The 71,892-nt window shown below is 37.7% G+C and overlaps 3 protein-coding genes across 3 annotated transcripts in view; 2 read left to right on the top strand and 1 right to left on the bottom strand.

The window, feature by feature from the left end:
- Positions 1 to 28,977, bottom strand: part of cltca (clathrin, heavy chain a (Hc)) — a 31,494-nt gene extending 2,517 nt beyond the window's left edge. Inside the window, exons 1-28 of the mRNA XM_088321768.1 lie at positions 28,707 to 28,977; positions 21,410 to 21,617; positions 17,969 to 18,237; positions 15,182 to 15,343; positions 14,981 to 15,094; positions 14,722 to 14,895; positions 12,545 to 12,742; positions 11,390 to 11,590; positions 11,150 to 11,302; positions 10,940 to 11,062; positions 10,693 to 10,830; positions 10,442 to 10,606; positions 10,187 to 10,367; positions 9,148 to 9,311; positions 8,155 to 8,280; positions 7,939 to 8,081; positions 7,611 to 7,845; positions 7,284 to 7,406; positions 7,069 to 7,214; positions 6,278 to 6,461; positions 5,999 to 6,191; positions 4,553 to 4,710; positions 4,193 to 4,465; positions 3,783 to 4,100; positions 3,413 to 3,544; positions 2,948 to 3,058; positions 2,705 to 2,875; positions 2,389 to 2,610 (exon numbers count right to left, since the gene is read on the bottom strand). Coding sequence (XP_088177894.1) covers positions 2,389 to 2,610; positions 2,705 to 2,875; positions 2,948 to 3,058; positions 3,413 to 3,544; positions 3,783 to 4,100; positions 4,193 to 4,465; positions 4,553 to 4,710; positions 5,999 to 6,191; positions 6,278 to 6,461; positions 7,069 to 7,214; positions 7,284 to 7,406; positions 7,611 to 7,845; positions 7,939 to 8,081; positions 8,155 to 8,280; positions 9,148 to 9,311; positions 10,187 to 10,367; positions 10,442 to 10,606; positions 10,693 to 10,830; positions 10,940 to 11,062; positions 11,150 to 11,302; positions 11,390 to 11,590; positions 12,545 to 12,742; positions 14,722 to 14,895; positions 14,981 to 15,094; positions 15,182 to 15,343; positions 17,969 to 18,237; positions 21,410 to 21,617; positions 28,707 to 28,748 — 4,827 coding nt within the window. The 5' untranslated portion in view covers positions 28,749 to 28,977. The remainder of the gene's footprint in view (positions 1 to 2,388; positions 2,611 to 2,704; positions 2,876 to 2,947; positions 3,059 to 3,412; positions 3,545 to 3,782; positions 4,101 to 4,192; positions 4,466 to 4,552; positions 4,711 to 5,998; positions 6,192 to 6,277; positions 6,462 to 7,068; positions 7,215 to 7,283; positions 7,407 to 7,610; positions 7,846 to 7,938; positions 8,082 to 8,154; positions 8,281 to 9,147; positions 9,312 to 10,186; positions 10,368 to 10,441; positions 10,607 to 10,692; positions 10,831 to 10,939; positions 11,063 to 11,149; positions 11,303 to 11,389; positions 11,591 to 12,544; positions 12,743 to 14,721; positions 14,896 to 14,980; positions 15,095 to 15,181; positions 15,344 to 17,968; positions 18,238 to 21,409; positions 21,618 to 28,706) is intronic.
- Positions 28,978 to 39,375: 10,398 nt separating this feature from the next.
- On the top strand, positions 39,376 to 57,474 carry nherf4b (NHERF family PDZ scaffold protein 4b). Its single transcript, XM_088321090.1, has 11 exons — positions 39,376 to 39,470; positions 40,326 to 40,368; positions 41,568 to 41,626; positions 41,696 to 41,901; positions 45,025 to 45,229; positions 45,306 to 45,442; positions 48,697 to 48,901; positions 50,414 to 50,610; positions 52,246 to 52,353; positions 53,822 to 54,014; positions 57,298 to 57,474. The coding sequence occupies exons 1-10, from the start codon at positions 39,452 to 39,454 to the stop codon at positions 53,984 to 53,986; spliced, it is 1,344 nt and encodes a 447-aa protein (XP_088177216.1). The 5' UTR covers positions 39,376 to 39,451; the 3' UTR covers positions 53,987 to 54,014; positions 57,298 to 57,474.
- Positions 57,475 to 59,112: 1,638 nt separating this feature from the next.
- LOC148349603 (chitinase-3-like protein 2) lies at positions 59,113 to 71,397 on the top strand. The gene is made up of 10 exons (XM_088321699.1): positions 59,113 to 59,341; positions 59,757 to 59,864; positions 65,405 to 65,606; positions 67,395 to 67,445; positions 67,533 to 67,698; positions 68,369 to 68,493; positions 70,679 to 70,778; positions 70,858 to 71,022; positions 71,100 to 71,180; positions 71,254 to 71,397. Exons 1-10 carry the CDS (start codon positions 59,113 to 59,115, stop codon positions 71,395 to 71,397), a joined length of 1,371 nt encoding a protein of 456 aa, XP_088177825.1.
- Positions 71,398 to 71,892: the final 495 nt, after the last annotated feature.

The raw sequence follows: 71,892 nt of genomic DNA, 5'->3' as shown, positions 1-71,892 counted from the left end.
AACTATCGGAAATAGTCATAAAAGCGTAAGAAAAAAAAGCAACCACCAGTGTCGACTGGTAATCAAAAAGCAACCATGTCACATGCTTGTGTCATTCATCCGACTTAAATAGGAACCACATACACCTTTCATGCAGTTTGCAGCAACACTGTTGCAAAATTAATTCAGATAGTCTCACAAAATTATTAAATCAATTGTGATTAAGTTCTTGGTTTTCAGTGATGCAATTAAAAAAAAATTCTGGAATTATTACAAATCAAATGAAACATTTTTTATTATTTTAACATTGCTGGTTATGACCTTGAGCCCATTAGTATACTCTTTCATGATATACTAATGTAGTTATTCTTCGTCTAAGACTGTTTACGTTTCAATTTCGCTACTTTACAGATTTGCATTGTGCTCTGCATTCTAATTGGCTAAACAGAATCCCCACTGTTCATTTGATGGTACAGTACTTTTTTTTCAAAGAAAAAAAAAAACAGTTTATACACTAATTTTGTTTAGTTAAATGCTTCAGCCTGTAAAAATGGGTTGTTATCTGGTTTCATTGTATAATAATTGTAAAAAATAAATACACACCGTCTCTCCAAGCTCTATACAACAAAATATTTAAAATACCTCAGTTAAATTTGTAATCAATCCAGTAAATGTTTATCTTGTTTTTCTGGAATGCAATAAAAATAAAGATCTACACAATGCCTATCAGTCAGCTCTGTAAAAGTTAAATGATCACATTCATCACTTCAGCTGAGTTAGAGGAGGTTGACATACTATGTCAAGCACAAGGGTTGCCTGTCAAATACTAAATAGTCAATTGAAATAACAGTTGATATTCTAAATTGAACCAAGACATCTCTTTTTAATTTAAATATGAATAAAGTAATAATTTATTGATTGTGTAAATGAGTCACTGGGACCATTGATGCTTGGCCTTAGGGGAAGAATATCTCTAGATTCATCAAAAGTCCATATTCAAAGGCAGCACTTACTCATAAAAAATTTATTTTAAAGCACCTTTCAGGACATCCAGGGTCACGATTCACAGAATATAAAACAATTTAAAAAAATAAAGAAAACAATCAATAAATGCAAAATAAAAATAAATTATAGTTAAAAGGGAGCATAAGAGGCAGTTTATTAAGGATAGGCAAGTCTGGAGATTTTGGTTTTTAGTCCAGATTTAAAAACAGTCCTTTCCAGTTACTAAATTTGGATATGTTATAATTTGGTGCATAGTAGTAATTTCACAAATATCTTATTTATTCATGTATAAATTTTGTTTTCTTTTTTCCTCAGCTCGAACTGCCATTGAATGTAATGAGTATCAGACCTGGGTCACGGCAATGAGAGTACACAAACGTAACCACTGGAATCCCGGTAGAGGACAAATGAAAAGGCATCAGATTTCATCACAATATTTTTACTCACGGTACCAGAGACAAGTAACAAATTGTGTGATAATGAAATAAAGTCTAATGCCTTTTTTTGTACATCACCTGTATCACTAGTGGTCCAGTGGTTCAGATCAAAGTTGGGTGTAGCTTTCACTGCTGCCACCCAGGTTAAATTTTCGTTGCAACCAATGTGTGCAATTATATTTTCCGACTAATGTACCATTGCACAATGCGGTAGAACCTCGTATATAATTCGCACCCAAACTTGAGTTCTTTTTTGGGTAAAAAAAAAAAAGCGTGATATAAACGAATATGGTATATTTTCTGATATGCCGATTGTAAGTTCCTTGTATCAAGTATTTTTTTAAAATTCCTCTTACGTTTGTGTTTTAGTATCCTATTTTTATGATGCAATTTGTCCCGGAGCAGTTGAAAATCGGTAGCGATATCTAGTCTAAAATACTTTGTGTGAGTTTATGTAGGGCAATAGTGAGCAAAAATATTGTTAATACCACAAAGGTAAAGAAGATGGCACCAACGAGCATATGCAGAATTAAACTGGCACACATGAGATGCCACAATATGAACATTTTTTTGTAGTAAGGAATAAAACATGCATAAGAAAGTCTCCGGCCTTCACAGCCATTTCCTAACAATCATGATTCCTGCAATGGCGAACATTTTGCGGTTGAAATTAAAACCATGCGTCTTAAAGGCTGCACTCAAACAACAATGGGCGTTCACCTGATCAGTAATTGAGTCAACCTGCAAGAGAAGGTGTCCAAAATTGAATATATGTTGAATATAAGGGCCATTCATTGGTCAAAAATTAGACTTGAGCATCATGTTGGTTGTAACCTCTCCGAGAAATATGGATATGTCAATGACATATTTGTGCTATATGCCTAATAATGAGGGAAAATGGCCTTGTTTTACTTAAAAGTTAGAATGTGGAAAATTCAAGAGAAACACTACACCTACATGTCCCTACCTTAGTGAGGTGTTCTCTCATGACCTGAATAAAGTACGGCATCGAAAAGTCCATGATGTTGTGCCTCCAAGAGGTCTCCAGCACCACGTCGGGCCGCAGCAGATCATAACAAGAGAACAAGCATGCGGCAAAACACTCTTTCTTGTTTTCCTGCAGGAACCAAGACAACAGCTCCTCAGCTAGCTCTGTATCTTTCGACTCTGCCGCATATTGCATTGCGTCCTGTGAAAAGCACACGGCAAATGTTTGTTAGCACCCGATTCAAAAATTGTTTAGGTAGGGGAAAACAGGTCCTTTCGACTTCAGAGAAAAGCACCTTGTAAAGCCTGTCTTTCTTACAGAGCTCCACACTCTGTTTCCAGCGATTGTTGCCCTTGAAAAGGTAAGCGGCAATTCTTCTGAACTCAATCAGCTCATGCTTCTCTAATCGCTGTGCTAGTGTGATGTTGTCAAAGTTGTCGTAGGCGTCTATTGATGTTCTCAAAGCCTGAAGGATTCGAAATACAATTATTGAATTGTAATATTTTGAGAGGGGGGGATCTGACAAAGTAGTGTTTACCTGATAGTCCTCTTCTGTGATGAAGAGGTTGTTAAGTGCTTCATTGACCGACTTGTTATTGTGGTTCTGCACTGAGCGCAGATAGGGCTTAACCAGTGGCAACTGTTTCACCTATAAAAAGAACTTATTAGTACGTCCAATCAAATCAACAGGTAATGCTGTCAAAAGGGGTATATACACTGAACAATAATAGGGTGAAGTTTAAGCATTATACTTCCCCTTTGATCTATTGAAGAATGTATACCACAATTGTTGGTGACTGTAAAATAATGCATGTTTTAACATAACATTTTGTTCAGGGATGACAATGTTAAAAAAAATAAAAATCACTTAAAAACTGATTTGAATCCTCATGTATCTTTAGTCATCAAAAACAGAACATAAACATCTGTCATTTGCTTTTCATGTATGGTGTCTAACATTTTTCAATAACCATTTTGTAATGTGAAAAAGCTCAAAAAATACCTTGCTGAAGAAGTTGACAGCTCGAGAGTGGTCCAGTCTTGGTGAAAGCACGATGAGCAAATCATTTAATAACAAGGGCTTGAACTCCAAATAAAATTGGATGGCTTTGTAGTATAATTCAACATTGGCCACCTGTAATAGAACGAAAATGTAATGCCTGGATTACAATTACATCATAATTAAATAAAACCATTTGGCATTGGCACAATCTATAAATGGAATTCGGTGTCTGTGCACATTTTTAAACATGCATGAGCATGAGGAACCTTTTCCTTCCCATTTTACCAGATAATCGGAATACAAATAATGCATTTTGTTTACATTCACCCCAACAAAAAAGTTCACTATTTAACACCTTCAGAACATGTACCTTGGTGACAATGTCTTTGAACTGTCCTTCCTTCCAAGCGTCTGTTGGGTGGTTCATCATTGTGATAATAGCGTTGTCGTACTCCTCGTACTTGTCATAAAGGAACACCAGCTCAGCCCATAAGTGCGCTTGCTCCGCGGCTCTGAGGACCTTGGGAATATTCACACGGGACCAGAACAGCTCCAAGTGCTCCCTCATCTTCTGCGGTTTGAACTTGGAGTAAAGGATAGCAAGTTCTGTGAACATGCCCATGTGTGCGCGCTCCAGGCCAAGAGCTGCCTCTAGCATGGTGATCAACTCCTCAAAGTAGCCACGGTCCTGAAGGAGAAGGACACTTTAAGTTCAACTGGGGTGCTGATAAATTTATGATATGAGGGTGCAAAATGAAATAATTTGGAAATCACGCATACTTGGTAGTAATTGATCAGTTCTTCCAGCTCGTCCGCGTGCACGACAATGTGGAGGCCGCACATCTGAGCCAATCTGAACTCTTGTCCATCTACGCAAGCAAAGCAGACCTCCTTCCAGGTACGGGTGCTGTTGGCCTTACGGGCGCCGTCTACTGCAGCCTGGTACTCTCCGAGGTGCACCAGTGTTGAAGCCAGTCGACCAAAGTTGGAAACGTTGTTGTATAACAGTTTAGCAGCCTCGTACATCTTTTCATCGTAGCAGCGGTCGCCAACCTATGAGATTATAAAGAAAAATAGTCACTAACGTTTGAGTTTGAAGCAGGCTGTGCAACACGTTAACTCACAACTAGCACAGCTTACCTGCTGAATGTGCGCATTGTTGGGCCCGTTGATGAACTCTTCCAGCTCAGCTAGGCGATTAGTCTTAGCCAAGGCAAATATCAGCTCTGTCTCCACATAGGATTCACGGGCTTTCTTGCGGGCCATTTGGAGGAATTTGACCAAGTCCTCCCAGTTACCTTCACAGAAAACGGCTAATTTTAGTATTTGGTTTACACATTAGACTTCACGTTCCAAAATAAATTGAGACTCAAAAATTCATGGTCAATATGTTTTTCTGATTGTTAAACAATAATCAAGTGGTCCCAAACAACAGCCCGACTCCACATTTGGTCCAGCCCCCTGAACAATACTAGAGAACATGGGGGGTATAAAAACAAAGCAATTTTATATATATATATATATATATATATATATATATATATATATATATATATATATAAAAAAAAAAAAAAAAAAAAGGAACACAAGGCCGGGGTGTGCTTTTTGGTTTTAACAGGATTTGGACCTGGGTTGTGGTGGTGAAAGCAACCCTAACCCTTACCACTGGACTACATATGAAAAGGCATTCGGCATTGTCTCGTTATCACACCATCTTTAGTCACGTACCAGAGTTGAATGTGAATTTTGTCGATAATGACTCGTAACAGTGTAATAATCAGGGATCAGAATGGAGATTTTCATTTTCAGCTGAAATAGCCAGGGTCCAGGAATAAAGCAGGGCAACAATGCGGCCAATTTTTCTAACGGCCGCCAGGATGCGCCAGAGCAATAAAGGAAAGAGTGAGACAGTCGGATTTTGAATTTGTTTGCTACGCAAGAGAAAAAGTGAAAAAGTCGGAATGCCTTTGGGGTTCAAAAACAGCGGAAATCCGCGGATCCGCGGAAAATTCTGATCCCTGAATAATGAAATAAAATATACTGCCATAATACCACTGGTGGTCCATTTCCTTGACAATTAAGCTGATCATGGACCTACAAAGACTGCATAGCACAACAAGAAGTTTACATGCTATGGCCATTTTTCTGTGAAGAACCCATAACGTGTTACTTGGTTATTATTTATTTAACAAATAATTTTATCAATTTTCTGACTTTTTTTGTAAAGAATCTAGAGAGAGCTAGTTCCATTTTATTTATTTAATAGTGTTACTTTTAATTTTTTGACTTATGTTTTGTGAAGAATACAGAAGCGTTATTTGATTTTGGCTTTCTCTGAAACAATACAGTTTTACATTTGGGCACTGCTGGATTTGTCACACTTTTTCTGTTACAAACTGCCCTTCATCACTCAAGGGAAAAGTTAGGAAGCCATCACAGGAAAGTTTGGGGATCCCTGCAATAACCTGAAACCACAAATGTGGACCCTTTCAAATAACAGTCTTGTCTTTGTCTACCAGATTGAGTCATACATAAGGATCACTCGATGATGAGGTTTGCCCAATACATGTAGACAATTGCCCTTACCACTCTTATCGGCAGCTTGCACCACCTCCATGTAAGCAGAAGGGTCATCAGCTTTAATGTACGAGTCTATTGCCTCTTTGACCAGACCCTTTTGGAGCTGTGCCTTAGCAAGCTGGCTCCACACTGCAGGTTCATTGCAGCGCTCTGCGAACTCATAGGCCCGGTCCAAGTTGCTAATGTGTTCAATCAACACCTACAGACAAGAAATATGAAGTACGTACGTTAAAAAAAGACTGCATATTCGATCTATAAAACAATCTCTACAAAAATGCATCTCACCTGCACGGCCGAGGTGTTGACATCAAACTTTTTGAAAATGGCAAAAGCCTCCTCAAATAGCTCATTGCTGATGGCGATATTGGCGATATCGGGAGCGTCGTAGTTATCTAGTCTGTTGATGTACTCCATAACACGTGTGCGGTCCGCTTTGATCGCAGTCAAGATCAACAGGTTTTGTAGATTTCTACAGATAACCGCCAAACACAAAATTATTTGTCCTTTCCATTTGTGGAATTTTAAAGGGGCTAAACACAATGGAAGCTTGAAGGCTTATTCAAAACACACTTAACGGATCTGCTTCATATAACATATCCAAATACATATCCGCTGGAAGTTCATTGCTCGCCAGCACTTTCAAAAGGTGCGCAAATTTATTTGGGGAAACGTAAAAAGCTCAAATAAATTTCTCCATCCTTTTTGTGGTTTGCGTTGGTGTTTGGACTGTACTGAAAGAAGGCCTCTTCTTACTTTTAGCCTTTTGCATGATTGTTGAAAGTTGGTTGAACATTTCTCTATGCAGTGTAGTATATGCTACACTAACAAATAAAAACAAAATAACATGGGGACGAGCATGACATTCTCCACTACTCCCCGGCTTTGAACAGCTTTGCTAAAAGATAACGACAGCGGCACGGTGGAAAAAAAGTATGAAGGCTCTTTGAACTTAGTTGGTTATGGTTAACATATAATAGAGAAAATGTTTATACTTTAAGTTTTTCAAAACTTTTAGGATGCTACATCCAACTTTAAAATAACAGAAATAAAGACTATTAAAAGCCATCAAGACACACCTGTGTTCACTGAAGACAGAGTTGTCCAAAACAATCTTCTCCAGTAGCTCAATGAGCTCGTTGGGTAAATCAGCAGTCATGAAGGCCTTAACTGTGACAGACACCTCTTCTGGGTCCTGCGTCTCTGACAGTGCTGTCTGCACCACCTGAGAGACATCAAAAGCCCATAAAGCTCTAGATAACACTCATCGTCAGGTGAATATCTGTGTGACTACCTGATCGATAAGTGGTCGTCTGTAAGGGTTGGTCTCCAGCAGCACGCTAGCCCAGAGTTCAGGATCTTTGCGACGCACCAGGTAACGAGACAAGCTCTTAAACAGCGAGTTTTCGTTGCAGACCTGCGTACAAATAAGAGTCTTAAAAAGGAGTCTTAAGCAAAAAGCGCAAAAGAATTAGCACTGAATACATTTGCATAATAATGGCATTATCCCCCTCAAAGTGAAATTAAGATGGAATACATATTAAGAAAAGAGAATAATAAACACAATCTATACAAATGGGAACAGAAAAATAATAATGCTAATAAAGAAATTCAACCTTACATTAATGAGCTCTTGGTCACACTGGCCCCTCTCATAAGCCACGCAGGCTAGGTGTGGGTCTCTCTTTTCACAGTACTTTCCCACCACACGGCTGTCGTAGAATGGGTTCTCTCTCAGGAAGCGTTCAGGGTTGTTGTTGCTATCAATGTAGATCTTGGCCAGGGCATTATGGGTAGCTGGCTCCTCACAGCCTTCGTGTATGCGAGATTCCAACCACGGCAGCAGAAGCTTCAGCCTTTTAAATGTCACGCACACACACAAACATAAATGAAAACTAAATCCACTGGCCGTTTACTGAGAGATTTTACCGTAGCTTGAACTACTTTACCTGTTCCTCTTTTCCACTTCAGCCACAAGTTCATCAGTTGAAAATTGTCCCCTGACTACCAAAATCAAACTCTTAATGACATCCTCTGAGCAGTCCACATCTAAGAGGCCGCCCACCACCACAGGCAGACGACTTGGGTTAACCTAAAACACATACAAAGTTCAGTGTAAGACTTGAGTCCTGAAAATTAATTATTTAAGTATTTACTAAAATTACCTTCTGAACATAGATCTCAATGTACTTCTGGAGGTTGTTGCGGTACAGGTACAGGACTAGGTCGTGGACAAAGTCGAAGCGATCGCAGACGATGATGAGTGGCAGCTGATCGGTCAATTTAGCTTCCTGTCCAAGAAAGGAAAAATATGTCAATGTGTTCTGTTTTCCCACTACATTTATTTCTGTAAAGTTATCACATTTCTTTTGTTTCCCCAAAACTTAGATATTTCAATTGAACACATCTGATGCTTGTCAATGTATAGCAGCTATAGTTCTTGATAAAGGAGCAATGCTAGACCTTGTAGAATGAACTGTTGTGCACTGAGACATTGCACCCATCCACATGGGATAGACTAACACGTTATTTACAATTTGTATAATCCAATTATCTGCAGATTTGAAGCTCAACCTACAGACTATGTATTGTTTACTAACACCACAACTAAGAAGTACACAAGCACGGACATCTGGGGCAAAGTATGGATTTAAGTGGATGACAATATACATGTCTATACAAATCCCAATTTCAACCCTTTGCCTCAAATAAAGTGCAATCATAAAATAGTAGGAGATACTTTGTGGAAAAAAAATATTTACCTGATTAATGTCCTACCATTCCAAGGACAGAAAAAGAAAAGCACATGAATTCACTGTTTAAACAAATTACTTTTTTAAGAGCAACAAAAAAGCCAGGTAAAAATAAAGAGTTACTGAGAATGTTAAAATACAGTTAACCCTATAATACAAATAAAGAGCAGTCTCGACATAATGCATTTGAAAATGCACTGTAAAATAGCTATTTATGAGACATGTTTCTTTATCTTTTGCTGGAAAAAAAGGCTGCTAAGTGATTAATAGATATGTCAAAAAAATTACAGGTCAAGGTGCCAATGTTTATTATTTGGGGGAAAACACTTAGGGTTATGATTATGGAAGAGCAGAAGGAACTATAAAAGATCAATCGAGTTTATTTTTGAAAAATTGCGGTGTTACCTTCAGAAAATTCTTGACACGCTCCGGATCATAACAGTTGCTCTCTCGACAGATGCGCTCCACTTCCTTAATCTGGCCTGTCTTGCAAGCAGCCTGGATGTATTTGAAGTGGACCTCGGGATCTTGGCTGAAGTTGACAATGGAGCCCAAGAAGTAGAAGAGACCTTAAATACCCAAAAAAATGAATCAACGTGAGAACCAGGGAGTCAAACCTAAAAATACAAAATAAATCCCAAAAAAAAGCAAATAAGGAGTTGAAATTATTTAAAAAACAATCTATCAATCTACTGCAATCCCCTGTAATGTTTTGTGCATACTTAATTGGTTTCTTGTTTTTGTCACTCTGAGGTTTGTGTTTTTCCTTGCCCACGTGTCGCTTTCAGATCAGGGGATGGTGTAATTGTGGCTTGGGCAATCCTTTGGGACTCTCTATGCTTAGAGCTATACAAAAATTGCGACTGGACTTGTCCTGCTTTTTGCTGTGGTGGAATTGCTAAATTTAAGTGGGGGGCGGGGTTACACTCAACACTTATTTGTCAAAGTCAGTTCAATGTTGTTCATAAATATGAATTGTATTCATAACACAACCACTATTAACTTAGAATGACCATAAAAAGTAAAAAACATTGAACTGTAAGTGTATGATTGCTGAAAAACGCATCCGTGTAAATAACTTTTTTTCTAGTGCATTAATTCCCCAATTCGAGCCATTATTTTCATTGGTTGATATAACCAAATATGGACCATGAATCGGAGAGGACATGGGTCATTCTAATCATCTCCTGGCCTACCAAAAAGGAAAACTTGATCAGTTCTAAAAAGCTTGTTGCACTTAGGGTAAGTGGACAGCAGAGGCAGTTTTTTACTTGTAACTTCTCACAAGATTGTAAAAACATTTTTTAAATTATTATAAATAATAGCCCTTTCTTATGTAAGTATTCAAGACCAACTCCAAAATTAATTATCTGGAACATGTGATAGAGTCCCAAAGTGTTAATGAAATGGATGTGACATGGGACCCTCAAGTGCATGAGCTCACCTTCAAAGCTCTTGAAGGATTCAAAGAGCTCTGTGAGAGACTGTGTGGTGAGCTGCTCATGGTACTTGGAGGCCACCTGCACGCATATTTGCAGATTCTGCCGAATGTTGGCCGACAGCATGGCCCGGAGACACTCCAAAGAGTCTTCCACGGACAAAGATCCAAAATAGTTCACTAGCCACTGCAATTTGAAATAGAATAAGTTTGCAAAATATCGAAAAACAGTTTTGAAATTACAAGTTGCAATGGTTCTACCTCAGGATTGAGAAGATGTGTATGCACCACAGCACGCTTGATGTCATACAGGTCAGTGTAGTGTTCCAATGCCCTTTGCAGTAAACCTGCCTTTTCACAAAGTTGGGCAATGTGTGCTCGGTCATAGTTGGTGAACATTTGGTTGCCCAGGATGGCATCTGCAACCTTAAAAACGGTAATGCAAAATAGGGGAAGTTCAGTGCTTCCTAAAGGTAAGAACTAACAGCACGCATGGATTCATGTCCATTTACCTGAGGGGCATGCATTAGGTTCATCTCCAGCAGCCGGGTCTGCAGAGGTCCCTCTGATGGTCTGTTGTTCTTTAGCGCATCCAGTAGGAATGAGGTGCATTGCTGGATCAGATTATAGTCCATGAACACATCCACAATCTAAAAAAAAAGATGGGGATGAAAAGATTACCAGTACTCCTATAGTCGATCACGGAGCACACATCATTAAAGAATTATGTAGTCAATTTATTATTGCATACTATCGAACCTGAGTGATATCAGCCAGAGGCTCTTCATCTTGAACCAACATCTGCGCAAACTGTAGCCCTTGCTCTGGGTTGATTCGCATTACATTCCTTAGAAGAAATATCCAGTCTGGAGTGTAGCCAACCTGGTCGAGGATGGGAGAATTGTCAAAAGGTTTTATGATCAGCATTTTAGTAAGGTCATTTTAATTAAATTAGCTAGCAAAACATACCTTCTTTGCATAAAGGACAATCTTGGGGAACTGGCCAGTCTCCGCAAAACACTGAATGACCTTGTTCGGGACATTGGCTCGAAGGTAGACACTTAGTGCTAAGGTGGGATCCACTGCCTTCACCAGGTCCCCTAGCTCTTCAGAGCACTCCAACTAAAAATAACCATAAGACAGTAAACACCATGTAATGGATTTTAATCAAAGAATTTCCTCAGACAAATTTAGTCAAACATGAATTACCTTGTCTTCTTTGAGCCACTTCTCCAAAAGTTGTTTTCTTCCCTGCTGGAGGACAGGCCTGCAAAGCTCCAGAGATTCAAATTTGTTGAGCTGGCCCTGGTCCAACAAGATCCCAAAGTATTGCAGCAGAGGGGACGTCTGCCCTGTTTGGGTAGGCACGCCCTGAAAGCGGCGGATCGTGTCCGGGGTCCGCAAAATACCCTTACCAGAAGAAAATTTCAGATTAATTAAAATACCAAAATTAACGTTCACTCAGTTTCAATAAATTGCTATTTGTCTCTACTTTCTTACATTTCAATCTAATTTCCCTGGATGTTTCATTCATAACTTTGAATAGTATTTGTCCACCTATCGACTGAAAATTTTAAGTTAGCGTTCATTTATTTAAAAAGCTAATTCCCATCTTAATTTGAATTGTAAACCATGACCGTTCTAAATACAGCACAGTGGTGCTTGACAATATAAGGTGTGAAGATTGTTTATCACTGGAATTTTTCTCCATTCGGGTATCCCAATTTAACATTTAAAGGAAAAACACATCCAGACAACAGAGACATATTGTCTGAAGCCTTTTGTGGGCACACCAACACCAGGGCCACCATAACGTGCCAAAATACACTTGCTGCTCAAGTCTGAAATTTAGAGGTACGGAGAGCGCCATGAATCCGCACTTTCGCTTGGCACAGATCTTCCTCGGTTGGGCATGCTTAGGAGAGGTGGTCCTGCAATTGTGCCCAGCCATGGGAGGATATGCCAGGTGAAACATAACCATACGTAGCGAGCAACTACAACCAAACCTTAAATATAAACGCACACATTTCTTTAATATGCTCTAGCACTGATGATGACAAAACAACAGCCAGCCTATTAAGACAAGTTCTTATTCTTACATTAATCAAAGCGATCACGTATTGTATTGGAGGCAACTGGGACGTTTCAAACTTCTGCCAACAGATGGCAGACTAAACATACGTAGCAGTGGCTTGTCAAACCAGTCAAACGTTAAAAGATTACCATATGAAAGCAAATCAATAGTGAACATGAATAAACAATTAACTAGCTGATGCTGTGGGGGAAAAAATACAATTGTAATACTGGGGCTTTGTAATTTTTGCCAGACAAACTTAAGTATGGCCAATTACTGACAAAGAATACCTTTGGTGCGTTGGCAGCCACCTTGGCGGCCTCTGAGTAGTTGCCAGCTGCAAACAGGTTATTAAATTTGCGAGCAAAGAGCTCCTCAGCCCCAGCAAGGTTGTTACGGACAGCCAAACGCAGAGCCAGATCCGGATTCTGCAGCACATTGGTGATGTATGGTATGATGTTTTCTTCCTCCACACAAACTGACAGCACCTGTATTACGTTGACATGGTAAGAACAATTTTAGGTCTCACATAAGTTTCTCTTTTACAAGGTCTAAAGAAATTGGCAAAAGTAAAACACATATTTGCAAAAGTTTAAGTGTCCTAAACATTTGAAAAAGCCTAAACCTGCCTGTAGAAAGATTTGTAAAATACAAGGTTTAATTTTTCATTTACATTCATTTTACTTTAGGTACGTCTTGGGACTTTAAGCAAATTTTACAAGAATGTTAAGGGGTTAAACAGAACCATCTTTACTGGCCACATTTTTAGCTTACCTTGCAAGTATATGGCAAATACCCTAAATGTGTTCTAAAGCAAACATAGCTTAATCTCAATGCAAGTCACAATAAATTTGTATCTGATCCTGGGCATTGGAATCTAAATAACAATCAATTCTGAGTTGTTCTGTGTCACACACATATTTTCTAAGCTTTTTGGCATTTAAATGAAACAGGACTTTAAACAAGTACTATGAAGGGGGTTGGGTGGGACGTTTAGATGAGGGACGTTGGCCCTCTACAAACAAGCTCTGCAGGTCAGACCATTGATTACTATAGCCAATGCAACCTTATTCCTCTACAGCGTTGTGAAAGACTACTTACCAATAAACGTTTAATTTTGGTTATCGCTGCCAAAGGGGGGCCAACTTGCTTTTATGTTCAGGAGACAACTACTTTTACACATAGGTTGATTTTTTTTTTTTTAGTGCATTAATAAATGGAATCAACATTTCCAATCTAGATTTTCTATTTCCCTGAGCTGTTTCTTTGCTATATAAAATGTGTGCGTGATATATGTGGAGAAAAAAAACAGAAATCAGGAAGGAAGCAAACTTTCTCAAAGCAGTGTGAATGGAGGCTCTTTACATTAATTCGATCCAAAAGTCAATGAATGAGACATTTAAAAAAAGTACTTCAATCAATGTGAACAGGATGCTTGGTGCATGAGTTTGAATCAGGCTACCAAAATTACTGTCAACTAGAGGTGAGATTAGGCCTAAAAAATCCAGCCCGACCCAACCCGAGTCGCGGGTATATAAACTCAAACCCGCTGGATTAGACTATTTGATGAACCGAGCCCCAAGTAAACCCGAAGCTTTACTTTGGCTGTGCATACTTCAGTGCCGTGGTGTGCGCTTCGGCTGAAGTACGTAGCTTGGGGTTTAACTGACGCGGTGTCCCACAAATCAAGTGTGCACTTCGAAGTGCAGCCCCAAAATGAACGTTTCGGTACTGAACGAAAATAAAATCACATTCTGCAGATTGCAAGCTGCAAATCACAAGATAATTGGCCAAAAGGCAGAAAGAGTTTGTAAAGCTTGTAAGCTATTGGCCAGAAAGGATGTCTGACTTAAGCAACGTAGAGGCGGAAAGAGGATTCTGTGCATCTATTATGACACAGAGGATGAAGATTTATCAGGATTTAGTTATTTGGAGTTAAACTAATAGTTTGGTAAGCGAGAGAGAGAAGCCTGACTTAATGATTGAAATTTTAAGACTAAAAGATCTTACATCTACTGTCAACCTCTATCAAGTAAACTGGAATTAAGAAAAAAAAAGCAATCTACTACCCCCCCATTTGTTGCAATTGTAAACATTGCTAGACACCCATTAGTAGTTTACTGCCTCAACATATAGCCAGGACTGTCCCTGCATTCAGATCAGTTTTCTTCTTTTCCCTCAATTATTTATAAATTGCATAGCCTAGCTGGAATATTCCTAATCAGCTATCTGGATCATGTTCTCATTTCGGTTGCAGCCTTGCAACGGACAGTAGGAAACAACATACAACCCCAGGAGTGAAACATTACACTACTTAAATCATTTAAACTGCTGTCCAACAAAAGTTTAAAGTTTAAAGATGACGCCGATTACTTGATTGGCAAAAAATAATGGATAAAATAAAAACTTAGCAAAAAAAGAAAATATTTCAATTACATAATTATATTACTTATGCATTGACAAGTACCTGCCCCTTCCTGTTGACCCCAATGATGCCCGATGTTGCCTCATGAGGAGCCGTGACAAAGATGGTCTCTCCACTAATGCGGTTCATATAGATGCAGGTGCCAGTTTCCAAGTCATACAGGTGAATGTATCCATATTTAGTGATGAGGAAAACGACATCCTGCTTTGAGCTTATCTGATAGAAAGTATTTTTAAAAAAAGGTGAACAGAAGAAACAACGGTATGACTTCAAATTTGAATGTTTGATAATTGGTACACACCTGCATTGCGACAGGGAAGTCATTTTGAGCTTCTGGCGGGAAGAAAACATCCACTGCTTTCTTTGGGAAAGGTTGGTTGCCACTTGGTGGGGTTCCCACTTCGATGATGTGCAACTACAATGGTTACAAAAATTATTGATTTTTTAAATTAAATTGGAAACACAAAAACCACTGATATCTATTATCTCTATGCTTATTAACCTTTCCACCAGCTTGACTTCTGACAGCAAAGCAGAAAAGGGTCGACTCTTCAGTGTTTCCCTCCATCTTGAACTGGGCAAAGCTGGCAGCATGTCCTTCAATGGGTTGAGAAACTTTTCGATCCACAGAATACAATTGCATGGCTCCCACCACCCGATTTTGCTGTTTAGGATGGAAACAAATCAAAAATTAATATGTTTGTGACCAACAATATACTACCATGATTTATTTTTAAGATGCAAAATTCAGAACACGTTTTTTGGAAAATGGTTTGCTATAAAAAGCCAAAAACCTGCAGTACCATCAATCCCAATCTTGCCTTATGCATTAATCTCTCCGGAACATGACAAATGTCGAAAAAGTTTGTAAACAAATAAAAATTAGGGTACCTAAAACTGATGAGAAAGCGAGCGTTACAATAAGCAAGCTGACACTTTCAGTTTGCAACATCCTTTAAAAAATTACTGTACGTGGTCGGAAAATCAAGTACAACCACAGTTTTTAGAAATTATGACTTGCCAAAAATGCCCTATTTTAAGATGGAATAAATACATTTTGTCATTCTTCTAAAAGTGTTGCCTATGTAAGAAACATTTAATATATTTTATTACAGAGAAAATACTGTAATTAACTGCAAACTATATTGTTTACAATAATAAAGCAAAAAGCTTTTAGGGCTCATTTTGATACCTTGACATGTTTGCCCATAGTTACATTACTGTCAGAATTTCGTATGAGCTTGTCTTTTCTTGAGTCTTTAAAATGATCAGTTTTTAAACAAGTAAAATGTAATAAATTATCTCATCTAAAACGAAAGTAGGGTATTAAATGTTAGGTGGTGGTATGGCAAAATAAAAACAAGGTTTTAAAATACAAAGAAAAAAAATCAAAAAAAAAAAAAAAAAAAAATTCAGACAGACTTTGAAGGTATTCCCAAACTGATTTCCCCCCCAATTAGACATAGATCGTGTTATGTTCCTCAACTATATTACGAAAATATATTTCAAAATATTCCATGCACAGGAGGACTGAATATATTTAGTCTCAAAGTTGACCAATCTGGCTCGTTTCTCATAGGGCTGTGACATACCGTAATTTCCGCACTATAAGGTGCACCTAAAAGCCTTTCATTTGTTCAAAAACTGACCATGCACCTTATAATACAGTGCGCCTTATATATGGATCAATTTTGAATCCCAAGGTCTCGCAACTAAGGCAAGCAGTTGCCGACTCGATTTCCCCAATAGAGAAATCTTGTTTCTTTTTTGCTTATTTTTTTTTTTTGAAATTGGTCAAAAAAGATGTAAATCACAAGTTTGGTTGAAAAAAAATTATCCAGGCCGTAGAGCAACCTGTCCGTATTTGTAAACGGGAATTATGGGGCTAAACAGCTAGCAACAAGCAACGTCCATCGATGCAGGGATGGTTCTCGGCGGATTTTCTCTTTTATTTGTCGGCATTATTGCATGTTTTGGAGTACGTAAATATTTTGCAAGGTTGGATTTACTACACTCACAGATGCAAGAGGTATTATTATTGAATGTGATGGCTGCAAGACGACTTTGGTGAGCCTACCCCGGCTCTATATTTTCCCGGAATATTGTTTCAGACGGATTTTGATGTTTCTGTGATGAGTTTATTTTTAAATTCAATTCAATTTTAAGTGTTTATTGTCATATGCACAGTAAAGAACGTTTCCCTATACAATGAAATTCTTACTTTACTGTCCACACAGTTCCCAGCGAAAAAGTAAATAGAAACTCAAAAATGGTTAGCATTTCTTGAATCCCAACAGTTTAACCTTCCCAATGATATGTGAAATGACGCATTTGAGTCATCGGTGACATTGTACAGACACCGTGTCCGTACGTGTCTGAGACACGTTTTTGCTTCTTTGCGAGCCGTCAGAATATTAAGTTTGACTAAACTATGACTGTTTTGTTGCCGTTGCATCTGTAGCACCTTATAGTCCGGTGCGCCTTATGTATGACAAAAAACTATTTTGGGGGGGTGCGCCTTATAGTGCAGGAAATATGTTAATTGAAAGAACATAACACTTTCAAAGTGACAGATCCCAATCACACATGTAAGGCGACCTCCGAGACAAAAAGCTATTATAGTGAACAGCAATTGCATATTTCTGCTTGGATGTTGGTGATTGTGGCCTTTCTATTGTGTTTTACTCCGCATGTGTCAGAGGTGGTATAATTTTTTCCTGCTAGCTTCTGGTTAGCGAGGGGCTGTGAAGAGCTTTCCCAGTTTGTTTGCACCTGGTTGACCGCCCACAGTGTGTTGTTTGACCGGGTAGAGTGGCGTTAGCGCAGGTTTTCAGTGTTTCTCGGTTTGTTTATTCACAGCCAGCTTTGCGTTTATCAGCATTGCAAATTTTTGTTGGTAAGACTGGCTGCTCACCACATATTTTGTGATTGGGTAGCCTTCATTTTTTATTTACATCTGGATCCGCGTCTATTGCCGTAGCCGCTTTTTGTTCTTGGTTCCTGGTTAGCCTTGCTGCTCAGTTTTCTTGCTGCTCACAAGCCTAATGTTTTCCCGCCAAGGCTGCGACCACCTTTCATTGATCTGTCTTGGTTAGCTCCCCATTGGTGGCTCTCCAGTTTGGTTTTTGTGTGCCCTTTTTGGCTGCTTGCCCTTTGCAGCACTATTACTGCATCCGTCTGTAACAGTGCCTAAGCATAGGCATTTATGCAAAAACAATGTACTATTTTCTCCCATTGTGCATGTTTAGGAATACCTTCAAGTTCAGGAAGGATCTAAGAGATAATTTACCTGAGCTGAAATGCCAATGAGCAGGAGCCACTTCTGCTTAGCGTCAGTACGGTAGTTGATAATTTGGCAGCCTGCCAAGCTGGAATGGCGATCAAAGACTTTGACTGGCTGCGAGTCGCCCTCCATGCTCCAATGGTAGACTGCGTTGTCAGTCACAAGTGCCACTGTATTGAGGGAAATCCACTTCCAAAAGGTAACGTCGTCAGTCATGGTATGTGCCTTCATTTTGCTCTTAATTTCAATGTTGAAGATCTGGAGAGTTTTGGCAGCTAAAAGCGGGAGGGAAATGGGGCAAAAAGCCAGACACAAATATTGTTAGTTTCATTTTGTACAAAGGCACAATAAATTACAAAAAATCTCTTAAATCAGATTTATATTGAAAGAATTTTGGATCAAGCAAAAACAGCCATACATGCTGCATAACAGAATAGGCAAGTGTGAATGAAATGTCACCTCGTCGAAAGAAGACAACAAGTAAATCACAATCTATTGTCAGTTGCCTTAAGATAGATGGATTTTGACGATTAAAGATTGGACATTCTATATAGTCTTAAAAATCTGCACATCGTTAGATGGTCTATTTCAAGTGGGCAATTCTATTAAGTTGCGTTTCCATCATTCATCAATAAATTTCCTTTTTATCAGATTTAAAAGTAATTTTGATTGCATTTAGTCCTTTAAGTTGAATATAGCTGTGACAGAGCAGCTCCGCGCGACAGCTAGCCAGCGTACTTGTATGTACAACACCAGCAGTGCATTTTCACACTCCGGGCGACAGAATCCTGGTTAGTCTTAAAGTACTAATAGAAATCTGGCCTTCACAATTTTTCAGAACGGTTAAAACACGTTTCAAACACAATGTCCCGTTTTCATTTGTATTTAGGTTATTTCATTGACAGTTTTGCATAAAAACACCTACCTTGAGGCAATTAACTTTTAATATGGTTACAGTAATACTTTATCTTAATTATGATGGCATTCTAACTTTTTTCCCTTACGAAGCTAAATTAAACATGTTTTACGAACTTAGAGCCCATGTATGATGTCTAACTGCACTATATGTCCAAATGCAAGAGTGGTCAATGGTCGGCATTTATACAGCGCTTTTTAGGTCTGAACACATCTCAAAGCGCTCAAAAGAAAATAGAAATAACTAACAAAAGGCAAAAACCAACAGCATTTTGACTACAAATGAAATGAAGGACAAAATTAGTTATAGCCGTGGTGAAAAGAAACAAAACAGATTAGGTTTTTTAACAGCAACAATTTGAGGATGTGTTTCAAAGAATGTTTTTGAGCCAATATACAGTTGATAATCTGTTAGTTTTACTCACCTTTATCAGGTTTAATGAGTTATGTGTTAATTCAGCAAATTTGAGCTTAATTAGGAAGCAGTGTATCATTCCTTTTTGATCATGATCTATTACTCATTATAGCACAGTGCAAGAAAGCAAAGACAAAAGACGAAACAGCACCATGACACGATTTATTTGCCATCACTAAGCCACAAGAGTCAAATTTGTCGCAGAAGCCAAATTTCATAAAGCAAGCACGTGGCAGTTAAGTGAATCACAAGATTGTGCATGGATTTCAACTATTTAAATTAAAACATGTCAAATGAGGCCAAAACCTGGTCCGATAGTGGAAGTGCTATTTAAGACGTACGTACATACAGTGTCACCACCCACTTCATACTTTACCTTACAATTTACAGAACAACTTTTAAGCATTGGATCCAAATGTGCAGTGGCGTTGGGATTAAGGTCGTGATAGTGTTAATTGGGGAGATCGGGTTTACTTATGCACTGCCGTTTTTCAACCTTGGTTATTTAAGACAGTTCGATTGAAAATGACTGCTTGCACAACCGTTACCAATGTTGAGAAAGAGAAGTATTTTTAATGTTAGCATCGACGTTTACAGCAAACAACAGTGTCACTTTACAACATTTTTGGTCACTGATTGACTTAAAAGGGCTACTCAAATACAAAATCAGCAGTGCCAAATTTTCAAAGAACTTTGAAAACCCAGTTAATAGCAACTACTTAAATCGATTGGTTTAATTGTATTTTTTTCAAACTTTAAAGATTCATATCTAAGGCCTTTGGGAAATTAGCACTGCTAGCTATACGTGAAAAAAAAAATCAGGTTACTAATAATAATAATAATAATAATTTCCTTGTATTGTCATTCTGTGTAACAATGTACACAGAACGAAATGTCGATTGCATCTGACCCGATGCAGCCGCAAGTACCTAAACGGAAAAATATTGCCTCTCGTTACTAAGACTGCATCTAGTTACGAAGTCAAAAATACGGTACAGTACACGCTGTTATTTGCCGCTCCCAGATTACCCAAAATAAACAAACGGCTATTGCTTCAAATCTGCTTGACAACCAGTACACATGCGTGCTCCCCAGCATGCTCTTCGTGTCACCTTCACAGTTCACAGACGAAGAAGAGGAGGGTTCCCCGTGAGATAGCGGGGAGGAGGACACAGCCCAAATTATAGACATTTTAGAAAAACTTGACCAAATTTGGGAATTTGTGTAAAGGAATCACCCAGAAAAATGTTGACAAGTCGGGCTAACGGTACGTCTACCTTGCGCATTTCCGACAGGCAAGAGCAAACATAATTGGATCAGTTTGTCAAGAAACGTGGCACAAAAAGGTAAATTAATATCTTTATTATCTCCTTTATTCTTCGTTTTTTATGTTATGTGCCTCTTGTTTTAGTGTTTATTGTACAAAATATTGGACAGCATGGTTTTAAATTTGAAATTGGGAGGAAATGTGAATAACAGTATTGGCATATCTGTGTTGTAAATAAATCACTTATAAATTAAATGAAAACAAAGAATGAAATGCCAGCAAACTAGAAAGTAGTGAAAGCCAAATCCTGTTTCGTTGCCCAAAATTCCAATCATCTTAAAGAAAAAGGTCCCAAGGTCAATAGAGACCATTTGGGTGTGAATAAAGGTAATCCAAATGCAGTTAAAAAACAACAAAAAAATACACATTTCCTGTTTAGTTTCCTGAGCCAGGGCTCACTAAATGCATGAGTTCTAAAGTGTCCTATAAACAGGATTTTACTTTCACAATATAAAAGTTTAAATTTAACTCACCGTCTGCAAACACATAAGAAAGCAGTAAAGAAACACACAGCACAGAAAAAAGACAACAAAAGTCAAAGCAGTTATGGGTTATAACAAAAGTAGGGAAAAAAAACCCTAAGCTTATTTTAAACAGCTAAAGAAAAAACATTCATTCAAGATGCCAAATTATTAAAAAGGCTAAGTGGAACACTAACTTAGCTGTATGCTTAGAGAATATAGCCTTTCTATCAAAAGTAGAAAAACCTAGAAAATTTGTCTAGGCTGATCAATACAGGCTACATGCATTGCAATTTAATAACTATTGCACTTTAAATATTTTGCCTTACCTTTTAGTGCAATGACCTTGCTTGCTGGATTCATGATGGCGCTGTCAGCCGAGATTGGCCTACGGATTGGTGTATTGGGATCTGCCATGTCAATGATCACCACTTGGGCCTGCTCCCCAACTTTCTCACGGATACAGATGAATTTATCCGACTCCATAGTTAGAGTGCTGAAGCCTATGTTAGAAGGGTTTATACCCAGACTTTGGAGCTAAGGAGGGGAAAAGCAGTTTTTAGTTTGGCAATTTCAATTGTTGATAAAGACTGCAAAAATGAAGGAAACACATAGCAAAAGTTGAAGACATACATTAAGACTAGTAGCGAGAACAAGTACTAATTAGTCTGTATTAAACAAAACACCTAGACATCAAATATTTTTGGCACATATCTGGCAACACGTTAAAACAAAAAAACATTCAGCTTGACAAAATTGTCAATGGTTTTTTGATCAAAACTATGGTTAGAAGAAGTACAAATTACCAATCATAACATGGCAAAGCTCAGGGCAGCAAGAGCCTTACTTAGCACAATGACCAAACTTTCCGGACTACAAAAACCTCAATTTAGCCAGGCATGACAGTGTGCCTTAAACCCGGTGTGCCCTATATACAGCAGAATAGGATGGATAAGATTAGAAATGCTTACAGTATTTATATGCGTTAGGTACTAATAGGCCAGGCCAATATGACAAAAATTCTTATCACAATACAATATTTCTTATCAACCGATATTGATAATTATAACAACAATGATCACTTTCTTTTCCTTTCACATAGTAAGTGTAGTTTTTGTCTGAAAGTGAAAGTTGACAAAATAGATGCTGCTTTAACTAATCCTTAATGTCAGGTCAAAGACACATGGTGACAAATTACTACACAACATTTCACAAATATGAGGAACATTAAACAAAATATAAAGTAAACAAAATGAGGTTATCAAAACAAAAAAAAAGCACAAAATCTGAGAACTCCATTTTCCCCCAAATTAAAAAAACAAATATACTCAATCTTTAATTTACACTTAGATTTAGGTTCGAGCCTTTTGTGCATGGAGTCTTAATGTGTCGGACAAGGTTAACAAAATAGACAAAAGGAAACGTTCAGTTACAAAAATGTTATTAATAAACAAAGGTTTCGGGCCAGAAACATGAGTCTATCCGGAGTATAAACACAAAGTCTGATTCGTCATCAGATACAACAAAGAATTGTTTCCCCTGTCGTGCTTTTTTGCGTTAGTATCGTTCAGGATGATTTTCTTTTTTGTCCATTCTCTACCATTCATTTCTAGCACAGCGAATAATAAGTATAACAATCAGATAAAATCTAATGGTTAGTCGCATGTCATTTATAGCACTATTAAAATGGTGATTAGGTTTTGAAGATCATCACTGCGATCGCTTTTTGATTCCCGTTGCATGACATTTTTAGACTGATCCATCAATGCACCAATATATATATCGCATGTTTCTAATATGCGCAACGCAATGGGTATACACAAATACAACTAATTCCGTACCCCATACTCTATTTAATTCAAATAATGTTATAGTGGAGTGCGCCTGCTATTTGAAAAATATATGACAAAGTACTTATTTGGCGATGCGCTTAAAAATGGGACCATGCATATCAACATTTTCATTTAATTAATAATTTATTGTATTGAGAAAGAGGAAATGGTAAAACAAAGCTTGCGCCACAACGTTTACAACTGCAAAGGCAAATGAGTGTCAAACACTTCCTTTCATAACTATGGTCCACACTATGCACAGAGGCTGAGTCAGACGAAAAGTTAAGTCGTTCGAACATTTTGTTGAGAAGAGACTTAAAACAAGTCAAAGTAAAGTTCTGGACAGTATTTTCACCTTGTTGATCATTTCAATTTTGAAGGGAAGCAAAACATTGTTAATATTCATTTTCTAATTGGAAGAATTTTAGTTTCCATGTGACCTTGTTTGGCGCTTTTCGCCAATACAACCCTGAAGTTTTCCCAGATTGATATTATTGAAAACATGTTTGAGTGATTCACATACAAATCTTGTTCTGGCTTATGCACAAAGTTCCATGAATGTTTGGTCAACGTAAAGCACTGATTCCTCTAAGGTTATGTACAAATAACCATAATTGGGTCTAGAAATTAGCAAACTAGAAATAATCCAGACTTACATGTTTTTAGTTGTGACTTAAATGTCTACAGAATATGTTTTATAAATTGGTAAAATTATACTATAAGATGATTTATAAATCCGGAGAAAGTTGTTTCTTAAATGTAATGTTGGATTCATTTCAGAGACACAGGGCACAACAAACATTAGTAATGTTTTCATAAGCAAAAACTACATTTTCAATCACTAACTAGCAAGGCCAAAGAGTAGCGTAGTAACTAAACCAAATTCTTAACATTTTAAACAGCCAGATAAAGGCATGTAAAAGGTCGAGGGAGCTTTGCATCTTTTGGAGGGAAAAAATTGTCCAAGCAAAAAAATCAGTAAATTAAGTAGCTTGAGATCTCCAATAAAAGATGACTGCGCATAGAAGCTCTTTACCATTTCCTCAAAGGAAAGCCTCATCTTATTCAGCACAAAAACGGCCCGTTTGACCATCGCAAGTAAAGTTCAAGGAAGGGCAGGAAAGGGGATGTGCTATATAATTTGCTGAGCCCTGCACCAAATAGTCGTACTCCACAACAGGAAATTTGGGAGCATAATCTATTGAGATTGAAACAGGACTGTCTAAATCTGCCACCCCCACTACTATTCTCACACAATTTAGATACATGACCAGCCAGGAAAGACCTTAGCCGCCTTACCTGTTAGAAAGTAATTATGAAAATAGGGAAGAGGTAACACTCATTGTTGGAATTTGTGTATCTACTTCAGAGGAAACTTTTGGAGGGAAGGTTGTGGTTACACATTTTCTCCTTACTAAAACAATTGCACACAGCTAGACATAGCTGATCAGTGTAAAGTCTCCAGCATATCGGCATCCTTGCCAGCTTGTCACGGGACATCAGCAGGTCTGTTACAAGTCCCGTTCAAAGGGCAAACACAAAACCTTAAGGAAATATTACACAAGTAGCAATTACTAAACGATTGCTCTATTTTTATTTCAAATACATTTGGGAAAGTCCATTTAATGAGAAGACAGAGCTAAACCCTAATTTAAGTGCCAATTATTACACTGGCATATAATGATTGACTGCACAGCCAATGAGAATAGATCCTATAAAAATTCAGCCTGCACAACGTATATCATGTGACACACTGCCCATACAGACCTACGGTGCTAAGAACACATTTGGAATTAAGGCTGTTAAGAGTTTGCTCAATATAATTTGGTACCATTCTGTATCAATGGATGATGTATGAAAATGCAAGCTCAGCAAGTTTCCTGTATTGCAACTTATGCTTGCAAAAAATAAAAAAATGAGGGGTAATTTTGAGATATATGCAGTTTTAGCTCCCTGCAACAGGAGTATTCCTGCTGATGTGAGAAGTTAAATGTTTCATGTCATTTATTTTCTTTTGATTACCAACAGCAGATGGACATATTAATCTATGCATCAATTAGAAATCAGTATTCTTAAAAAGTCAATGATTTACAGGTATTGTATTTTCCGCACTATAGGGCGCACCGGGTTATAGGGCGCACCCCCAAAAAATAGTTTTTGGTCCTATATCTTCCATAGATAAGGCGCACCGGATTATAAGGCGCTACAATGGGAACGTCGACAAAACAGTCAGATGATTCAGTCCAACTGATTACCCCCTTAACATTCCCAAAGCTTGCAAAGAAGCAAATACGTGTCGTAGACACGTGCGGATGCGGTGTCCGTACGATGTCACTTAAATGCGTCATTTCAAATATCATTCGGAAGGTTGAAGTCTTGGGATTCAAGAAATGCCAAACATTTCTATGTTTCTATTTTCTTTTTCGCTCACAACTTTACTGTGGATATGACAATAAACACTTGGAATTGAGTATAATTCACTCAACTCATCACAGCAACATCAAGATCGTTCTAAAACAAGATACCGGGAAAATATAAAGCCGCATAACTCACCTAAGTTCTCACGTTCAATAATGATACGCAATTATGGTCTTCTTACAATCGAGAGTGAAGTAAATCCAGGAGAGTAAAATATTTACAAATACAGACTAATGAAACATGTTTCTTTATGGCGTACTTTAGCAAGCTTGCTACGCCATTGCTAAACTCGGCCGATTGCAGGGTTTGTTTTGGCCATCTAGCCAATCCGAGGCTCCGAATAACTTCAGCCAATAGCGATCGATTTAACGGATGATTGACACATCTTTTTCGGCCAATTGCAGGGTTTGTTTCGGCCCTCTAGCCAATCCGAGGCTCCGAATAACTTCAGCCAATAGCGATCGATTTAATGGATAATTGACACATTGGTTAGCCAATGAAACGCCGGTATATAAATCCCAGCATACACCGCGGACTTGCTACGCCATTGCTAAACTCGGCCGATTGCAGGGTTTGTTTTGGCCATCTAGCCAATCCGAATAACTTCAGCCAATAGTGATCGATTCAAATGATGATTGACACATTGGTTAGCCAATGAAACGCTGGTATATAAATCCCAGCATACACCGCGGACTACTCCAAGTTCGGGGTAAAATCGAGTCGGCGGCTGTTGAGTAAGTTGCGAGACCGTGCGAATTTAATATTGAGCCATATATAAGGCGCACTGTGTTATAAGGCGCATGGTCAGCTTTTGAAAAAAATTAAGACTTTTAGGTGCGCTATAGTGCGGAAAATACGGTACATTGATTTAGACTGATTTCAGCAAAATCTAAATGGATTATCTGCAAATTGATCCAAACAGCTAGAAAGTGTGAAAAAGGCAGATTGTGATGGATGGAATAAGTGGATGGAATTAGTGTAAATCTAATAAAGCATTGTCAATTGAAATATTTTGGCCATTTTCCCTCAGAATAAAAACACCAAAGCCAAATATATTCTACAAATATTTCATTTGTGGTCAGTTAATATATTCAAATGTTGAGGATTTCATTTGATTATTATTTATACCAGTGTTTCTCAAGCTATTTTGAGCAAAGACACACCTTTCCATTAAAACCTCATTTTGCACCGTTCCTATGCTTAGAAATTAACTATCTGCACCAGTTTCATTTTTTTCCCATGTTGCCAGAATTTGAGAGAACAGAAGCTGCCCTACTTACGAAAAATGGTATATATGATAATTTTTTTCAGGATGTCGAAAAATATCCGGACATTGTTGGAAATTTGGACCGTGTGCAGATTTAATAGTGCTTCTTTCGGCCGCTACCGGCGTGTGGTGGCGCTGTGAGAGGTCACCCACCAATCACCCCAAAGAAGAAATCCACTTCCTCTTCCTAGTTTGTGTATAAACATTCTATACTGTATCTCCAGCGCGCTAAGAACTTTGACATTATTATTGTTAATATCTCGGCATCCATTCAATATGGTTGATGGAAAGTGTAAAGAGGTTATCAATTTCCTTTGAAATGAAAGTGGAATAAGCAAGCTTGATGTGGTTGAGAAAATGGTTGGATCGTTTTTTTCCAGCCACTTTCTACCACGGGGAGGAAGTCACCAAACCCCTAAAGCTCATGTTCCAAAAGTAAGTTAAACTTAATTTTATTTATCTTTATAGAGCATAGTATTTTATGAAATGTAATTTCTTAGTACAAAATTAGTTTACACTTTTGAATGTATTGACTATGTACTATTGCAAAGGTTCTGCGGCCTACAAACGTCATTTGTTTTTACAACAATTCTTTCACAAGATTTCCATTTTTTTTTGCCTGGTATCTTGTCGCATAATACTAACATTTTGGGGGGCTTATTTAGTCGGTTGCACGATACAGAACTGTATTTAAATGACATTTTTAGTGGAAGTTGATGTTGGCAACAAGATTGACTCGGTATAATTGGAAATTATTTGAATGCAACACAAATTTTTTCTTTTTCCCCGTTTTTTTAATTCCTTTAAAAAAAATCTCATTGTGTTTATTTTTTCCAAGCTGTTACTTTTTTCTTTTTGATCTCTATGTACTTCTTTTTCCTTTGTTTCTTTTCTTTTTTTCTGGCTTTTTTCTGAAATTTTGCTTCTTGTCTCTCTCCTTTTGTTTTTTTTCCCAGCTCTTCACTATTTTTTCATTTTGGTATTTTTTTTATTTTTTGTCCCATTGCCCCCCTTCCTTTAAGTCATTTTGTGCATAATTTTAGATATTATTTGGCCGTGTAGGGATTAAAGAAGCAAAAACAACCTGAAGAGCCGTTTGGGACCCGAAAGAGCCGGTTCTTTTTAGTGAGCCAAGCCGAAGAAGCCGGTTCTCGAAAAACTCTGACTTTACTCAACTTGGTTCTACTTCGACTTCAAAATACTGCATTTAGAACACAGCGTCGGGGAAACCCGTGTATTTTTACCTTCATGCACTGTAACTTTGACTAAATTCACTTCTTAATTAGCAATTTCGAGCCCTGATTTTGTGGGTAGTGCACAATTGCGCACACACGCAGCTTTGGCTTCAGTCCACTCCCTTTGGACACCTATATTATTGTATTGCACAGGTGTTTTTGTGCAAATAGTCGTTTTCTTTTATTAAACAACAACAAAGTTGTTGTGTGCTGCGCTTAAATAAAAAGCCAAACAACATTTATGCCATGACGAGAAGTAATGTTTGTATCCTTGGGCATAGAATGTTGAGAGAAAAGCGCATCACATGACTTCTTGACAGCCAGGCGGACGTGAGGTCATCCTACTATGCACGTTTAGGGCGTTCCATTGGAAACCGATCATCATAAACTGATAAAAAATTTAGCAAGTACTCGCCTTTTCACAACTATAGTACGATTGAACAAGTATTATTCAAGCAACTACTTTCAGCAAACTTAATTACGTTTTATAGTTAGCGGATAACTTTATACGTTTCATACTGTAAGATTACTACCAGAGCTCTCCCTGTCAAAAGATGACCCGAAAATTTGAGTTATAACTCAGCACAGTGTTAAAATCCATCAGAATTGTTTCGATCGATACCATGGAAATATAAAAGTGACGCCACGTCAAATAGAAAACGGGTTTGCCAAAACTGTTAGCACGGAGGCTTAGATGCTAAGATAAACGTCATCCACCCAGCCCGGCTGCTAGCATAGCTCGTGAGGCTAACTTCGCTTGTTGAAATGTTTGCCTTTTATCGGGAAGTCTCGAGCTAAAAATAAAAAAAAACACATTTGAATACAAATGAAAATAAATTAACAAATACAAACAAGCGTTAATTCACAAATTTACCTGCAGGTGCTCCTGAAAACGAATCGGCAGGATCTGAGCCATGGCGGTCTCACTCTCCTCTGGGTTTTTCGAATGCTAACAAACTACGGCGTCGTTCAGATCCCAGCAGGACAGCCAGGGAGCTTCAGTTTGGATGTTCCAAAGATACAAATGAAAAGTGTTATGTTTTAAAGGGCCTTTTTGACTTTAAACTCGAAAGCTTCCCCTGGCTAACGACGGGTTACCACTACACCGACTCCCTTGGATCCGCAATGGCGCTCGAGGTTAGCAAGATCAGAAAAAGATCCCGGAAATGGAAGTGCTCGGTGTGGCGGATGTATACAAAGTTTTATTTTTGAAACGTGCACTTGGTCTGTTACTCTCTCACTCTTTCCATCGGTTATATAGCAATGCTTAAAAGTTTAAATAATCTTTGGTTAGAACATCAAATATGAGAATTCTAGACAAGAGCAACACAAGTCGATTCAGGGACTATTTTTTCTTCGCGCCTTGATATTTGCCACATCATTAATTCGTGTCAATGGACGATACGCGACATACACTTGTTCGTGTCGGCTTATTAGATCGCGTTTAAAGTTTTAATGCGCCGTAAAAGATGTCCTTAAGAAGTTTATAAGTTAAATATTTTCTCTATTAAGAAGTGTTAACAATGCCCAACCGAGTTCAAAGAGCCCTTATGCTACGGGCAGGGTTCTGTAGGGTTACTTTAACTGGATTACTTTCAATTACTTTTGGATTACTCCAATACCAAATATGCTAATAAAAAACAAAAAAAACTAAATATGAATAAAATTATGACTCACAACACGTGGTAAGCTTTTCTCCTGGCTTTGATCTCCGGCAAAACTAACATAAAATGCGACAGAAACAAAATGAAAATAAATCCAAACAGCTTGCCAACATCATTTTTGCCTTTCCGTGTATTCCGTTACTCCCCAAGCCTGCACAAAATTTAGTAATTTTATTCTTATTTAGTTTCTTTTGTCTTTTATTAGCATATTTGGTATTGGAGTAATCCAAAAGTAATTGAAAGTAATCAAGTTAAAGTAACCCTACCCAACCCTGGCTGTGGGTGGGTGGTACGTGATATTTGGGTTAGCAATCCGATCCAAGTAAATAATGTAGTATCGATCGATACCATAGCTGTCAAGCCCCACGGCTCCATGCCCTTACAAACTGTCGTATTTTCCCTTACAAAATACAAAATAATCTTACACCATATTTTTTTTCAAACGTGTTTTTATGTAGTTTAACATGTTATAATTTACATGTGTTTCGTTATACCATATATATTGTTAATTAACATTTTGTTGTGAGATCCTGAGTTGCTCGACATGAATGAGGTTTATTATAAAAAAAAGTTCAAAAATTAAGTAGCTTGGACGTTCACTGTAGAAGGAAAAAATACATGCAAATGTAATTAATACATTTTCTTATTCAAATTATGAATTCATTTTCTGCATTAAATTATTGTTGGTGATATACTGATTAAAGGGATAACCACAAACGTGTCTTTTTTCATTTTCTCCTTTTATACTTCCTATTTTTCTTAACTTCTTTATACAATATAATAATTCGTAATACAAAGCACCAAGTGAGCCGTTTGAGAGCCGGCTCTCTTTAATGAGTTGAGCCGAAAAAGCCGGTTCTCTAAAAAGAGACGGACTTCCTTTCAATACATCAAACCGCTCGCTTTGTTTGCTACGAAAAAAACGATACCAAGATAGAGGCTACCGCGGCGACTGGTTTGACTTGATTGATTTGCCATTTCGTGATAGTCGGTGTATACCGGATGGTACCTGTAATTGACAAATTTGCGTTTTCTCGTACGTCGTACATGTCTTAAAATGCATAATAAACGTACTTTGTACGGCAAAACCATACAGGTTGACAGGTATGCGATACCCAACCGATACAGTACTCTTTGCTTCGAAATGTCACGAGCATCTTGCTAAAATGTTTTAACTTATTGAATAATTATAAATCAAATTATAGCAGTATAGTAATAAACGGTAAATTGACTCCATTTGTATAGTGCTTTTACAATGTAGTTTACAATTACCCATTCACACACATATACACACACCGATAGCGGCGTCGGCCATGAAGGGTGCATAAATATGAACATTTCTATTATTATGGTTTAAAAAAACTCACGTCAAGAGAATCAAACTAAAAAAGCTGCAATGTAACAAAAATACAAAAAAATAACAGTATCAGCATCACCACTAAATTACATTATATTGCAACGTGCAAACAGAGTAAAAAATACAACACAAAACACCATTAAAAGTATGAAACACAAAATGTTTCTATTGAACAACTAATTCAGAACAAAAGTCAAGAAAATCAAACAAAAAACAACAATGTAACTAAAATACAAATACTGTATACGTATGTCAATAAGTCATCTAAAATACCTTCCATTGCACAATTTTTTGAAAATAAATTTAGAAGTGCAACAAAATTTAATCGAATTTGAAAAATATAATTTATGTTGGAATTTACGATCCGTTAACAACATTGTTATAGTGCTAACTAAAATGGAAAGACAGTGTCGATCCCAAGACAATAGTATTGATCTGATCCAAGTACTCACTTACTATGGATAATCAATATGTGTATCAATCGTTCACCCTTACCGTGCGCTTTATTTTTTACTGCGCCTATCTGCTTTAATCTTGCTTTTAGCAGAGCTGTTTGGGGCGGAACACACTAGGTTCGAGGAATGGGGACTGTGGGAAGCCCTGGAGAGTGAGGTCATGCTCATCTCCGCAGCTTTTTTATTTTTTTTATTTCTAGTTGTCAGTCTAGCAAGTCAAAACCAGAAAAAGTAAGAAAAGGATTGCCACAAGTCGACTCCAAACGCCAACCGTTGGAAAGATGAAAAAATTTAAAGTTGTGGTTAAAGTTACGCATTTGGGTCCTAATTCCGTTCTGGTCGTGACAGATGGATTTATTTAAAATTTTTCATCTTTTCATTTGATGTGAAGCTAAGTTTTACAAAATGTATTAGAAAACCCTGGGAATTTTTTATAAGAGCTTTTGTGACAGACCCAATTCGTCTCAATTTGTTAATTGAGTTGGGGGCCACTGGAGCTAGGGTTTGGTTGTGGTTGGGACAAATTGGGTTTCTCACAAAAGCTCTGATAAAAATTCCCAGGGTTTTCTAATACATTTTGTAAAATTTTGCTTCACATCAAATAAAAAGATGAAAAATTTAAAAGGAATCCATCTGTCGCGACCAGAACGGAATCAGGACCCAAATGCGTAACTTTAACCACAAGTTTATTGATAGAAACAGGAAGAGCAGCGCCCGCGATCGGGTGCTCGCTGGAGGCGGTAAGCACGCCGCTCACACTGCTTCAGTTAAAATGTTAAGAATTTTTGAAGGGGCGTCGCTACTTCGCGAATTTTCACTTTTCGCGGGTGGTTTTGGTCCCCATTAACCGCGATAACCGAGGGATTACTGTACTTACACACGTATCGTGAATGAGGTGACTGAGGCTGCGATTATGAAATCAAACCAGGGCATGGCGGCAGAGTGTAACAAAGTTCTAACTTCCCAACAGCTCCCTGTAAGAGGGGTTAATTTTTTAACAATAGCAATAACAGCGACAATTACATTTGAAGTATTTGTAATTGAGCACCCGAAAACGCAACTGATTTAAAGAAACATTCACCAAATTGGCCTCATAGCTCTGTTGTTATGGAGCACTATTCTTTCATTGCACTATTATTATAACTTAGGGCGGACTTTAAGCACTACTCTTTAAATATTTTTGCCTATTTGTTCAGACGTTCTTTTATCTTATTTTCCTCTTTAATGTCCTTATTAAATGTATATCCCGGCGTGCCATGTGAGTTAAGATTTTTGTTCTGGTTTAAATTTGAAAATGTGGTATATATATATATGTATTTGTTTAACTGGTCGCCGTTTTTAAGGGGAAAAAAGCAGTAGTCTAACCTAGGGGTGTCAAACTCAGCTTGGGGGCCACATGGGGTGCGGACTAGTAATTTACAGAGAGAAAACTAGAGAAAGGAAGAAAGAAAGAAAGAACAGAGAAAGTGAGACAAAAAGAGAATAAGAGAGTTAGAGAAGAGAAAAAGAGAATGCATTAGAGAGTGAAAAAAAGAAAGAAATAGAGAAACAAGGGAGTGAGAAAAAAGAAAGAAAGAAAAAGAGTGAAAGAGAAAAAAGAAAAGAGAGAAAGGGAGAGAGTGAGAGAGTGAGAAAGAGGGAAAAGAGAGATAGCAAAAGAGAGAGAGAAAGGAAAGAGAAAAGGAGAGCGAGAAGTCGAGAAAAAAGAGAGGAAGAAGGAGAGAGTGAAGAAGGGGAAAATAAAGAAATGATAGGAATGAAAAAGAAGAGAAAGAGAGAGCGATAGAAAAAGAGGGAGACACATCCAGATAAAAAGAAGGAGTCAAAAAGGGAAACAGAACAAGAAAGTGAGTGAACAAGAAAGTGAAAAAAAGAGAGAGAAAGTAATATAGCTCCAGTTGTTTTGCTTTCAAACTGCAGCTGATTTTTCTCTTGTCCTCCTCTGGGTGTGGTCTCGCGGGCTGGATTTGAAACCTTGGTGGGCCTGATCTGGCTTGCGGGCCGCATGTTCGACAGCTCACGGATCCTTTAACCGCCAGTGTTGTCGGGGCTCCACTTCGAGTTGCTAAATACTATACAATGTCCTTTTATAAATCAATTTAATAACGACAATGTATTCATTCTCTATGTTGAAGTTCTAGGCCGCTAGATACCATAAAAACAGCACTGACACATGCGTAAACTTTTGATGTTATAACAGAAATTTCTACCGGTCCTGAAAATTTCGCATATCCATCATTAAGGTCCATTTTTAATCAATGTCAGTCTATACAATTTGAAATAATCAACTTTTTTTTTTTTAAACAAAATCCTGTTCAGTGGTTGAGTGAGAGTATCCAAGTGCTCATTTCCCCATTTCCACTATTTCTTTGACCAAAGGATGTGACATTCATTGCTCAATGTGAACCAAACTGCTGAATAAGCAAGCTTAGATTCCGGCAGATTCATTCTTTTTTTTTTTGCTGATTAAGCATAAACATACTTACTATATAACGGTTAGTGACTTTTAACATTTCAGCCTTTAGTCTAATATGTACACACTATTAAATGGAAAAAGTGACCAGTTTCCAAAACCACTCCCAAAAAAGTGACATGATGAATTTAGTTGTCTATTTCTACGAAAGTGAAGGTGTTTGACTGGCGAATACATTTTTCCTTGGATGACTTTTTTGTTTGTTGAATGGACTTTGTTTGATAATTGTCTGGGAGATGTCACTGTATTGTGTAGTGCAACTGAAAACGAGTGCTGGAAAGGGAAATAAAAGAGAATCAAAAGTGACCAACCTGCATAATTTTTTTTTCATTTTTTTGGGAGCCTGCCGTTCACAAGGTTTTTAGTGAGCGGTCTTTTTGATGTGGGGACATTGGTTTAAATAATTTAGCAGAGGAGCATTTTTTCTTCTCTTCCTTTCTTTCTTATCCTTCTTTTTTTCTTTCTTTGTTTTTTTATTTCCATTCTTTCCTTCTTTTCCCTATTTTCTTTCTTTTCTTTTTCTTCCTTCTTTCTTTTTTTTCTTCCTTCTTTCTTTTCTTACTTTCTTTTTATTCATTTTTTCTCTTTCTTCTTTTCTTTCTTTAATTTTCTTTCTTTTCTTTCTTTTCTTTCTTTTCTTTCTTTTCTTTCTTTTCTTTCTTTCTTTCTTTCTTTCTTTTCTTTCTTTTCTTTCTTTCTTTCTTTTCTTTCTTTTCTTTCTTTTCTTTCTTTTCTTTCTTTTCTTTCTTTTCTTTCTTTTCATGTCTTTCTTTTCATGTCTTTCTTTTCTTTCTTTTTGTTATTTTCTTTTTTATAATTTCTTTATTTTTTTAAATGGTAAATTGTCTGCATTTATATAGCACTTTTCAAGCCACAGAAGACCTCCCAAAGTGCTTTATAATGTAATTCACACTTAGCCATTCACACATACTCATACAGCTAGACATTCAAGGGGCCTACCTGCTTATAGGTATTATTTTCGTTCTTGTTTCTTTCTTTCTTTCTTTATATTTTTAGGAAAAAATGAGAAGAAAAGGGTGTGCTTCGGTCACTTTGAGAGTTTTTTTGTATGTATTGTCCCATGTCCTTTGCAGCACAAAGCATAGCAACATCAAGTGGTCAAACATTACACACTGTCCCTTTAAGGATCCCAATAACCTATTTTTGCACATTATAACCAGCGTGCACGAAAGAGATGCAAATGACTTGCAGCTGACAAAGTCCCCTTTACACATGTTGACCGTTAGTGCACTCCCTTACAGATGGGAGCTCTGTCTTTGCCTCAATCTCAGAGATTCAGCATGGCTGCCACTTGCATCCAGAAAGCGATGCTGAAGGCCCATAGACACGCCTTTGACTCATCTGCTCTATCTCCTCCTTCCTCTCCCCTTCCTAGAATCATTTACGGCAGGGGTCTCAAACTTAATTGAGTTGGGGGCCACTGGAGCTAGGGTTTGGTTGTGGTTGGGACAAATTGGGTTTCCCACAAAAGCGCTGATAAAAACTTCCCAGGTTTCTCTAATACTTTTTCTAAAATTTTGCTTCACATCAAATAAAAAGATGAAAAATTTAAAATGAATCCATCTGTCACGACCAGAACGGAATCAGGACCCAAATGCGTAACTTTAACCACAAGTTTATTGATAGAAAGAGGAAGGGCAGCGCCCGCGATCCGGTCCTCGCTGGAGGCGGTGGGCACGCCGCTCACACAATCGGATTGTCTTCCAAATACGGAAGTGGATCTTCTGGAGCGAGAGATGGTGGTGTAGAGGATGGAAGAACTGGTCGATAGTCTGGACAGGAGAGCAAAAAAGTGGTTGGAATCAAAAACAGGTCGTAAGCTGGGACGGGAGAGCAAACATGGTGGGGTAAAAAAAACAGGTCGTAGCCGGAGACAAACGGGGAGATCAGGAACGGAGGGGTGGAAAAACGGGTGCAAAAAGCGGGACCCACGGGAGTCAGAGTCAAAGTGCTTACCTTGTAGAAACCGAGGTTCACTGACGGACTGACAACAGGCGAGTGAAAGGACTGGGCTTAAAAAGGACAGGGAACCAATCAGGTAGCCCGCAACGAATGGCGCCAACCGAGCGGCCACAGGTGATCCTAATCAGTCATCATGACACCATAAGTAATAAATGAATCCATATTTTGCAACGGCTGCAACTTACATAAAAGCCACAATGTGTAATATTTGACCACAAGATGTCGCTGTATGCTTTTGTTCAGCAACAGAAAAGGATGTATAAAAACACAAGGAAGAATGCAAACTACAGAGACTCAAAGTGACCCAAAAGCAACATTTTTCTTCATTATTATGCCAGGCCTTTTACGAAGAATAAAATAAAAAAGGCAAAACAATTGAAAAAAAGAAAAGAAAAAAGTACTTAAAAAAGAAAAGAAACAAAGAAAACATAAAAGAAAGGGGAGAAAAAGAAAAGGAGAAAAGTAAGAAAAAGAAAATTAAAAAAGTGGAAAAACAGAGTTGTTTATTTGGTAAATAAAGTAACTTATTTATAAAAATGATCTTTGTTTTATTTGACATAGCCTGTCTTGCTGCGAGCAAACATGTGCCATGTTGTGTTTGTAAGGTGTGCTGGGTGGGTGGATCCCTCATTCGCGATCAATAAAAAGGGGAGCAATTGCAGAGGTTGACAGGTATGAGATGTCACCGTACGGTAAAGTGCAACCGAAAACGAGTGCTACAACGCACAATACAAACGACCAAGACTCAAATGAACCAAACTGCACCATTTTTCTTCCGCATTTTTTCCCCAACCCCACAAAGTATTTTTTTGAGTGTGTACCTGTAGCGGAAAGATGGCGGATAACCCCTCTTAGAGGGCTTTATGTTATATAAAATAAATACAAATTTCTTAACCTATGAGTAATTAAAAAATACGATTGTATGATGGTTAATGTATTTTTGATAATTGCTCAAATTAAATTTTTTTTTTCACTAGGAAGCGGTAAAGAATAACCAATTCCCTATATAGGAAAAGTTACTCATTGTCTACATGTGGAACTTTGCCCTCTCACGTAGTTAACTGTTATTGCAAACATGTCGCCATCTAGCGGCGTTAAGATCGAGCTGACATAATAAATGTGTTGCGATTTTACGATGCCGTTGGAAACTACAGTGCTGTGTATCGTATAAACAGGCGGATAGTAAATCACTGACTGTGGTCATAAATCCAGTAAGGGAATATGTACACAAGATAGTTTACTCATACTATGAATAATTATACTCTGAAAAACTACTTAGAAAACGGTAGCATAATAGTAGTGGGTAAAACAATGGTTTAGGTTGATTTTTTTTGTTCCACAGCAGATCATTCTGCTTGTTTGATTACTAAATTGCTAAAATCACATTTTAAATACATCTTACATATTTTTTATTTGTTTTTTAATTATTATTATTTGAGTGAAATACGATTTAAAATTAATCCTAAAATAAAAGATAGCTAATGTTAAAATTTATTATTTTTGTATTGAAATAGTTAACCAAAACATTGAAATACATTCAAAAAAGGAAAGATAATACTTAAACAGAAGTAACTTGTGCGTAGAGATATTAACAAAACAAGCAAAAACATCCGGATTATTATCTTACAATTAATCTTCCTTTTATTTTCATTTTAAGTTTTTGTTTTTTAAAAGGACATACTGCATTATTCAGCACTTCGTAGGGTTATATAAAAACGACCACAGTCTTCCATCCAATCACCAATTCTCTATGTTTTAAAAAGTCAAAATTAGAAATCTCAATTTTTGACAATCCCAATCTTTCTAAATACAATTGCTGGAAAATGTCTACTTTATTTTACAAATGATTGACTGAAATTGGGGCTAATTAATGGAGCGACCTATGAATCGGTGCACACTTAGAGGGACAGTGTGCATTATTTAGCGCCTCCCAGTGGTCAAAAAACATTGGATCATTCTAAAAACAATATTGATTTGAATAATAAGCAAAAATACATGAACTATCATGTGTGATTTTTCTACCCTGGTCATATCCCTCGAGAGGGGTGACCGGCAGCAAGACAAACACATACACAAAAACAAAGAAAATAAAAAAGGGAAAAAGTAGCAGAAAACACACAACAGGTTTTGGACCATGGCCAACCCAAATGCCCAAACACCCAAACAAGTTAAGCACCTCGGCACCCAAGTTGGTCATGCTTTCGTCCCTCCAGATGAAACAGGACACAAGAAAGCGTCCATGTCACTCGGGTCAGGGTGACACCACACACTCTTCTGTTCAACAGCAGGGCCTGACAGCTTTCCCTAGTTTACCGCTGCCACATCATACGGGTGCCCTGCCCATCCCTGAGAACACATCTAAACATCCCACTATCCTTTTACAACACCTCTCCACTCATTCCTATCACCAACAAGAGCTCAAGCTTTCGCTATATTTAGAACTCTTTCCTGCAGTGCACTCATAACACCATCCATCCATGTCAATTGTGGCCTTCCTCTTAATCTCCAATTATTTCTGCTCTGTAGATCCTGTTCAACATTTGCTCCTCATCCATCCTCTCCATGTGTCCAAACCAACCGAGTACTCTCTTATCCACACACTTGCTCTGTTCCACTACTATTCCAGTTCTGCCTCTCAGAATTTCATTTCTCAATCGATCCAATCTTGTCACTCCTAACATAATTCTGCACTATTGTAATTACAGCGTTATTGTTACAGTGTTAATGTTACTGTGTACCTGACTTGTTAACCTGACTGCCCATTTTGCACATCTGGTTAGCTACTCTTCTTGCACTATCGGCACTATGGTAAAATACTATACGTAGCCAAAATACAATACAACTTTATTTATATCTGTACATTCAAGGAAACTGTGGGGGTCAGATGCATCGACATTTCGTTCTGTATACACGTGTACTAGAATGACAATAAAGTAGATCTGAATCTGAATCTGAATCCTCAAACACTTTAGCTCAAAAACATTTAATCTCCTTCTCAAATCTGCGTTCTGGCTCCAAGTCTCTGCACCATACAATACAGTCGGCACAATTACACTCTGTGCAATACCTCAAACTCCATTCCACCAACTGCAGCCACATCACAACCCAAGTACCTAAGCTTTCAACTTCTTCCAGCACTTGTCCATGCAACCTTATTTCCAACGCCATGCCCACTCCATCACGTGAACATTTCATCACCTTACTCTTACCAACATTCACACATAACTTACGCCTATCACGCACTCTTCCAAACTCCATTACCAACCTTCTCAATGTTTCACAAGCGCTGTGTCATCTGCAAACAACAACTGACTTACCTGCCACACCATTCCACTATCCTACCGTAAAAAAGGCCCATTCTCTGGTCTCTTTCAGACACCAGATATTCTGCTAGAATCGCCCTGTATTTGGCTCCATATCTACTGTTAAGGTATGTAATTGAGCCATTTGTTTTTTTCTTCCTTTTGGCATTATTTTGGCAAGGCAAGACTACGACCCAATGACAACGTGTCTGTGAGCCACTTTTGGGTCCCAGCCCACCAGTTGAGAAACACTGCTCCTAATATAAGGTGTGTGAGGGCCATTTTACAATGCCCCAGCCTGGAGCTTTGGGGGAGGAGCCACAATCATGAGAATAAATGTTTGGTTCTGGTATACTCCCTCAATATATCTTCAAATGTGCTGAAAATGATGACATCAAGTACAGGTAATGCACTTAACATATCTGATATGTTTTCTCTTACCAGAAGTATTTTACGTTTTGAGTCATACATGTTTTCTATTTCATGTTTGATGCCTTATCTAAGCTCTGGGCTTGCTTTGTGCTTTGTAACTATTAATTCGTGAGAGGATTAACATAATAATGGAAAAAGAAAACAGTTTTTTATGAAGAACACCAGAAGTCAGATACTGTAGTTTGTAACACTGTCGGATCAAAAACAGTGATACCTTTAAGAAAACAGATACCTTACTTATTCCTGGAAAACGAACTTGGAAAGTTCATGCGTAACAACATGTTGTCATTCATAACTGTGAACAGAAAATTATCTACAATTATTTGATCATTCCTGGAAATATCCTGTTAAATTTTGAATGTATCCTCCCAAATGCACGTCTTAAAATGGCTTAGTAATTACAATAATAATTTCCATTCATGGATAACAGAGCGAGCTAAACAAGGTGGGTTTTACTGCTGAAACTACTGTTTAGGGCGATATCTGCGATTCTACTGTACACTAGATTACAGACGGTACACTGTGTTCCTGGAAAGCCGACAGTCCTAGATAGAGAGCAAAGATCGAGACTTTGAACCCGATTTTATGGTTTCTGAGTTTAATCCACTATAGACACGCTTTAATGGACGATCAGAGAGCTTGGAGTTAAAATTGGGATGCGTCTCTTTAACATCTGTTAGTCCTTGGCAAATAAGAAACATTGTTTCAAATATTGACTCAGCTTTATGTTATTCTAACCAAACACCTCAACATTTCTTTCCACCTACAATTTGGGAGTAAACCATAAAACAAAGTAAATCTTTATCAGTCTGTTTTTTTATCCACAGAAAAATTGCAACAGCATAAACCTCATGCATCCCCAGGAAATCGGTAATGTATCCTAATGAATAACCTTTGGACAAGATATCAAAGCATATGTTTGCACAACTATTTTATTATTATTATTTTATTGTTTGTTTGCTTTCGGCCCAGAGCACCATATAAAAATCTTTCTAATACACTCTGAGACCAAGGTATGACTAAGTACACAGATAACGCTTTTACAATGGCACTCAGGTCATCATAACTTTTGTTAAAATAATAGGTAGTAAAATTGCTTGGGATCAATGTTCCTTTATATCTCCCATGGGTTGAGGATCTAAACAAACTGTGAGTGGTGAGACAACAAAAACCTGTACAGAAAAACACATTTCATAAGTTACACAAAGCAGGGATTGAATACCTTTGAGACTTCAGTCAGGGTAAAGAGTCTGACTTCAGTTTTTAAGGGACAGTGTGTAATATTTGACCACCAGATGCCGCCCTATTGTATTGCAACTGAAAACACGTGCTGCAGTTTACAACACAAAGAAGAATACCAACTACTGAGACTCAAAGTGCAACATTTTTCTTCTCCTTTGCATGCTTTGCCTTTTAAATGGTTTTGGGGTCAACTCTTAGCAGTAAGTTGGCGAGCAATTATGTATCAAGTAAAGAAAAAGGGGGAAAAGAGGAAAATATGAAAAGGAAATAGAAAAAAAAGAAAGAAAATAAGAAAAAAAAATACATAAAAAGAGGAAAAGCAAAAAAAGAGAAAACAGAAAAATCAAGAAAAAAAGAAAAATGAAAGCAATTGAGAAAAAGCCAAAAAGAGGGAAAAAAAGGAAAATAAAAAAGAAAAGAAAGGAAAAGAAATATAAACAAAAAATTAAAAGAAAAGGGAAAGAGAAATAAAGGTGAAAAGGAATACAAAAAAGGAAAAAAAATTAAAAAGGTAGAAAAAATGCGATAAAAAGAAAAGAAAGAAGAAAAATTCATCCTGACAATCTTTTTTTCCAATCAGCCCTTTTTCCCTCTGTTTTTTTTTTCAATTTTTTAACAAAGCTGTTGATATTAAATTTATTGTATCTTTGTTATCGACGATCAATGAAAAAAGAAAAAAATGTCAATCAATAAATTGTATTTTTCTCTTTTTAGTTGTGGTTATCCCGGAGTGCCATGTCTCATCTTGTTCCAAACAATGTTCTCTACATTGTTATCCATGGCAATAAAGACAATTCAAATTCCAATTCTTTATTTTTCTTTCAAAGGGCATTTACATTTAATCCTAAAGAGGGAATTGACAACCCAATGATGGTCATCATTGAAGGTACCTTCACAGAAATTTCTAATCATCCATCTGTTCTTATTGATGACTGTCTTATCACTCCACTTCCAGAATCACCGCCCAGGCCGCGTCTCTGTGTGCTTAAAAAAAACCAAGGGGATTCCTATGGATTTCATCTGCGAGTGGAATGGGTGCCACATGGTCACATTATCCGAAAAGTCAGTCCTGGGGGGATCGCGGAACGCTCTGGACTTGAAGATGGCGATCGACTGATTGAAGTCAACAACTTCTATGTCGACAATGCTCCACACCAAGAGGTAAACCAGTTGAGTCAGGGGTCGGGAACTTTTTTGACTCAAAGAGCATTGAAAACAAAATATTCAGATTTCTTTGAGAGCCACACTCTATATTTTAAGACAAAACTTAACAAAACCTTCTGCTCTCTAGAAAAGCTGATTGTTCAGCACGTTTTATTTCACTGTGTGACGTTTGATGGTTTAATAAAATTTGTGAAATGATAATATTGCCAGAGCCTGTGTCCCATATCAACATATATACCGCTCCCACAGTTACTTAAAAGTGGGGTGTGGATTTTCTGTCCTTATAAAAGTTCAAATCGTTATTTTTTTTCTATAAAATTTGTGTTAATAATGCTCAACTTAGTTCAAAGAGCCTTTAAGTATATTTTTTCACTGCGCCTATATGCTTTCATTTTACTTTTATCACCGGTGTTAAGAGGTGGTTAGCGCGTCCACGGAACAGTTCTAAGGTTATAGGATCAAACCTTCCGGTGTGTAGTTTGCATGTTCTCCCCGTACTTGCTTGGGTTTCCTTCCACTTTCCAAAAGCATGCATGTCAGGTTAATTGCCGGTCCATATTGTCCCTAGGTTTGAATGAGCGAGTGAGTTGTCTGTGTTGCGAATATGAGTGGTAATTAAATTATTTGAACGAACAATTTATTGACCAATTGAATTAAAGAGCCGAGTTTATTCTTTTCAAAACTCGTCTCGCCTTTTGGAGCACCACATACGTTTTTAGATCATTATGTCAGGAAAACGGATGAAAAACCTTGTTTTGTTATTCTGGAGGGTGGCTACACACACTTTAGGTGAATTCTTGTTACCGTTTTGATAGTTCAATACACTTTAATCAAGACATACACACTCTTGGATTTATGGACTTTTCTTTGAGTACTCATCTACTGAAGAAGCTTGAATAGAACACAAAACAATAATAAGAAAATAAAACAAAACAAAACTAGAAGTTGAGAACATAAACTGGCATCATTTGGATAGACATCAACATTGGCTTGATAATACGTCATTGTATTTTGATAGAGTTCCCTCTTTTACGTCACACCAATACCAAAACCTAGCAACAACGAGATGTTCTGCGAAGTTCTGCGTCGCTGAAGATGACGGCTCAGTCTTTATGTCCTCGGCTGTAGAGCGATGTGGAATCCTGGTAGGCTTGAGGGCCGGTTAGGACAAGGACCACAGGAGTGTTGAAGGAAAGGTTGACTGCTGGTGGCTTAAGGCTTCTTTCAGGTCGCTGGCTTTGTCCCATTGGTTTGGAGGCTAGCTTAATCAAGCCTGGCTGCTGACTTGGCAAGGCTTTCTAGCTGCCCATTGAGCTGAGACTTGGTCAGGACCATCCAGGGCCTAGGTCCCGTTTCTCCTGTTAAAACATCCCTCCTGCCTTGTGGCTGGACAAAATTAAATTGCCCTTGTGAGGTGAAACGTGTACCAGCTCTGGTTTCCGGTCTCCCTGGAGTTGTGACGGCAAGCTTTGATGCACAAATAAAGCCATAGCCAGCCCTTCCCAACCTCACATTCCAGCAGTATCAGTCAGATAACATATCTCTGTGAGTGACTGAAAACACATTACAAGTTTTTACTTCACATGTTTTTACATTGTTTGATCATTTTCTGACATTGCAAAACGAAATTCTGACCAAACGTTGAATACTCTGCATCTGTCTCTGTGTGCCCTGCAACTGGATGGCAAACAATTCAGGGTGTCCCCTGCCCACTGCCCGAAGATAGCTGGGATGGGCTCCAGCACCCCTGAGACCCTACTGAGGATAAGCAGTGCAGATAATGGATGGATGGATCATCGGTGTTAAGGCCACTCAACGCAATAGGTGGAGGGGGCCGGTTGATAGTGATTTCACAGAGTGTTAGTGGTTTTGTTTTATTTGAGGATTAAAATGGTGAAAGTAAGAAAAGGACTGTTTAATATAAAGTCAAATGCCCAACCAAACCCCCAAAAAGATGAAAAATTAAGAGCTTATTTGAACCCACTGAAAAAAGCACACAGGCAGCTTGACGGCGGCTGCAATGATGATTTCAGCCTGAAGATGGCATCAACAAGTAGCATAATTTTGAAGTTACGGAAAATCTGGTTAGCTACTCCTCTTGCACTATCGGCACTATGGTAAAATACTATACGTAGCCATAATACAATACAACTTTTACTTATATCTGTACATTCAAGGAAACTGTGCGGGTCAGATGTATCGACATTTCGTTCTGTATACACGTGTACTAGAATGACAATAAAGTAGATCTGATCTGATCTGATCTGAACACCGTTAAATCGTCTTTTTTGTTGTAAACGGCGGTTTTAAAACAAGGTGTGAGCAGAGTTGTTTTGTAAAAATTTCACACATTAGTGCACAAGGAGAAGGATTTGTATTTACTTAGGGGAGTGCGCTATGTGTGCAGACATCCTTCCACCATTACCATTCACCCAATCAAATTTCTCTGGGTGCTTGGCTATCATTCTCATTACAGTTTGTTTACAGTTTGTTTGTGGGTATTTATCATAAGGTGTCTCAATAGTGAACATAGACTGTTTAATGACCTTCCATATAAAGCAGAATGTCAAACATAGGGCCAGCGGTCCGGATCCATTCTTTGGATGATTCAATCCGACCCTCCATTGATTTCTGAGTATTGTATGTCAAAAAAAGAAGCAGATCCTAGTCATTTCTATCAAAAGTTCTGATTTCACCCGCTACAAGACAGTACTGAGTTTGTGTAGAGTGGTAAGTTGGTTCAGGTGTAAAACTGTTTGATATCCCTGATGTAACGGAGTCCTTACAGACGTACAGCCAAAACAGGGTCTGTTGGTGTAACACCGTGAGTGTAAACTGTAGTTGAACTTTTGCCCCATTGTTTGGACAGAGCAATTGACTTTCAGTGTTTCTACGGCTTCGCATACAAAACATTAAAAAGTTACAAAGAAGATTACTGTGACCCTCAATTTATCTCTGAGTCAGATGTACTGTTGAAAAAGAGCCATATCTGACTCGTGAAGCATACATTCCTGACCCCTGGGTTAAGTCGTCCTTCTTTGATTTACTTTTAATTCACGAGGTGGACTATTTTAAGCATCATGCTATTCACTCAGGAGTAGTAACCCTTATTTGCATCAGGTGGCCAGGAGAATAAAACGAAGTGGACATCACTTATGCTTGTTGGTTCTGGACGGTGAGGCCTATGAAAAAGAAATTGCCATGGGACACGACCTCCGTGATCTTGTAAAAGCATATAAGGGGGGAAACCTTAAACTACCAAGGCTGTGTCACATCACCAAGGATTCGGTCTTGGGTTTAGGCATCAGCTTCACGCCTGTTGGAGGTAACACTGCTCACGACATTCACATGTTGCATTTTTGAGAATGAATTGTGTAACATTTTTCCTTTTGTCTTTCTAGCTGAAAAGGGTTGCTTCTCTGTCAACCTGGTGCCTGGAGGGGCCGCTGAGAAGACCGGCGTGTTGAAGGGGGATCATCTGCTCTGGATGAATGGAACTGTGGTTTCAGATCTCACACACTCTGCACTTTGCAGAATGGTATGAAAAGCTTTCTTATTCCATAAAGGTATTCCCAAAAGTATTTTTTTCAATCAGGCACAGAGTGTGTAGTGATCCTCCCCCTAAATATGCAAATATGTTGGAAAATGATCTATGCGCCAGGGGACTCGAGAAATGAAGTCTCATAGTCTGCCCATCTGGCTTGTTTGCTGCAGAGATGTGAAATCAAAAAAGGAAGAGAACACTTTCAAAATGGTGAATCCCACTAACAAAAGATGTGACGCCAGTTCTAAAACAGACAGCGATTGTAGTGACCCGCTATTGCATATGGCTCATTTCTGCTTGGAGGCATGTTTTCCGTGGCGTGTGTCGTTGTTGACATAATTAGTGACGGGGTTGCCAAGGGCTTTCCTGTTTTGTTTGCTGATCTACGGCTAATCTTTGACCCATTTACTTTCTCGGACAAAGATTGAGCACTCTGTGAAGAGTGCTATGGCGAGTGTAGGAGACATTTGGCTGGAACAGATTGATGCTTTTTGGGGCCAAAAAAAATCACAAATCATCTCAAAGTCACCAAAACGGCCTAAACTATACATTGGAGGGTTATACTAATGATTTCACTGTTGAGAAGGTCGATGAAAATCTTCAGCTAGTCTAAGTATAAGCTGCATATTTTACCAGGACAAGCCCTTTTATTTACTATCTGTAGGCTACCAGGAGTGCCGCTCCATTAGTTTCATGCTACAGTACTTATGTTGAATCACTCAGCATAACATTGCCAACATTTGTTATCTTAGTTATTTAAGGGTAAGCTAAAGAAGCTAATCTCCAAAAGTTAACATGTCGGCTTGGTTCACACTGCAGAGCTTAATGCTCAATTCTGATTTTGGGGGTGGAATCCAATGTTGAGCAGAGCCCTTTAAACAACAGCTAACAATCATGTATGATCAGCCCATAACAGGCCACCTAACTTTTAAGATGTTAACATTATAAATAACTTTGTTTCTCTCCGGGAAAGTAACACATACTATGTTGACTTACCTTAGACTGATGCAGACATCCTTACTGGCTTCATCCAGTTGGTGCTGTGGTTGACGCATAACTAACCAAAGCAGACACTTGTCTCGATTTAGACGTGGTTAAATAGGGTGAAAAAAGCCTCTGAGGATACCACAGGTCAGATTTGCATGTACCCCATAAACACCGTTTGACAATTTTAAAGTATAAAATGTAAGAAAAACATACAAAAAACAAACAAAAACTGACAATTTCAAATGCAATTGAATGGTTATGCCAGCAGAGGTTATCCGAGTGTATGGAGTCTGCTATGCGCACTGTGATCTGCTCAGCAAATTTTAGGGATGGGCTTAGCCATAGGTCAATTGCAAGCTGTGACCCAGATCAATAATTATTTTTTCCAATTCTAAAATATATTAAATAAATTAAAAAAGTAGTCATCCAAATAATTACTTGAGTAAAAGTAGGAAAGTACTTAGTGAAACAGATGCTACCCTACTTACAAATGAGATTGCGATCGTTTGTAAGTTTAATTTGTTCGTAAGTTGCTTCAGAGCTATATTTTGTACGTTTAAGGTTTGTATAAGTATGTTTAAGGCTTGTATAAATAACCTGTATTGTTTTCTACTAAAAAAAATCATTTCATAAAATAAAATGATCTATAAAGATAAATAATGTTAAGTTTAACTTGCTTTTGGAAGATGGGCTTCAAGAGTTATGTGACTTCCTCCTCCGTGGTTAAAAAGTGGCCGAAAAAAAGCAATCCAACCATTTTGTCAACAGCATCAAGCTTTCATATTCCACTTTCATTTCAAAAGAAACAGCTCACCTTTTCTTTACACTTTACACCAACCATAATAAATGGATGCACGAAATATTAAACAATAAAAACGTCAATAAAAAGTCCTTAGTGTGCTACAGATACAGTGCAGTGCGTATATACACAAACCAGGAAGTAGAAGCCGAATTTGTTCTTCAGGGTGGATGCTGGATGATCTCTCACAGCGCCACACGCCGGAAGTGGCAGAAAGAAGCACTACAGTACTGTCCTGTACTCGGAAAAAGGTGCACACAATACAAAATCTAACTTACAGCAATGTCCCGATATTTTTCGACATCCCGAAAATAATGTTTGTGTCTACGTTTTTTTGTAAGTAGAATGGTCGTAAGTATTGGAGCGTCTGTAATCAAGTACTGAGTAACTCAAGCACCGTCTTATTTATTGATTTTTTTTTTTTACAGCAAAAATATTTAATCAGATCGTCAAATTATCAAAGTCTATCCAATAAACAACAGATTAAAATAATCAAGATACATTCAAGTACTTTAATGAACAATGTAATAATAATTGTATAAATCAAAGAAAAAAATGAAGCGCAAGTACCACATTCATTTAAAGCACCAGTACTTTTTTTAACAAGCTCTGCAGACAGAAAAACAAGCTAGCTCCAGGGTCGGCCACCCAAAATGTTGAAAGAGCCACATTAGACCAAAAAAACAAAAACAAAAAATTGTCAGGAACAACAAAAAACAATCAAAAACCTTATATAGGCCTCATAATGAACCCAGCACATGCTGTATCTATATTAGCCTAATAGCAAAATGAAGTTTAGTTGCAACCCATCCTGTGGAGAATGACGTGACTACTCTGTTTAACTTTGTTACTATATTAATGAATTATGGAATGTTTAATTTGTTGATATAAAATTAAAAAAAATGCAATTAAGAAATCCAATTTTTGATGTCATTTTTATTTTGAGGATTGGAAAAACAAAAAGGCATAATGTAGCCCTTATTTGGGCAACAAAAAGAGTGCCGTACAATGCACCATTAAAATAAAATAGCGCGCCTTTGAAAAGGTAAAGTAAATAAGATCAGATTAATAACCTAAAAGTTTGATTTCTGTGCAGTTATTTTTTTCTTTTTATGTTAGGGGTCCATGGCTGATCACACACACACTCACGGATTTGCTACCTACGAGACTCCTTTGGGGGGGCGGGGCTTGGACCGCATAGCCTGGCACTCAGTTAGAGCCTCACACTCAGGGGACACGGGAGAACAGAAGAAAACAATCAAAGGTGGAATGCGTGTACTTACTTAAATAAAGGGTTTAATGTACCGGAGTAAGAGCACACTTTCTTCTTCACAAATCTACTCAAGTAAAAGTAAAAAGTATAGTGATTTAAAATATTCCCAGAAATACAAAATGTCCCAAACCTTACTCAAGCAAATGTAACGGAGTAAACATAACTCGTTACTACCCACCTCTGTTGTAGATGAAAACATGCGGCAATCACATTACAATCCTAGTGATCGACGGTGAGAGTGAGAAGAAATACGCCCAACTAAGGATGCCGATACTTCCTGCTATGGCGCTTCAGCACAACCTGCCTTACAGATCCAGAAAACTCCACTTGGATTCCACGCCCGGTGGTTACGGTTTCGTCCTTCGTTTCGAAAGGGCCCCTTCGGAATGTACCGGTGAGGGTTCAAAAGGGTTTTCTAAAATCAAAATGTTATTGTCATTTCATTTTGGGCTTCGATATATTGAAAAATCTTAATCATGCAAGAGTTTTAAAAGTGCTGTGAATTGGGGATAAGAGTTTATTTGTTCTGTCAAATATTTGGCCCGTCTGCCCTATCTGGCCTGTTAGGTGATTTGATCTAGCCCACCATTCATTTATGAATATGTCAAAAAAAAAGAAACTCTAGGTCACGGTGTCAAATTTATTTGAGCTGGGGGCCACATGCTAGAAAAAAACCCCGTGGGGTCCAGAATAGTAGGTTTAAGAGAAAGAGAGAAATAAAGAGAGAGGGAGACAGAGTAAGAGAGAGAAGGTGAGACAAAAAAAAGGGAGAAAGTGTGAGAGAAATAGAGAGCTCAATAGAGAAAATGAGGGGAGAAAGAGACAGAAAAAGAAAGAGAAATAAATAAAAACAGAAATAAAGTGAGAAGTAGGGAGGGAAAGATCAGAAGAATGCGAGAAAAGAAAAAGAGAAAGAGAGGAAAAGAGTGAGCATGAGAAAGAAAGATACAGAAAGGGAGTGAGAAAGACAGAGGGAAACTGAGAGGGAAAAAGGAAAGAGTGAGAGAGAAATATGAGAGAGAGAAAGTAGAAAAAAGGTAAAGAGAGAGAGAAAGGGAGAGAGAGAGAGAGAGATACTACTACAGTCGCTTTGCAAATAGTTCCTGGTTTGGGTGACATCAAGTGAACATATTTGACACTTCAGCTCAAATGACTCTCAGGCGTCTCAGTGTCGTCTTTCTGGCCTGATTAAAACCCTTGATGGGCCTGATTCGGCCCGCGGGCCGTCTGTTTAACGGCTTTGCTCTAGGTCATTTCTATCAAAAGTTATGATTGTGGAGCGTGGTGAGTTGTTTCAGGTGTAAAACTGTATTCATAATAACTGTTGAAAATAACACATTCAACGACAAACATGAAAATCTTTTGTCTCTGTTGCTTGTGAATAATTGCATAAAAGACCACTTTTTAACATTAAAAGGCAGTAGATTTTAACGAGCAGTCTATTTTTAGATACTCTTTCAACATGTTGGGTTTCTGAAATACACAATGAAACATAACTTTACATAATTAATTGGCTCATTTTCTCTTGTTTTCCTCACCTATTGCTTAAGCATCGGCTTTAGGAGTGTCTATTGCAGGGTTGAACAACTATTTGGAGTGGCGGGGTTAAAAAGGGGCCGACCCTGGACACCCATCCTATTTTTTGATTTCTGAATAAACATGCAGAACTCTACATGTTAAACTTTTTTTTATTTGTTGTTAAATAGATTTGTTTCATCCAAATGGTTTTGACACTCACAATTTAAAAAAAAAAATCTCTAAGTAATAGGTAAAAAAAGAATCTCGCGAATAATTTGTTCTCCCCTGGTTTAAATCTTTGCAATATAAACTCAATGAAATAATCATGATTATTTTTTCCTATTACCGATAACTCTACAGTCTTTTATGGTTTATTCCTACACGACAGCTCATGTTCTTCGTAAGGTGGAAGCCGGCAGTCCAGCAGAGAGGGCCGGGATGCGAGACGGAGATGTTTTGCTGGAGCTGAATGGAGAATCTGTGGAGTTTTTGCACCATGATGACATTGTGAGAAGAGTGAGAGAGAGTGGCCAACATATCTCGCTTAGAACTATTACTGCACTGGGCCATGAGTTTTACAGGCAGGTTAGTGTCTTTTTATTTTTTTAGCGTTAACACGAGCGTTGGACATGTTACTGAAAAGTAGTGGTCACCGTTACTAGATACTTCCTTCCTTACTAGATACTTCTCAGTTACCCCCGAGATTATGCAAACCAAAAAGTTGCAGGTTTACTCCGAAAGTAACTATGTACAAAGTTTACTGTATAAAAGCTGCCCCCCTTTAAAACTGCTCTAAAATAAAGAAGAAAACGTGTACAGGACACCAATCGGCGGAAGGGGTGAAACCTTAATATTTATTCGATAATTCGATCTTGAGAGCTTGCAAACAAACACTAGCCGAGACACACTATATCCATTTTGTCTCTGGGTTTAAAACCACTCTAAGATCTCCTTCATTTGTAGCTGCTGTCCAAGACGTTTTCTTTTTTATTCCAGGCGTGGTGTATTGTAAAAATTATTTTCAGACCAAATTCAGCACGCGTTTACCTCAAATTCTGTGCTTAAATTTGCCCGATTGATTTCCTGTTGGTTTGTTGTTCCTGTATAAGTCACACCCTGTCCTCACATGCTGTCTACCATTTGCTGCTGGTTAAACACAAAAAATATGTGCAAGCTGACCTTGTGATTTCAGTATTCTATTTTATAGTTGCAAATTTGGTTTGCATGAGAATATACACAAGGAGAATATATCCATTAGGAGAAATCCAGTGTGCTTGAGCAGTTATTTTTTGTACTATAAACACCCTACCGTAATGACAACCGCAGGAGTCTACGGCCTAGTTTTAACTTGGACAGAGACGACGTGTACCCTCCAATCGACCAATCATTGTTTTGTCGCACCAATATTATGAGATTATTTTTAAAAAAAAATGCGTATTGTTCCCCAATATAATGCTTAATACCAGGACCAAACCTACGGCCTTGACAGGATCGAGGATGGATGTGACAGTGTAAATGAAGCTCACCAATCGGAGGACACTAAAATGAATAATCTACACTTATTCATAAAGTAGCAGAGCAACGTAGTAACGCTTCAAGTAATTTTACTAATACTGTAATGCATCACAGTAATTTTATTCTAGGTACGTGTTTATTTGTAACGCGTTAGTCCTGACCACAGGGGGGTGGTAACGGGTTACTCCGTTACATACAGTATACTTGAGTAAGTTTTGGGACATTTTTATTTAGATGAATATTTTTAAATCACTAAAAATAACAAACAACAACCAGGTGGCGCTTATGAGCAGGGTTAGGATTTTTTTTTTTTTACTGTATGCGTAGTGTATATAGCTGTAGCCTCACATATGTGTATTTCTTTAATCCGCAAAGGGTTCATCCATACCAACTGTACGAGTACATAGATTTACTATTACGCAGAATTGGACTGTATTGTTGATTGACGAGAACCTTTTTGACCCAAAGAGCCATAAAAGCAAAACTATATATATATTTTCTTTTTTCTGGAGAGAGCCACATCATATATTTTGAGAAAAAAATTAACAAAACCACCAAACTTCTATTACTATTACACAAGTATTTATTTTGTCATATTATTCTGAAGTAACAGTACTTTTATTCTACCCCACTCTGGTCTCAATACTGTTAAACGAAACTAAACCATCGGGAGATTTAATTTCTGAATCTTTTCTTTTTTTTCAGTTAGGTCTGTCACCCCTTTTCTTCTGCGAGGAGGACACTGTTCAAATGGAAAGCAATGGCTATCACCTCAGCTGTGCACCACACTCCCCAGGATTCTTCATATCTCAAGTAGGGTTGAGAAATTAACTTTCAGAAGAACTCTGAATTAAATTAGGGCTGAGACAAACGTTTATATCAATAGGACAGTGTGCATTATTTAGAGCAGGCATGTCAAACTCAGTTTGGCTTGGGGGCCGCATCCGGACTTTACAAAAATGTCAATGCCAGATATTTGGCTTTCAGTATTATCATCCAACAGTTGTAGCCAACCCTACAAATTCTAATAAAGGGGACCTTTTCCAATCACAACACATTTATTCACAAACAATGGAAAGAATGATTTTCATGTTTTGCATTGAACGGCTGAGTGGTTAGCACTTCCGCGGCACAGTTCTGAGGTCATTAGATCGAACTTTCCTGTGTGGCGTTTGCATGTTCTCCCTGTGCACTCCGTGTCCTCCCGCGTTCCAAAAACATGCATTTCAGGTTGATTGGCCGGTTCAAATTGTCCCTAGGCAGTTGTCTGTCTCTGTGTGACCTGCGACTGGCTGGCAACCAGTTCGGGGTGTCCCCTGCCCACTGCCCGAAGATATATGGGATGGCTCCAGCACCCCTGCGACCCTATTGAGGATAATCGCTGCAGATAATGGATAGATTAATGGATAAATACAGTTTTACACCTGAACCAACTCACCATAAACATCACAAACAAACTCAAGTGGGCACTATGACAAAAATACGCTTTCCTCAATTGTCAAACTGCTTTGAAACAAATGAAAATGAAATACAAAAATAAGAGTTTTAGCAGTGAACGGGCAATAACAACAACAAAAAAAGTCAGGGCCTACTGAAGCTGAGAAACTACTGCATAATTTATTCTTTAACATTAAAAACAGACTGGACATCAGCTATTTTACACCTTTATTGCCCTCTAGTGTTGGGAAGTAGCATTAGATTTGTATTTATCTAAAGAATAACTGTTGATAAAGTGAGTTTGAAATGACTTGCTTTCTTTTTGACATACTCCCAAATTTGCCTTCTGCTGGTAAAAAAATAAAACCTAATTCATTGAGATTGATGTCAATAATAGGCAAAATGCATGATTTTTTATACAAACATGTATCTTTAAAATACTAGTAGGTCAAGAAATTTGCATTTATTTTACATAAATCTCATCTAAAGGGTCAGGCATTTTGCTGCTACAGGTACCCAAAACCTCAAAAAGCTGGGGAGAAAAAGAATAGAATGGTTGGTCACTTTGAGTCTTCATAGTTTGTTGCAAATAATACACACTGTCCCTTTAACAAGTGATTTATCTGCTAAGGATTTTCAGGAATAATCAAATAATTACTCATATAAATTGATTTTATTTTACTCCCTGCTTTCTAAATCAGAATTGTTTTACATAATAATTAGTGTTATAGAATAACCCTCTAAAAATATAATAGTTGGTGATTTATTTGAGAAAAACTTAGTTGCTGATTGAACGCTCAAGTGTTTTACCTCGAAATAAATTTTTGTCTTTGTATTTATTCAGGTGACCCCGGGGAGCCCAGAGAAACCACAAACAGGCGATCTAATTGAGAGGCTAAATGGACAAAATGGTGTGGACGAATACCTGAATAATGTCATAACGCTTGTGAAGGAAGGCGGACCATGTCTTTCCTCACTTGTTAAGGATAGATCGACCGTGGTAACATAAGGCCACAGTTCCTAGGACCATCGGTAAGGTGAAAACATATTTTAGACTTTTAACCCTCCTCTTGCATAGGGGGCGCCACCGTCCCACTTTGAATTTCAATGCATATGAAAATGACATATATTTGTGTATGCACTAACGCTCATTGACTTTGTTAAGAATGTCTATCCAGGGGTTTCTAACGTGGTGCCCACAAGCACCAGGGTACACCCAAAGGACAGATGAGGTGACTGCAGACCTGTTCTTAAAATATCTCACCAGTGCTTGGTCATTGTGAATTTCCAGTAATATTATTTTTATTATCGGTTTTCTGAGTCTATTTAACCCTATTTTTAAAAATCAACCTGGTAATAACATAATAACAATGGGTGAAGCACATTGTAAAGCACTTTGGGATTGAAAAGCGCTGTATAAATTCAGACCATTTATCATTTAATAACAAGACAAGTTTTTATCTTAGACTTTTCAAATAAAATTAATATAAAATAAATATAATTTCCAGTCCATTGGCTTCATGGACAAAAACACATTTTACAAGAATTGACCATATTTTTAAGCAAAAGAAAGTAGATATGACAATCTATATGTGTGTTAAACCAATTTATTTATTCATCTTTTTTATTGATTTATTTTACAGCTAATACAAAGAACTAAATTCAAAGTTATAGATTTTATAACATAAATAAGCAGATAACCTGTTTTTTTTTAGCTAGCTATCTGGCTACTTTTTTTAGCTTTGTAGATAGCTAACTTTTGACCTTTTAAGCTATTTAGCAAGCTATTTAGCCAGCTTAATGATTTGTTGGCATGCTATTTAAATTTTTACCTTCTTGCTTGTTATAAAGCAAAATTTTGACCTCCTTCCTAGCTATCTATCAAACTTGTTTTAGCTTTCTATCTTGGTACTTAGATTAATTTTTACACATTTAGCTAGCTATCTAGCTCCTTTTTAGTTTTTTTACCTGTTTACCTTTCTAACTAACTATTAAGCTACTGTTTTAGCACTTTGGCAAGCCATCTAGCTAGGTTGCTATATTACAAGTCCATATCAATCTGGGTGCCCTTTGCGCTAATTAGAAACAAAAGTAGCTCTTAGCTTGAAAAAGGTTGGCGACCCCTGGCCCATTCTGACAAAAACAAGTACAAAATACATTTCATACATCGGAAACACTTCTCTAATTTAAATTGTTACATTTGCTGCACACAAGTTCCTGCACACACAGACGTTTGCTCTAGTTTTGTCATTTGTTTGTTATGGAATTAGGATCTTGATCTTTCTTGGCTAATGTTTTGTTTTATTGTACCAATTTATATTTTTTGTTTTACCTGTTCTGCTTTTCATTTTATATTTGTATGAGAATTCCAGTGTCCCCAGAATTAAAATGAAATAAAAATAAATAAATTAGCCTTGTTTTTAATGTAAATGTCCACATTGGGCGGCAGTGGCTCAGGAGGTAGAGCGCTCGTCTTGGGATCAAGGGATCCCAGTTCGAATCCCAGCTCGTCCCAGGCTAATCGTACATACACGTTATCGTAATCTTCCGTACGAAAGAACATGTAAAAGTAAAAAAATCAGGTCGTTTACAAGTCATTTAGCACCCGGGTCTCCACAACAAGTGGTGAGCGGTTCATTGGAAAGGGGGCTCCGTTCCAACACTCTGAATGTTGGGCTCTGTTCCAACACCCTGAATGTTTAACTTGAATGTTTAATGTAAACAAAGCTAATCCAGGCTATACGTACGTTCGCGTTATCGTAATCTTCCGTACAAAAGATTACGCTAACATGAACGTGTAAAAGTAAAAAAATCAGGTCGTTTACAAGTCATTTAGCACCCGGGTCTCCACAACAAGTGGTGAGCGATTCATTGGAAAGGGGGCTCCGTTCCAACACCCTGAATGTTGGGCTCCGTTCCAACACCCTTGAATGTTTAACTTGAATGTTTAATGTAAACAAAGCTAACCCAGGCTATACGTATGTCCGGGTTATCGTAATCTTCCGTACAAAAGATTACGCTAACATGAACGTGTAAAAGTAAAAAAATCAGGTCGTTTACAAGTCATTTAGCACCCGGGTCTCCACAACAAGTGGTGAGCGATTCATTGGAAAGGGGGCTCCGTTCCAACACACTGAATGTTGGGCTCCGTTACAACACCCTGAATGTTTAACTTGAATGTTTAATGTAAACAAAGCTAACCCAGGCTATACGTACGTTCGCGTTATCGTAATCTTACGTATGAAAGATTATGCTAACACGAACGTGTAAAGATAAAAAAATCAGGTCGTTTACAAGTCATTTAGCACCCGGGTCTCCACAACAAGTGGTGAGCGGTTCATTGGAAAGGGGGCTCCGTTCCAACACCCTGAATGTTTAACTTGAATGTTTAATGTAAACAAAGCTAACCCAGGCTAATCGTACGTTCGCGTTATCGTAATCTTACGTATGAAAGATTATGCTAACACGAACGTGAAAAAATAAAAAATAAAGGATAAAGAAAAGAATTATGAATAGGATTTCTTACCTTCGTGGTGGTCAGCAGAAGGCGCAGGTGGACGGTGGGGTATTCCCTAGCAAGATCAGCACACCTTCATATTTTGCTATTATTTCTTTCTTAAATGCAATAGTTGTACTTTTCTTTTTTCACCTGTAGCAACTTTACTGGTTGCACTGACTTTCTTCGGAGGCATAATTAGGGGCTAAAACACTTCGTACACCTATATTAAAAGCGAAAGCAAAACGAAGCACGTCCGCACGCGATAACAGTTGGTCACGAAAAGAGCGATCTACACCCGTACGCTGCTCAGCATCGCACCCTAGTGTATGCACTCAAGCATTACCGGCGTTCGAACTCCGATTTTTTGACCGAACAGCGAAGCAAGAATTTCTCGAAATTTTTGGTCGGACTCCGTTTTGTTCGAACTGAGAGGCGTTCGATAACCGTGGTTCTACTGTATCTCTAAGTAATTGTCAGGTAAAAAAAGAATCTTTGATTTATTGATGTAATTCTATAGGATTTATTTTACCATTTTTCAAAATTGAAATTAAAGGGTATACTGGCCAAGAAAAGGCCCAGTGATTGGAAACAAAAATAGAAGAAAAAAGCATTATTTTCACGGATAAGGAATCTTTACAAGGTTATTAAGCAATGAGAACAAAATGTGATGAAATATTATTGTTTTTTTAGTGTATCTTACGGCTAATTTAAGACACCACCGGCTCACTAACGTGGGCTTAGTCACCTGAAAACTATCCCAAGAGGATGGTTAAAAATTCAATAGCAACAATGATCTTATATTCATGTCCCTTTCTCAACAGGGTAAAAGACTGAAACGCTTGTGAAATGACTACACTTCATCCGTCCTGCGCACCCTTACCTCGTCTGATCAAACACCTTTATTTTAAGTTTGTAAATAAACTGGATTCCCCATTTCAAGCTTTTTACACTTAAAATGTTTAAACTATTTATTTTGAACAGCAACCTTGAGTGCCCTAAAAGGCAGTTTTAATAAAATCTATTCAGTAACCAAAGTGTCATAATTACACAAATTTTTCGACAAGTGTACTGGGTGACGGATGGTGCCCAATCTTAAGCAGGCTCATCACAATACGCCTCAGTGCCTCGCTGTTCAACATCGCAGTCATCCAGGCCTATGCACCAATCTTAGAACACAGTGACAAAAAAACTGAAGACTTTCATGCGCAGGTCCAACACATCATAGACAAAGCGCCAAATAAGTATATTATCATCCTGCAAGGCGACTGGAAAACCAAAATTCGTGTAAACGTTCATAGAGACTGGAAGAAAACATGGGGAAGAAGCTCTTAACGATAAGCTAATTATAGGGGACAAAGGCTTCCAGATATTGCTAGCTACAACAACATGGTCCAGGCAAACACAAGAGTTCTAGAGAGTGCACCAACTAAGTGGAATCCTCCACAGTCAGGTCCACTATCTCTCTCTCTCAGTTGTCCGTCGACTTGATGATGACCATCTTCTTGAAGAGTCCAATCCTGAATCCACAGGTACGGTTACAGGCGGGGTAAGAGAAGGAGATGATGGGGGAAACAGGCGGACCTGGCAAGTTTTTGCCTCTTTGCCCGCCTTGGGTTGACTACATCATGATCCCACAATGTTTCAAAAGTGGAATCATGACAGCAAACACTCGCACATACAAGACCTAGGAGCCAGCGTGGGAAGTAATCACGATCTGCTCATAATGAACTTCCGCATTCACTTTCAAAAGATCAAAGTCACAGAACCCATGTGTCAACTCTAACCTTGAGGAACTGAAAGACCCCCAGGTGGACAAGAGCTTCCAGGCCTTTATTGGCGGAGAGTTTGCTCCTTTGCTCTCCTTGGATAAAGATGTCGAAACCCTTAAGAGCAAGTTGTCAGAAACAATGAAGCAGCAAATTAAATTTTAGAAAAACACCGGACGCAAATAAAGCTGTGGGTAACAAACACATTTCTCCAACTATAAGACACAAGACAAGAACTCAAGAAAATGAATAGCCTTGAAGGAGTATAGCGCAGCCAGCAAGAGAATTAGAAAAGGCTTGAGAGAAACAAAGGACAAATGGATGGAAGACCAATGCAAAGAGTTAGAAGACTGCCTAAACAAGAACAATTCAAAGAAAGCCTTCCAGACTGTAAAATACCTCACACAAATAAAACGGGCAAAAGTCAGCAGCATTCAGGATGCAACAGCTAATAGCCTGACTAAAGAAAATGGGTTGATGAATAAATGGACAGAATACAGCTCCAAACTAGCGGTAGGAAAGTCCCCCAAGAATCGACAACATCCCATCAGAACTTATACAAAATGGTGGTAAACTAACTATAGGCATTTTGACAAAGATTTGCAAAATGATCTGGCAAACAGAAAAGTGGCCATCTGCATGGACAAAGATAGAAAACCTCCAACTATGCTTCAACTGGAGATAAAGGTATAATAAAGGTCCTTCAGGCTGAAACTAAAGGCTGAAAACTTCCTAGCCAAATAACAGGTAGGTTTCAGGGAGGGAAGGAGCATCACAAAACAGATTTTTAATCTGCAAACCCATGCGAGAAGTATCAACAACACCAGAAAAACAATTATGCCTTTGAGGATTTCAAGAAGGCAGTTGAGAATGGCAAGCTGCCTTGTGGACCACCATGCGGAAGTCAACACAGGCCTGAAACTAGTTCAGACCATTAAACAGCTGTATGCCAAAGTTAACAGTGCGGTACTCATCAATGGTACCATTGGAGCGTGGTTTCAAACCACTATCGGTGTAAGCCAAGGTTGCATTCCCTCTACAACTTTTTTAAACATCTTCCTGGAGAGGATCAGGACTGAAACCCTGGACCAACATGAAGGTACAGTCAGCATTGGGGGACATAACGTCACTACCCTGCATTTTGAAAACTATATTGCCGGATCGACAGGAGAAGAACATGAATTTTAAGATCTGGTCAATTCTGTGGACAAAGCATCAACCCAGTATAGGATGGAAATCAGAACAGAAATAAATAAAAGTAATTACCAACAACCCCCAAGGTATCACCACAAACATCACCATCAACCACCAAAAGCTTGAACCTGTCACCAGATTTGAATATCTTAGAGTTGTCATATCAGAGGAGGGGTCAGAACCAGAAATCATGGCCCGGACAGCTCAAACCACAGCTGCACTTGTCAGACTTAAACCATTCTGGAGGGACAAGAACGTAGCAGTGAACTCAAAGATAAGCACTCGTCACCTCTACTCTTACGCGACATGGGCTCTCACAGTAAAACTGAAAAAGAGAATTCAGGCCATGGAGTTGTGCTCCGACAGGAAACTTCTATGCATCAGCTACAAAGCCCGAATGAAACAGTGCAAAGACGAATACTGCAGTGGTATGGTCAAGATTATCAGGACTGGCCAAGATCAATCTCCAGGGTACAGTCTATGGGGGCAGGAAGAGATGAAGACATAAAAAGTACTGGGCCAACAACTTTAAGGATTCGAAAACTCAGGCAGGTAAAGGATCCACAATTTGCAACGAATCCAAACAGAATGTAAAGATAAACAAACCAACAAAAACAACAATACAGCAAAACAGACTATGTCCAAACCATTCCTCCAAATTCAGAGTGAGCAATCTATTGTTATTTTGACCTTTAAATGGCAAAGTGTTCTTTTCCGTCTTCATTTTAGTTAATTAGGTTTTGTTGTGTTAACAAAGACATTGCGAGAAGGTCAAAGTACAAAAGAAATGATTTGAATGAATGACATACCTGTGTAAATGTCACACCTGACTAACTATATAAGTGAGTGCATCTATTCATTGCTTACCTGGCAGGCTTCAGATGCAAAGCTGTCCAAGTTTAGGTAAGTGAAAATATATCCTTTGTCCATTACTATTATCATAGATTTATTTTATATACTTAAATATTTGTACTTTAACGCTTACGTCAGTTAATCCTGTCTTAATACTGCTTGAAAAAAGTAATGAAACTTTCACTGTAAAAAGTGTACTTAGAAAAGAGAGAAAGATACTGCATTCACTGCCTATTTTCTTATTTGTAGAGGGAAGAAAAAAAAATTATATATCTAAGTTTAATTATTCTCATTTTTGAATCCTCATTATAGTTTTTGTCCTTTTTCTGTATTGTTCTTAGTTTTAACTGAATTTTTACAGCGTCATTGGAGCGATACAATGAAAAAAGTCAATTTCAAAATGATTTAGAAGAAAATAAATTGAGCAAAAATAGGGAAGAAAATGTATAGTAATTTCTGCAGATCGTATTAAGTCAAGTCCTGGTTATTTGTATAGCCCTCAACCTCAAGGAGTCTCAAAGGGCTGCACAGAACACAGATGATTGCAAACCACATACTATTATTACACCAACCCATGATCTAAACCTACATGAGTGTCAAGGAAAAACACAAAAGCATGAGAAAAAATGAAGAATACCTTGAGAAGGGACGAACATGAAGCAATCCCCCTTCCAGGATGAATTGGATGTTGCATTAACAAACAATAAAATAAAGAATAAAATATAAATCATTAAAGTACAATCTAAAATAAAAATCAAATCAAAAGGATGACCAGGTTGCAATGGATGTAGCATTAACAAACAATACATAGGTATTGCCAACATAAATTTAGGTCATTCATAGGCCAAAGTATTATTTATTCGATTTTGCCATTCTCTTATGATTTTACTTTTTCTCTGATTTGTAGAGGAAAACAATTATACATCCAAGTGAAATTTGCTAGTTTTTGGATTCTCATTTTAATATGTATTTTTCCTTTTACGGTACTTTATTTTTTCATAGTCTTACCAAGGCTTTGCAGTGTAATTGCAGCTATACGATGCAAAATAGCCCAATTAAATTTATTTGAGGAAAAAACAGACAACAAACAACTTGCTGCCAGAGGGCCAATTGCGGACTACGGGATGATAGGTGAAGGCCTCCACCTAAATATGAAAGTTTCATGTGCAGCCCACATAATTTATTATTGTATTTATTACTAATTAATTGATGAAGTTTCATATTTTAAATGTTATTCTGTGAAGAACATTTTATGAGAAAGTTGGGAAGAGTGGAATGTTTTTATTGAGAGCTTTTCTCCTCCAAATTGAGTTTGAGAACCCCCTGACATGCAATAAATGAGCAACATTATCTGCCAACAGTTGAAGAAAATGTTATCTAGGATGGAGGAAGAAAAGATAAATGGATTGATAAATAAATACTTATAAATTGTATTTTGTAAAAATTGTGTTCTGTACAAATTTTATTTTGTTTTTGTATTTCGCTGTTGTATTTTGTCTTAGTTGTATTTTGTCATCGTTTTTTGTATTTCGTCGTATTTTGCCGTTGTTGTATTTTTTTCTTAGTTGGATTTTGTTGTCATCGTAATTTGGCATCGTTGGATTTTGTTGTTGTACTTTTTAATCGTTGGATTTTGTCGTCGTTGTTTTTTGTCTTAGTTGTATTTTGTTGTCATTGTACTTTCTGATCATTGACTTTTGTTGTTGTAGTGTTTTAATCATTGTATTTTGTCGTTGTTGTATTTTGTCGTTGTTCTTTTTCTTAGTTGTATTTTGTTGTCATCGTACTTTCTCATCGTAGAATTTTGTTGTTTTTTTGTAATTTTTTAATTGCTGTATTTTGTCGTTGTATTTTGTTGTCATTTTTGTATCTTGTCATTGTATTTTGTTGTTGTTTTTTTACTTAGTTGTATATTGTTGTCATCGTACTTTGTCGTTGTTGTATTAAGTTGTTGTAGTTTTTAATCATTGTATTTTGTCGTTGTTTTGGGGTTTTTTCGTTGTATTTTGTCATCGTTTGTCTTCTGTCTAAGATATATTTTGTTGTTGTTTTAGTATTATTGTTTGTTGTTGTTTTTGTATTTCGATGTTGTATTTTGATGGCGTTGTATTTTGTCATTGTTTTTGTATTTTGTCATCATGCTCTGTCGTTGTTTTTGTATTTTGCCCTTGTTTTAGCATTTTGTCGTTGTATTTTGTCATTGTTGTATTTTGTCATTGTTGTAGTTTGTTGTCGTTGTATTAAATCATGATGTATTTCGTCGTTGTTCTTGTATTTTGCTGTTTTTTTTGTAATTTTTTGTCGTGATTTGTCGTCGTTATATTTTGTCATCATTGTATTTTGTCATTGTTTCTGTTTTTTTGTCGTTGTTGTATTTTGTCATCATTGTATTTTGTAGTAGTTGCATTTTGACATTGTTTTTTTCATTGTAGTTTGTTGTACTGTAGTTCATAATTTTTGTATTTTGTTGTTGGATTTTGCCACCGTTGGATTTTGACGCCGTTGGATTTTGTTTTCATTATGTTTTTCGTCACTGTATTTTGTCGTCGTTTTTGTGTTTTGCCGTTGGATTTTGACATTGTTATATTTTGTTGTTGTATTTTGTCACAGCATAATGATATTTAAATGAGGGGGCGGATTAAACTGCCTGAGCTTTTCACCTATTGGTTGATCGACAAGTACAAAGATCTAGTGTAATGCCTTTCTCTTTCATCTAGCAGGCAGTAATCACTGATCAACCAGTAGGTGAAAAGCTCAGTCAGTTTGACCCATCCCCTAATTTGAATAACATTTTGTTGTGACAAAATATTACACAATTGAATACAATGACAAAGTACAACCACGATAAAATACAACCAAGACAAAATAGAACAACAACAAAATACAGCCACAACAAAATATGACAAAATAATACAATTTGTAGGGATTTATGTATTTATACATTTAGTTCTACTTATGACAGGATCAGTCTTTCATAAAAGGACACTCAGTTGGATATGCATTTCTAAAATAGCAACTGATCACTATCGGTTAGTACTATTTTGTTACAATGTTATTACCAGGTTAATTACAGAAAGCAAGTTTAAATATACCCACGAAAAAAAACTTTTACTAGAAAATCACAATGATCCAGCACTGGTGAGCTATTTTGAGAACAGGACTGCAGGCACTTCAGCTGTCCTTAAGGGGCACACTGGGGCCCACGAGCACCACTTTGGAGACCCGTGCACTAGACTAACTTTTATTACTTTTGTACCTTTAGAGCAACAGGATGCACAACACAATTTTTCTTGCAGGTAAGATATACAAATAAATATACAGATTATTGAAAAGTTTGTCTCAGATTAAAAAGTTGTGTTTAAAGTTTGAACATAAATTATGTCAAATTGCAGTTATCTGCCTGACCACTGCTTGGATGGGTAAGTGTATATACATTGCAATGCAGTGGTGGAGCGTGCATTTCACACCTAGGCCTTTAGCCTAGGTAATATATTGAGTCCATGCCCATTGGGCCTAAAATGTCGATCATTACCTTCGAGATTGGGTCGGTCCGGGTTTTCTATCTCGCTGACTTTTTTATTTCTTTATATCCACCTGTCATTGTTTTTTGTCTCTTTACCTCTCACTATCCTAAAGTGCCGCGTACCTTAAAGATGTACCGCTGCTGTGGTCTATCACATTTTCAACCCGTCAAAATGACGGATGGCATATAACTTTCCCATCAATTCTTAAAAAATCCGTTCATAATGGAAAATTTAGGGTTAATGTTACCTCTGCAGCAAGAGAAATTCAAAAGATATACACTTTTATACAGTCTTGTATCACGCAGATTTTGTTTCAAAACAGGAAACGGGCGGTTTTGGCCCAAATCACCTCTCCTCCGCCTGAGTCCTAACAAATAAAATGTGAAATTTGGGGTTTGCTTCGGGCTCAGTCCTACAGATCAAGTTATTGTATTTTCCGGGCTATAAGTCTCACCGGAGTATAAGCCCAAAAATGCATAATTAAGAATGAAAAAACATGTAGAAGTCGCCTTTTCGAGGAAAACGTATTTGATAAAATCCTACACCAAAAACATAAATGCCATCTTGAAAGGCAAATTAAAAATGAAATAAAATAGAGAACACAGTATACTAACGTTACACATACGTGCATATCTCAGACATGCTCGTCAGTAAGGATGTGACATATTAAGTTATTCGGATAACATTAGCATAAAGATGTCACGAAACGGACCGGGAAGCATGAAGTCGGAACTCATATGCGAAGACGATCTTTCACTTTAATTAGGGAACAAAAGTTGTCCAACACTCAAACAGACCAAAAACAAAACAAAACAGGTTCAAAGGCAATCAAAATTACAAACTAGGCATTACTCAGATCAAACAGGCATGAACAGAGTTTCAACAAGGGTTAAACAATGGTCTGGCACTGGGCAGTCCCAAAAGGAGCGTTTAAGTACTCCAAAAGCAATCAGTCCAATGCGTCTCAGACGGTGTCAAGGGGCGGGACCGGCTCGGCGCCATGACAACCGTGCAGGACATGACAAAAGAACATGCTTACTAAACTATCATCTTCACTCCAAATCACTAAATCAAAGTAAATCTTCATCCTCTGTGTCACTTTTACCGGTGAACAACTCCTGGTAGGTACCGGAGTAGTCAACGTGCCGGCTTCCTCCCTCCGCTTTTATGTCAAGGTTGAAATTATCAACACAGCCTTATAGAGCCCTATTGTGGTTTACAGTGATAATAACATGTGAAGTCATATAAAGTGGCGGTAGTAAAAAAAGAAAACTCAATGATATAATAATGTGTTGTTAAATTTCACATATACTGTAAGTCTCACCAGAGTATAAATGGCACCCGCAACCAAACTATGAAAAAAACTTCATCAACATGAAATATAGGTAATAACAGCGTCTTGAAAGCTTCATGAGGCCAACATCATTCAGAAGCTATAGAATATAAGTGTGTCAACGTCGTATTATTCAGATATTTTTGACGGCACACCACTGTCGCAATGTTTGTTTGTTTTTCCTGTATGTAGTTTTACAAAGTTACTGTACTATTCCAGGAAGAAGTATGAATGTCAGCAGATTTTTCTAATCTTCCAGGTGAAACCAAAAGACTGGTATGTGTCTACAACAGTGCCTCAGACCAACGATTGGGGATTGGACATTTCGAGATCGACGACATCGAGCCAAATCTTTGTACCCACCTGACTTATAGTTTTGTCGGCATCGATTCCAGTTTTCACATATCCCCGAGCTCTAGCGATAAAACTAAATTTCTACTCTTCAAGGAGCTGAAGAAAAGGTCAGACTTTCATCTAATTTGTCTTCTTTTAAAGAGACAGTGTGTATTGTTTAGTGCCTTTGTAGTGGTAAAAAAATGAAACTTAGTTCGTAAAAAAAAAAATTAATAAATTGAGAAAAAGAAAAATCCAACAAAAAACAATATCGTTTTAGATAATGAGCAAAATTACATGAACTATCATATACATCCATTTTTTAAATACTAAAATAGGTCAAGAAATTTGTATTTTTTACATAATATGAAGCTCACATAGAGGGAGCTGACATGATTGTCCACCATCTTACTGCTACGGTACCTTTAAAAAACACATGTCTTGTAACCGGCTGTGCAAAAAAAAGAACAAAACGCGCTGTTTGGTCACTTTGAGTCTCTTTGCTTAGTATTCTTCCTTGTGCTTTTTATCACTAGTTTTTGGTGGTGCCACACAATACGGCGACATCTGGTGGTTAAATAATACATAATGACCCAGGGGTCAGAAAACTGGTATTTAGTTTTGTAGTATTACTCTTGTATTTTGTTTTTATTTCTGTAGTATTACTGTAGGTTATTTTTGTGGTATTTCTGTCAAAGTATTTTTGTTGTATTTTTGTAGTCAACTCAAGTCATGTTTATTTGTATAGCCCTTAATCACAAGAAGTAGTAGTATCTTTGTATTTTTACTGTTGATGTACTTTTGTAATAGTTCCCAGTAAGTATTTTGGTAATAATACTGTGATAATTACAAAAATTTTTTGTTTTGTTGACGTGTCACGAGGGAGGGGGGAGGCTACAGACCGTAAGTTTTGTGCTTCGAAGTCAGCTTGGTGCACACATGAACGGTGTGAGTTTGACCAACAGTAGCACTTGTGTGAATGTGTATGGTTGGTTGGATCCATTAACCACAAGGGTCATAGGGGCACCATTTCCTGTGGTGTGACTTGGGCAAGTACAATCAGCAACAGAGTGCATCATTGATCATCGAGGGGCATTTGTCACGACCAGAACAGAAGTAGGACCCAGATGCGTAACGTTACTCACAAGTTTATTGTAATATAGAGGAAAGGCAGCGCCAGCGATCCGGTGCTCGCTGGACGCGGGAAGCAACCCGCTCACTTGATCGGTGCGTGTTCCAATTGTGGAAGATCGTTGCGTAGTTAGACAGAAAAACAGGCCGGGAGATCAGAATGTGGTCGAGGTCAAAAAAAGGGTCATTAGCCTGGATAGGAGATCAAATCGTGGTCAGGGTCAAAAAACAAGTCGTAACAGGAGACAAATGGGGAAATCAGGAACGGACGAGTGGAAAACGGGTGACAAAACGGGACCGACGGGAAAACAGAGGTTCGCTGACGGACTGACAACAGGCGAGTGAAAGGACTGAGCTTAAGTAGGACGGGTAACCAATCAGGTCGCCAGCAGCAGCTGGCACCAAACGAGCGGGCACAGGTGAGTGTAATGAGTAATCATGACAGCATTACAATCCTGTACATATTTATATACATATATATATATATATTTTTATATATATATATATATATATATATATATATATATATATATATATATATATATATATATATATATATATATATATATATATATATATATATATATATATATATATATATATATATATATATATATATATATACTGTAACTGTATTTTCATGACATGTTTTTACCATTTTGGTTCTTCGGGCCCGATTAAAAAGCCTGCCTGGCCGCATGTGGCCCGCAGGCTGTTGCCCACCCCTACTTCAAACTTTGCATACTAATCATGTCCACTAATCATGTACAAATTTTCTCCAACAGGAATCCACATCTGAAAACACTTTTGGAGGTGGATCTGATTTCATATCCGCTGTCAGTAAAGCTGCCAAGTCACCAAGTTCACGATTACAATATCATATAATGTGATATAATATACTGCAAGTTTTTTTTTATGAACAGATTCCAGCCACTGATTTCCAAAGAAAAAAATAGGGCGACTTTTATCCAGTCTGCAGTTTCCATTTTGAGAGAACCGAATTTTGGGTTTGACGGCATAAACATCTTGTGGCTGGATAGCATGGACACTTTCCAGCAATACAGAGCATATTTCACACTGCTAATTGAAGTATGATCCCTCTTATACCCAAAAAGAAACTCTAACGCAGGGGTCTCCAACGCGATGGCCCCTTAGTACAGTTGAGGTGCCCGCTGACCAATTCTGGAAATAACTCACCACCTCGGTCATTGTGATTTTCTCGTAAAATGAAATTTTTATTGGTTTACTGAGTCTATTAGACCCCATTTCTTATAACTAACCTGGTAACATAGTAAGAAGAGAGTAATAGCATGTTAAGTTGTTATTTTAGTAATAAATGAATTCCAGTTCACTTCATTCAAGTATCATACCTGTCAACCTCCACGGCTCCATGCCAGTACAAACTGTGGTATTTTCCCGTACAAAATACAAAATAATCGTACACCATATTTTTTTTCGGAATGATGTATGATGGGAAATCCCCAGGCGGCAGACGCGTTCGATTGACAAATTTGCATTTTCCCGTACAGATTTTCTTGTACGTCGTACTCGTTTTAAAATGCATAAAAAACGTACTTTGTACGGCAAAACCGTACAGGTTGACAGGTATGAAGTATTGATGACTTCTAAGCAATTCATTAAGAAAGTAGAATGAGAATCTATTTGTGTCTTATAAAAAGTAGCTCGACGCTTGAAAAAGGTTGGAGACCCCTGCTCTAATGCTTCGTGTCCGCTTAACAAAATCATTGTTTTCGTATAGGAAGCTCGAAAAATGTTTGAGACGGAGGCAGACTTTAGCGGATCCAACAAACTGTTGCTGACTGTTAGCGTCTCTGCTCAGCCGTCAATTATTAGTAACAGCTACGAAGTTGAAAAGATCGCACAGTAAGTAGACCTTTTAAAAAAATAAATTTTTACAATGTGACAACCATATTTATTCGTATATAACATGCACTTGAGTATAACGCTCGCACCTCATTTTTTTATCAAAATCAGTTTTGTTTCACTTTTGTGACTCAAACTGAGCGTTGTAAATGACAAACATTGTTAAATATGTGCTGCCATGATTAAAATCCTTTATTGACATAGCAAACAATGAACATGATACAAAATTGGAATGGCTGTGCGCTATTAGAGAATCACCCGCGTTGAGGTACAAAACCATTTTTGGATAGCATTTTCCCTTTTTGGCAGGGTCAGTCACCTTTAGAGTGACCTACCTTATTACTTGCAAAAGATTGTGATCCTGGCCTGGGAAAGTAGAATGTCTTTTTGGGAACGCTGCTAAGTCAGCAAAATAACAAAATGCAGGGTCAGCTTTTTCCTTGGCGGTTTGCACATCTGGGGTAACCTCTCTGACTGCCTGTAAATTATTGTGTTGATATTCAATGTCGTTCTGGCCTGGGCGAGTGGAATGTCTTTCAGGAAAAAAAATCCCCAGTCAGCAAAGCGAAAAATGCTAAGTGGACATTTCTGGGACCTTTTTTTCAAGTATACTTCAAGCCTTCTAACTGTGTTGCAATTGGTTGTTTGTTTAGGCCTGAAAGAGGGGAATGTCTTTCTGAAAGAATCGCTGAGTCAGCAAACAAAAAGTTCAGAGTGCGTTTTTTAGGGCATTTTCCTCTCTAGAAAGACCTACCTGATTTCTTGTGAAAGGTTTTGATCCTGGCCAAACTTTTCCTGGGTATGATAGAGTAAAATGTCTTTCTGGGAAAACTGATGAGTCAGCCAGACCAAAGGTACCGCTTTTTTTCTTGGCAGTTTGCACATCTGGGGTAACCTCTCTGACTGGCTGTAAAAGATACTGTTGATCTTCAATGTCGTTCTGGCCTGGGCAAGTGGAATGCCTTACAGAAAACAAAATCCTGAGTCAGCAAAGCCAAACGTGCTATGTTGACTTTTGGGGGGAATATTTTCACCTATAGGTCTAGACATGTGTGTTGAATTTAGTTGTTGTTTTAGAGGGGGATGTTTTTTGGGAGTCCGATGTTTTGGGCATTTTGCCTTCTAGTGTGTCACCCCTGATTGCTTGTGAAAGATTGTGACACTGGACAAACTTGTCCGTTCCTTGGAGAGTAGAATGCTCTCCTATTGCTAGAGAGTCTGGCGAGTCAGCAAAACCAAAAGTTGGCTTTTTTTTGGGGCATTTTTCAAATCAAGGTTGACCTACCCGACTGCCTGTATTAGACGGTGTTGATTTTCAATGTTGTTGTATCCTGGCAGAGTGGAATGTCTTTCTGAGAAAAAATGCCTTGTGAGCAAAACCAAAAGTCAGCTTTATCAGGCATTTTTAACATCTACGGTAACCTACGGGACTGCCTGTCAAAGATGGTCATATCTAATCTCCTTCCTCCGTTTCTTGAGCAGATCGACGCACAAACAAACAAAAGAAACAAACAGAGGCCGAACAAAGCTATAGCACTATACCTGCTATGCTCCTGGTTGATGATACAATTTAAATTTATTTTATGTCCTTCAAAGTCCGATTTATCGTCAGACATACCAAAGAAATGTTGGTTTTATCCTTTATTTTTATTTGATCTTTCAAGACATCTTTCTCTTTTCTCCATTCTCTAACTTTGGTCTCTGGTACAATTTTTAGCTAGCTGCTCGATTTCCGCAAATTTTAGTATGATCCACAAGTGACGGCATATGCAGATAATTTTCACTCAATTGAAACTTTATTACTCTACATATTGGTTATTTTCCAAAATAGCAATTCTTAAATAATATTTCCATGTAGGCGAGACAAGGGGAAAAAATTAAAAGATGCTATAGAGAATTACCGTAATTATAGAACGTCCATGCAAATTATTTGGATATTATTACTAAAAATAGAGTGGAGGTGTCTTGTGGGTGGGGAGATATGGTTGCATTCAATGTTCTGCCATTGTGGTCATCAATATTTTCAACTGATCAGTTATTGTGCAAATGCAGTAATATACTACTGTACTACCTTGTCTATGACATACACCCAACACTTTGAGCTTTCTTTTAGGTAAAAAAATCCACATTATACATGAATAAATATGGTATTTTGTTATTTTCTAATAACCCTGTGTTTTGTCAGCTACGTAGATTTTTTCAATGTGATGACGTCAGATATCGAAATAATCGTTCAGAAAGGCCAACCATCTTTCTCTTCTCCAGAAGAATCGTTTATTAAAATGGTTAGCAACGGCTGAAACACATTTATGGGCCATGTTCTACTGGCTTAAACACCGTTTGTGTGGTATCCCAATACATTAGAAGACTGCCGTGGACTTCTGGAGTAAGGCCGGAGTCCCTTCTGATAAGATCAACGTGGGAATTGGGACGTTCGGAGAAGCTTATATCATGAAAAGTGAAGATACTATTCAAGTGGTTGGAGGCTTTTTGGCTGATTTACCAAAAGGCTTCTGGGCCCGTTATGAGGTAAAAAATGAGTAACAATAGCTATTCTTTCTAACTGAATACTGCGTTTAAAAATGTTGGTCTTATTTTCCTTTCAGTTGTGCCCTTACCTGGATGGACAAAATAAGAACTCAACTACACAAATTGTATTTGATGACATAGCTTCGATTAAAACGAAGGTTGTCCAAGTCAAACTGAGTTACAACAATGTGTTGTCTTCAATATAAAATCATGTTTTTATCCCCTGCATAGGTTGAATACATTAAAATGAACCACTTTGGAGGAGCCTTCGTACTTTCCCTGGACCTGGACGACTTCCATCAGACATGCTTAAGTCATGACAAAAAATATCCAGTTATTCATCACCTGCATGAGGAGCTACTTCTGGATTTGTAATTCATTTATGCATTATGAGTCTTTTGGGGCCTAAAAGAGATGGATAATCTATCTTTCATTCACCGATGATTCCTTTTTTTTGCTGAAAAACTATGAAAAACGATTGTGGCAGTGTTTGGTATTTAGTCCATTGATATAATTTGTTCTATTAATAAAATGAATCATAGTCATAATTGTATGGGTTTTCCAGTCATATTCTTTTTATTCATGTAATCATTACAACAATACTTTAGTCAAGTTAATCTTTAACTGGTAAATTAACTCACCTTATGATGATCCACATTTTTGAATGTAGTTGTTTACTTATTTTCTTTTTGTTTTATTCACTTATTGCCCCAATGTATCACTTTATGTAGTTGGTTTACAATCTCTACATTGTTCTACGTGGTGTTCTGATTTACAGTTGGGAGTGACGTCACAATCTGCATTCAGGCTTGGTTTTCTCACTCTTTCCCTTTCCCTCTGTCTATCTCTCTTCTCAATTGCCCTTATCCT

The sequence above is a fragment of the Urocampus carinirostris genome, chromosome 17 (assembly GCF_059441175.1).
Source record: "Urocampus carinirostris isolate Australia breed hairy pipefish chromosome 17, RoL_Ucar_1.0, whole genome shotgun sequence".
NCBI lineage: Eukaryota > Metazoa > Chordata > Actinopteri > Syngnathiformes > Syngnathidae > Urocampus > Urocampus carinirostris.
Note: the sequence above shows the minus strand (reverse complement) of the source record. Positions and strands in the feature narration are given on the sequence as shown.

Excerpts from the sequence above, each read along its gene's own strand:
- nherf4b (XM_088321090.1), top strand. Across the intron at positions 40,369-41,567 it reads CATGCATCCCCAGGAAATCG|GGCATTTACATTTAATCCTA; the intron begins GTAATGTATCCT and ends TTTCTTTCAAAG. Across the intron at positions 45,230-45,305 it reads CAGCTTCACGCCTGTTGGAG|CTGAAAAGGGTTGCTTCTCT; the intron begins GTAACACTGCTC and ends TTGTCTTTCTAG.
- LOC148349603 (XM_088321699.1), top strand. The coding sequence starts at position 59,113 with ATGGCAAGCTGCCTTGTGGACCACCATGCGGAAGTCAACACAGGCCTG. Across the intron at positions 59,865-65,404 it reads CAAAGACGAATACTGCAGTG|GTGAAACCAAAAGACTGGTA; the intron begins GTATGGTCAAGA and ends CTAATCTTCCAG. Across the intron at positions 65,607-67,394 it reads TTCAAGGAGCTGAAGAAAAG|GAATCCACATCTGAAAACAC; the intron begins GTCAGACTTTCA and ends TTTCTCCAACAG.